Consider the following 72089-nt stretch of genomic DNA (forward strand, 5'->3'; position numbering starts at 1 on the left):
TCATTTGCCAAATGATAGAAATACTCACAGCTTTGAAACACCAAAAAAACTTCAATAATAAATGGTTACCTTGGACAGATGCCCACCACATTTACTTTAACAGAATATATGTATCTTTCTATTTACTGCATTTGTCACAGCAGTGAAAACTAACAGCTGCAGTTCCATAAATTAACACAGGGTGATCGAAGTACTAAACCCTTGCAAAATAATGAAAATATACTGCAATCCAAAATGCTTATGTCCAGCATTGAAACCTAACTTTAATTTTAGTATTTTATGCTTGGGCATTTCAAACACACACAAAACATCTTTTTGGTTTTTTTCAAGCCTCACCATGCTTTAGCACTTAACCATTGCCAATAGCAGAGAAGCCCACAGGCCTCCCAGAAACAGTAACCACAAAATGCAACTCTTCCTATTTGGTTAGGAGTCTCTAGGACGAAGATCAGTATTTTATTTTATATGCTTGATGATTTTTTTCTAGACATACCCCAGGTCAGAGGATGCTGTGGACGTTTCATCTGTGTCACACCACCCACACAGCAGCAGCACCCATTGGTTTTTTCATTGCAGCTTTTCCCCTCTGAAATCAAGCCACTCATCACAAAACGATTTTAGCCACTTGCTGTTGGAGCAGCTATTGCACATGGGGTGGTTCTGCAGGAGAGTGCATTGCTCGGTGCCACATGACCTTCAAACACAGAACTTGCAGACCTGCCAGCTGGCTGTCTGAAGGCATGCTGTCCTGGCAGCTGGGGACATGTGGCAATGGGATGACCACCATCCCAATTTGCACACAGCCATCCTTGCAAAAGCAAAAAGGAAGGAAACTAAGCATTTATTTGGCACCATCATTTCCCATAGTAAAGGCTTGATAAATGACAGAATGGCTAGCTCTTTCCTTCTGTGGAAAGAAGCAATTTAACCCAAAATCATCTGTCACCACTTCAAGAGAGTGGGAAAAAAAGGATCAGCTGAAAAATTCTTATTTGCATAATCTGGTTATATACCTGAATGTTTAATTTGAAGTGGAAGAAGAGACTTTTATAGCAATGACAGTTGATTTTTAATAGCTCACCTCGCTCCTGCTTCAGGTGCTTCTTGGCTTTTATAATTACATTCCATCCTCACTGTATCATAAATAAAACCTGGGTTTTTTCTACACTTATTTGTTGATGATTTCTATTTTGTTAACTGTTATTTTCCATATGGGCTGCTCTGTTAAATTACTTTGTTTGCACCTAAGGAGTTAGAAAAGCACTCCCAGAAAGCTCCTCCCACTGAAACTCAAACTCTTCAACCAGGAATACACCTGTTTATTTCATGACACTTAAAAAGATCCAGTAGGGAAGATTTGTGTCTAAAATTGCTTGTTTAAGCTGAATAACTGAAATAGCATTTAATGTGTTCTTAAAACAATTTAAGCCAATAAATTGTGATGTTGCAAAGTAAAACAACCTATTATTCATGCTCTACAATGTTCAAGAAACCAACATTTACCAAACTTGACATGTGTTACCTCCACAAAAAATATAAAGTATAAATCAAGTTAAAGTTCCTAAAATCACAGAATCATAGGATGGTTTGGGTTGGAAGGGACCATAAAGATCAATTAGTTCCAACACCGCTGCCATGGACAGGGATACCTTCCACTAGACCAGGTTGCTCAGAGCCAAATCCAACCTGATGCTAAATACACGTTGGGAGCATCCACAACTTCTCAGGCCAATGTATTCCAGTGCCTCATCACCTTCATAGCAAAGAATTTTTTGCCTACTATCTAATCTAGACCTGCTCTCTTTCACTTAGAAGGCATTCCCCCTTGTTCTGTCACTACATGCCTTTGTAAAATATCTCTATCCAGGTTTCTTATAGGCTCCATTCTGGTACTTAGCTAGCACACTGTCTAACCTAAACATATAATTAGATATGTCTATAAACAGAGATTACCTGAGCTTGAAATGAGCTGTCTGGCCATATTGTCTCTCTGAAAGGCAGCCCCTAAACAAACTTATGACACTGTTAGTTGTTTAAGCTAAATAAAACATTTAGAACTGAAAATATTGCAGTCAACATAAGCTAAATCTATTCCACATTTGCCAATTCTTTTAAATTACACATGGCAGTAACAAATACCCAAGAATAGGCAACTTCCAGGTTGTTGCTGGGCATCAGTGGTTGTGGGATGATCACACAACTATCACTTGTGGGTTGTACAGCATGCATCTCTGGCAGTGCAGCACATTCAGTGTTTTAAGAGAATCCAAGTGGAGGCTGTACAAATCTATAAAAACCAATTATGTCAACAGTAAACTATTTGGATTTTCATAGCTAATATGTTTGGTAATCTTCCTATGAAGCTGACTTTTTTTGTACTTAAAACTTCAGCAGGTAGGTCTTCCACCAACAGTTGCTTTGCCTCTCCATTTTCTCTGGCTCATGTAGGCTGCTGTTCTTAAGTTTGATCAGAGCAGTACCAGCACAGCACTGAGTTGAACACACCATCATGGTGCGGGAAAAACCAAACCAACTACAAAACCCCCCAAGGTGCCAAGCAGGCTTGAACTTCTGTACTTTGTGTATGTCATGTGCTGGGTACTCACATCTGTGTTTCTCCAAAGCCTGCGCAATCACTTCTTTGAGGAGGAAGCTTGTGCACACAAACACGTGGAATACTCACAGCAGACGGAGCATTTCACTTTGTGAGCTAATCTGGAGCACTGCATGGAGGGGAACTGACTCAAACTACCTCTTAGCTGCAAGTTTACTTCCTCTCTTATGAACAGTCTGAGAGAACTGGGGTTGTTTAGCTGAAGGAGAGAAGGCTTCAGGGAGACCTTATATCAGCCTTCCAGTGCCTAAAGGGGGCTTATAAGCAATGTAGAGAGTGACCTTTTCCCGAGACCTGTAAGAACAAACCAAGGGGCAGCAGTTTCTAACTGAAAGAGGGTTGATTTAGATTAGACAGAAGGAGGGCATTTGTTACTGTAAGGGTGGTGAGACACTGGAAGAGGTTGCCCAGAGAAGTTGTGTATGCTCCATCCCTGGAAGTGTTCAAGGCAGGCTGGACGGGGTTCTGAGCAATCTGGTCTATTGGAAGTGGGCCAGTGGGTTGGAAGGAGATGATCTTTAAATTCCCTTCCAAACCACTGCGCAATTCTGTGATTCTAGAACCCACTTTCAGGAGGTTAAAACATTCTTATAGAGGAAAAACTCAGATACAGCAAAACAAAACAGTTTTTTTACTGAACTACAGTGCTCCAGCCTAGGATGTATAAAAAAAAAGTGTTTTGCCTCCGTTTGACCAAATCTTTTGCTACAAAGTATCCCGTTTGCTTCCTACACTTTCCTGTTTGAAAACATGCTGAACTGTAATGTGGTCCTGATCCTGGAGAAGGTAAATGAGATTATATTCCACTTCTGTAGGTAATAGTACATACAGATATAGTGAAGTCAACATAGCGATGTGAGTTGACACCAATTATTTGCTCAGAGTGTATCAACCCAATCAGCCGAACTTGTTCACACTGTACATGACTGGGCTTGTCCATGGCTGCCAGAAATAGAAAATCAGGAAACAGCAAGCAGTAAACAGGACCTTGACACGGAAGGTGTCAGATTGCTGCCAGAGGAGAAGCTGAGGGGTCACTGCCAATGTGCCAACAGCACCCCAGTGCAGGCAGAATCTGCCCCTGTAACTGCATAGGGACCAGCAGCCCCCCCAGAGGTGGCCACCTGCCCCCACTGACCGTGAGTGGGGGTCTGGTCCCACAGCTATGCAGCGCACAGTGGTGCAAGACATACTGGACAAGGGGAAGAAGTAACATCACTGCTCCCTATGACCTGTGAGCAGAGAAGCAAAAACAGGCAGGGGTACTTTCCCACTGTGATGTGGGCAAGAAGGTGACTAAGCCAAAGCAGGCAGCTCAGCAGCTCTGCCAGTCCTATGGACACTGAGGAACTTCTGGCTCCTTTTGTGGCCCCCACAAGACTTGAAGCCTTGTTGGGGTTGTCAAGGGCCAATGACAACCTCAGTCTTGCACCATCAGTACCCGTGAGGGGCAGGAAGCAGAATGGATGCGTCCCAACTAGCCTGGCACAGATCCTCACTCGTTCACCCTACCATCCCTCCCTCCCCCATGGCTCACAGCCTGGCTCAGCCATCACCTCGGGCACAGGCAGGCCTATAGCTTACATTCACTCAGCATTGCCAAAAATAACATTTCCTATCCAATCACCAGACATAACAGGGAGAGAGAGGGGGGAAAATCAACATTTGTAAAATGAGTTTCCCCTCCAAGGCAGAATAGGCAGAGTCCGTGGTCCATGCCTTCACCTGCCTTCACTTCTCCTTGCAGGGAGGGTTTCCCTTGGCTTCAGCAGCACCACCACATGCCCAGCTCCAGGCCACGCAGCAAGGTTATTAATGGGGAAAGCGACCTCACAGTGATGGAGAAAAATGTGCTGCAGCCAGTGGGGTGCAGAAGTGCTGGCACTGAATCAGTGCATGGCACAGTCACTCTCAGTGCTGGCCCAGCATGACTAGTGGCCCAGCCCACAGCTGCTGTGCTACATCAGCTGCTAGGCTGTGTGGCTGTTAAGGCAACAAGAGTTAGAACAAGTGTGCTTCTGCGTAGTTCTTGTGCTGCCAGTCCCTACCCTGCAGCTTCACTGCTCTTCCCCATCAGTAGGTGATGATTAATTATTTCAGTAAAATTATGTAGGATGGAAGGTGAGGGAAGAGGGGCAAAAAGATGTCTTTACCAGTGCTGGGATATCAGGATCTATCTGCAGAAGCAACATGGAAATTAATGAATTCATGTTAGGATACAGGCCATATTGCATTGCTTCTCTATGCTCTTAAAACAAAAAACAAACCCTAAATAAACAAAGAACAAAACCGCAAAAAAAAAAACCTTAGCACCACTAAACAGAAAAAAACATTCTGTGCAATTTCAGTGTTGAGGGTTGAATTGTGCTCTCTAATAATGCTTGCAGACATGCATAGGCACCACTGCAGTAGATAGAGCATCAACACTGGGCTGTAAAAATGGAGCTCAGCTATATCAGTTTAAATTACTAGTACATTTAAAAAAAACTCCAAACATCCTACATCAAATTCCAGAATCTTTCAAGTTTTTCTTGAAGGCAGAATCTGATTCAGAAAGTGATAAAGAAGCAGAGCTAGCATGCACACTGAGCAATCCAGATCTCCTCCTGACCTCTCATCAATAGCTCCCATGTATTATGCAATTTCCCAAGTGTAACTGTGCAACCCCACGATCTCACAGGTTGGTAGAGTGACAACCCATCATAACCCAGACATTTCTCGAGAACAATAGCCAACAACACTAAAAAGCCACAACATCATGCCAGACAAGTGTAGCTCTAAGGGCAAAAGCAGAGCACACAAGACTGTGTCATCTCTTTTGGTAAAAACACCCAAGTTGGAGTTTTTAGAAATACTGTAGGAATTCCTTAAGATCTGATATGAATAAAGCATTTCCCAAAAAGCCTGACCTTGTAATCAGTACGTGCTGCTGGTTCAGACATCAACAGAGGCAGCAAAGCCAGTGCTGAATCTCTCACAGGCATGTCAGCAGATCATTTTGGTCACAGACAAGACTGAGGTTGTGGCCTCCTTGCCTTTTTCCTGTCCTGAGGGAAGACTAGATACTGTCCCTAGAATTTTGTTAATAGCTAAAAGCTTTCTAATTCTACTCATTTTTATATACCACAGCTCAGATGCTGTCCAGTCTCTGACAGACTGGTAGGTATTAAAAAACTGCAAACCCAAAATATGACATCCTTCAGCAGTGCCTGCAGCAATAGGAAAAGGGACAATGATTTTAAACCATGAGAGTGTAGATGCAGACTAGATATAAGGAAGACTTTTTTTTTTTTTTGCAGTGATGGTGGTAAAATGCTGGAACAGGATGTCCAGAGAGGTAGTAGATGCCCCACCCCTGAAAACATTCAAGTTTAGATTGGACAGAGCTCTGAGCAACCTGATTGAGTTGAAGACATCCCTGTACAATGCATGGAGGATTGGACTAGATTATGTTTTAAGGTTCCTTCCAACCCAAACTATTCTATGATTCTATTATTTAATGTTCAGTGTTTTTTCTCTCGAGTTTTTCTTCCCCACTACATGTGTACTGTGAATTTAACTTAAGAGCAGAAAATAAAGCTACTACTTTGCAGCAATTTGCTCAAGAGGATGTACTTTTGGAAAATAATGCCTTAAATATACTTAGTAATAATTTAACTCATTATTCATTTAGGAATTGTCTCCCCATGCACTAACTGTGATTTGGGTGGGACAGAGAAAGGCAGTGACAAAGCATAAGAAAACTAACCCTTTAGTTTTAGAAAATTACACCAGAAGCATTCAAAGGAAGGTGAAAGAATCCCCACACAAGAAACTGAAGAACTGAAAATCTGCAACCTGCATCTTTGAGATTTATTGTTTGGGACGAGTAGGGGGTTTTTTTGGGGGGGGGGAGGAGGGGGCTGTGTTTAAAGACTAGAAGTTCTTCACTCTAGTCATAGCTCCTGGGTCACTGCATGCATTCTTTGTAGCCAAGAGCTGTAGGAGCTGTATTAAGCCCCTCCTTTTTACTGCAGTCAGGAGAGAAACCATGTACCTCATTATTGCTCCTTCACACGCTTTTTACTCCACAAAAGAGAGTTTGTCTTCCCTGCATTAGTTCCACATCAGAACACACCCGTCTTCACTTCCCTCCAGGTAGAGGTAATTACTACTCCAGGTAGTAATGTCATGCATAGCTGATAAAAATCAAAGCTGCAGCTCTGCAGCTTGAAAAGGAGTGGGAAGGGAGATAGAACACAGGTACTCACAGGTATACCTACAGGCACTAGAAAGAGGTCTTTACAAAAATGCAGACAAAATAGGCTGCTTTCTTTCCCAAAAAACACTTTGCTATCTACATTAAAAAGAAACATAAGACAAAAATGAACCAAAAAAACTTCCTCCTGCAAATCGCAATTAGAGCAGCAAGAGCTGTGATGCTGCTTGTTAATACATGGAAGGCCACTATGGAAGGAGAATTGCCATTAATAAAGTCTCCAAATGAATAGTACAGATCCACAGTGATTTTAATAGTTCAGTTTCTGAATTGTACACTGTCATGTCTGACATAAAAAGACTGTAATTGACTTATTAGCTACAAATATAAATTATACCTGGATTTTCTATTTTTAATCTTAAGAATAAAAAAGTACCATGTGTTCAATCTTCCAAAGTTAGAATCATAAGGGGAAAAATGATAATTATATGAAAGTTGTCAAGAGTACACAAACAGATCATTTATATGCAACATGAAATGACAAGTCACTAAAAGTCAGACTCTTTCAAAACTGTCCAAATGATTGTCACTACCAATTGTACTAACACACCATTTGTCTTCAGAGCCCATAGAAACTGGCAAGTCTTACTCCATAATTTCACTTGCATTCCCATTTTTATACAGAGAGCTTCCCAGAAGCTTTTAATGGTCAGAAGATTTTTTTGTTGGGTTGGTTTTGGTTTCTTTTTGGATACACCATTTTAGTCTATTTATTTATGCTTTGACTTTTCCTTTCTGGTGAGCTGCAAGCACTTCTTACTCCTCATTTTGCTGGAGCGAACAATCCCTCCCCTTTTCTTACATCACGTAAACGGGTCAGGCACAACAACCTGACTTTGTCCTTTTTGCTGGCTTGTAGTCCGTGATGTCTACAGTTTGGGTTGGCCCCTCAGCCTTCTGCCGAGCAATTATTGGGACTACCATCTCAAACACAGTTTCAAAGAGGTAGTCCACCTTGTATCCTGTTTTTGCACTGGTCTCAAAACACATTTTCTCAGCTGCTGGAACATCCTTCTCATCTAGCATTTTGTATTTCAGTATCTTTTTGTAGAGCGCAATCGCATCCTCTGCACGGACTTGTTTTCGCACCTTCGAGCCACAGCTGGCAACAGACTTCTCAGGTCTATTTTCATCTGGTGGTAAAGTACAGTCATCACTGAGGTCAACTTTATTTCCAACAATAGCAAAAATGCAGTCAGCACTTGCACTGTCTGTCAGTGCCAAGAATCTTTCTTCCAGCTCTGTCAGGCTTTGGAAGCTGTTCACATCGTACGTGAGGATCACAGCAGCTGCTCCTCTGCAGTACATAGACCCAAGGCCATGGAACTGCTCCCGTCCTGGCAAAGGTTTAAACACAACAAAAAGTTAGTGTGCTGGAAGCCACATTATTAACCAAGTAAAAGAGTTTAAGGAATTTTAAGCCAATTTCAAAACCCTGTGCGAAGCAGTGAAGGTAAAAATGTGTTATTTGTAGCATTTTCAGGTTTTTCCTTCTGCTTTTCCTTAAGAGAGGAGCAGTGCCACAGAATAACTCTACACACCGCTTGCTCAATCTCAGAGCAGGGAGTCTGGAAAGACAAGTGAGCAATCAAGCTCACACAGGATTCACACTAGGTGAAAGCAAAAAGAACTGTTTTGTTTTTTTTTTTTATTAAATTGCATACTAGTTGACTTATGTCATATTAACTGCTACTCTGCTTGGGCTCACAGATGGCCCATCCACCTATTTAACCATTTATAAACAGAAGTGTACTGCTTCAAATTCTGCTAGAATTTATTACTTCTATAAATTCAGTACACATTTTCAAGTACATCCCGTTCAGAAATCTGGATCAAAATCAGTAACCAACCTCTTCTAGATTTTGAGGGATTTTGTAAGCTATTTAATCAGACTAAACTGTAACTGCTACATGCCCACAGTTCTCAGGTACATTGGTTTTACAGGAAAAGACTCTTGTTGGGGGTATAGAGCCAGTATTGATATGCATCTGTCCCACCACAAGTATTCATGCTTTTTTACAGTATTAAACACACATAATGTAGAAAACCCTAAACACATTCTACAAGTAATTTGTCTTTTAAGTTGCCCTGGCCATCGCTCAATAACCAACGGCTAAAACGTTTCTTCCTCATCATTTAGCAAGTATCTTCCAGCACTTCTGATGAAGCCTTGATGGTATCCTTCAAGTTCATTTCTTGGAAGACAAAACTGACTCTTCTTTAAATTCTGAGAAGCAAAAATGTTCTTTAGTATTTGTAATGGGACTAAGGGAAATAAGGCAGAAGACACACTGTGTTACCACTGAGAACTGCTACTTTCCCCCAATACCTGCTACATGTAGAATATGCTGTAGTTCACTTTACACCCCAAAACCCAATCAAGCAATAGATAAAACACACTAGGTTTCAACCAGTCATCAGCATCAGCCTTAGGTCACTAGAGAAGTGTGAATGAACAAACAAAAAAAAAAAAAGAGAGAGGAAAAAAAAGGCAACTACACTCTCTTGTCATACAATCTCTTTGCACAGAACCTCAGTTTATAGAAATTCTGGAAGACACCTGCTTACATTCATCTTCTGCACAAAGCTACTGACCACCATGAGTTACAATATCATGAAATCCTTGTAAATGACTGTGGAATAGGAAAGGGAGAAGAAATTCATGCTGAAAAATGTGGGTCAGCACACATTGAAAAAACACATCTGCACATGAACATGCACACTGTGAAAGGAACTCAGAATCTACTTCAGCTGGGAACATAATCATCACTGCAATAAATCCTTCAACAAATGTCAGAACTCTACTCCACAAGTGCCAAAAGAGAGACAAAATGTTCATTGTTATTCATAAAACAAAACTGGAAAACGTCAAGATAGAACATGAAATCCAAAGCTCACTTCACCTTTAACACTCAGTGAAACTCTGGTAACAGCCAGAGAAATAGATTTGGAAAGGTGCAGAATTCACTATAAAGAGGTGTAAAAGGAAGGTGGTGAGAATGCACAGAACTATGTGAAACAGTTGCATGAGGAAAAATTGTGGGATCTCTCAGGCTGGTGAATGATTGAAAAAAAAGGTAGAAACAGATGTCTATAAATTCAGGCCTAATACTGAGAAAGTAACTGAGAAACAACTATTTACTCTTTCTCATTACATGGAAAATGAGAATTTCACATCAAAATCGTGCATGTAATTTAAATATTTTCCTGCAAAGTGAATAATTGGTAGTAGGTGTTGACATTGCAGAGGTCAAAAGTTCAATGAATGGCATTCAGAAAACCATTAGGCAAAGTTAGTGGAGAACTGCCTCTGTGCAACTTTGTGTAACTTCTGATTTGCTTTCCCCCAGCAAAAGAAATTCTTTAATGATCTGGTAGGTAGGAAAAAAGGAGGTAGTAAAAAAATAAACCAAACCAATAATTATACCTTTGTTTAGGTATGTTGGGTAAGGGCAAGGGAGACTGAGATACAGAGGAGGGAGGTCAGTGCTTTTGCAATTTTTCCTCCAATCTCATGTTTAAAGTTGCACTGCAACTGAGTCTTTAAATGTCTCCAATTTTCCAGTAAAAGTTTGTGCCATGACTGATTTTGTTTTCATCCGAACCCTGATTATACTGTGGTCTGGAAATCACAACGGAACATATATCCTCCTCTGTTCTCCCACTTCAGATGCCTAAACCATAATATCCAGCCCCCAGAATCATTTGCTACAACAACCAAGTACTAGAACAATACTATTATTTGTTTTATGGAATTCATATGCTAATCTAATCTTGTACAGCAAGATTAAACCATGACACTTCTACGTGGTAACTACCAACTGATTACTTCTACAACTAATATATTGTTTAAAAGGGGAAAGAAACAGAAAGAATTTACTTTGCATAAGGGGTTAATTATGCCAGAGGAATAATGGATAGTGTCCCTCACTCACTCTCACAGAACAATCTACATGCAAAAAAGACTGCATAATGCACTTTTTCAGCAGTTTCCTTGCACAGACTACTTCTGACACTTAAGGACTGGAACAACTCTAAATTTGGAAAAAAACCCCAAACTACACTAAGTATTTAAACTAATATCTGTCCTCAAGGTGTCAGGCAAAATAGCATCAGACATTAGGTTGACAAACCTACCACATGAGAACAGCCATTGCCTTCTTATAGCCAGTTTTCTTTCCCTGGACACATCTGGTCCCACTTCAACCACATTCCTTTTTATATAATTAGCTAAATTAAATGGTAAACCCTGAGTCCAACAATCAAACAATTTCACCCTTTAAAAAAAAAAAAATAAAGGTAGCGGTAAGAGTGGCAGAACTGTCAAATAATTTGCAGTCAAAGAACCACCAAATCAACCACAAAGGCACAACATCAGGACATCAGGGAAATTTTTTAAAGCAAATCAACCAAAACTAATTTCCATTTTTCTTTTCATCCTTATATTTTGCCTTATTTACAGCAGTTTGACAACCCTACAGCTGTAGCCCCATCTGCAGCACCATTAGCTTTTCAGAGGCTCTTCCAGCAAGTATATGAAGTCTTGTTGGAGACTCCATCCACTCAGGAGCAGTGCAACCCTCGAGCATTTTCAAAGTCTTATGATGGTCATCATAAACAAATCAAAGAATTTTGAGCCAAATGGACCTCAGTACAAAGTTCGTAAGAAACCCAAGGGAGAAAGAAGGGAAAAGTAGAGTTGCTAGAGGCCTGCCTAATAAATAAGCAAGGCTAGATTTAAAATATGCTGAGACTTGAACTTGAAGCCTAGGCTTTGGTCTAGCCAGCCTCCTATAGCACCCCGACCTCTCAGCTGGAAGTCAGAAGCCCCTGTGAATGCTTTCTCTGGATGGGACCACAGCCTGACCAAGCATTCCCATCCCTTCCCAGCTGTGGGATCCACTCACATCAGTGCCTCAGTCTGCCTCATGGATTGGAGCTCTCCTCCTGCCCAGCCACCCCTGAGGGTGGTATGCAAAGTAGCCTGTGAAGTTGTGTGGATATTTACAAGAGCAAATGACTTCCTCCAGACAGATTTGAATGCTCCTTACCTCCTACCCCTTCAAAAGCTTTCACCACAACTTCTGAAGTGGCACAACTTCCCACACATGCACTCTTTCAAGAAAACTTCTACCAGAAGAACAAGTTTTAAATCTCTCAGTGTTGAGCACATACAAGAATGCAGAACAGGTTGTTTTAGTTTTGAGGAATAAAACACAACAAATACTACAGAGATAAAAAGGTCTTCCATCAAGTACTGAAAAAAGTAATGTTGCTACACTGATATCAGTCTGAGTGGAACCCTAAATTCTGAGTGCCTAAAGCAAATATGTAGCAGGGAAAAGTACACAAAGATGGGCTATAGAGGTACATTAACATTGCATTAAAATTGCACAAGAGTGCAAAATTATCCAGAAAGTTCTCAGTTCATAAATCAGGTATGTTCCAACAATTTTCACTGTGATTTTAACAGTATTGTAATCTGAACAGTAGAGAGGAATTAACACAAACACAAGGTACCAGCTAGGTTTTGCCTTTCAAATGCTTTCTCCTTTATAAAAGAGTCTGAACTTGAGTGTACATGGAGAGGGACAGGAACTATGCCCTAGGGAGTTAGCTAGAAGACGAAAGAAAAGAGAAAGTATGACACCCATGACACAGCACAGAAATCAGTACTAAAAAGAAATGAGCTTTGAGGATTCAGCTGCAGTAGATGAAGGTTCAAGGGGTGACCCTTATGCTCTTGAGTTACCTCAGCAGGAACATCCTCGTGATCACAAGAGTAGACAAAGAAGCTCCCTTTTGAAAAAGGGAACAACATTTCCTTCTGTTCCCAGATAATGCAGTAATGTTGTGACCCTTTAAAGGACATCAGGGGAAACAATTTTTCTGGGAACTGAGATTTCTGTTTGTGCACATATACTGAGATATGTACTGACTATTAAACAAACCATAAAGGTCCTTAAAGGTTTCAGGAAAATGCTACTCCCCACGCGTGAGTCAGGCTGTCAAGCTTTGACAGAATTAAGTCAGAGTTCTTTATTATCTTGTTCAAGGTTGATATTCATTTCTTGTACGTGACTTTATCACATTTCCCTTGAAGTAAGGAGCTTTCTAAAGAACTGGACTATGCCTGTGGTTACTTGGGGATAAAAATAAAGCTGTCCATCCCAAAGGATTAACATGGAGGACATAAGCAGGAATTAGTGGAAACATGAGTCAGAAAGCACTGGAGAATTCAATTTCTACATATCCATGAGCTGCCCAAATACATGACTTCCTGATCTGTCAGAAAAATGCCAACATTTGGTTTTCCTTCTAGACAAAATTCCCCATGGAATGAAAACCTCTGTGAGGGAAAAAACCTAAATAATTAAATTAATAAACCCTAACAAACTCCGCTCCCCCTCCTCACCCCCAAAAAAACACAACCAGTAAAACAATTCCAGTTGAGTAACTAGAAAATTCATTTAAGCTCCACCTTCACTCTGTATTATACATTTGCAAAGCTGCATTATACATTTGCAAAGCTGCATTATAGAAGATACTTGTGTATACTGAAGTTTCAGAATGCAACAGATGTCTAGTTCTACTAAAAAACAAGATGGCATTTATTTTGTTTACGCTCATTAGTTAGATATGGATCAACATTCAAGGCATGAACCGTGTCCTGTTTTAGGAGCTTCTATTTAAGTTATTAAAATTAGATATGGATGTCTTGGCCAAAGTAGAATTTAACATAAACATAGGAAAGTACTGATCTTAATGCCCAAAGGGCTTCACTTTCATGTTTTAAAGTAGAAAGAGCTATACATAGAAGAAGAAAATAACAACCACATGGGTTAAGTGTACAATGAACAAACATTGTTCTCCAAAGAAAAAACCATCAAAAACAGCCAGTCAAGAAAGTGGGTTCAAGGTAATATAGGATTGAGACAAGCTTACTCCACTTCTAAACACAATTTCCTCTGAATTGCTAAGTCAAGAATCTTTATCTCATAAAAAAGAAGATTTAAAATTGTGAAAGAGACCATCTCTTCCCTTAAATCTATGCATTTTTGTCTTAATGAACAAATGCTTTGAGTTCTGAAAGAGTCTGAAATTGCTAAGACCTTGCAAACATCCCCACTCTACAAACATGAACCATTTTAGGTTTATAAAGCTTCTTCTGTGAAACAGCAGCTCAGCGTGAGAAAGCAAGCCACAGGAACCAGGAGCAGTCATTTACTTCTCACTTAGGCAAGACAACAAATCATGATCAATCTGAGCCCTGATCTTCAGTCAGTTTTAATTATCATACTAGAAATACCACACCTCTACTAATGAACATGTCCCTTGGACACAAAAATCAGTGACTAGAAAGGCTAGAATTCATCCACTGCACAATCACTACCTACGAATTACCTAACCCCCCTCAGATCTGGTCTTAGAAAAAGAAAGTAATTCAAAAACACTTTTAAATAAATAGAAACAACTAACACAGCTTCAGTCTTTATAACATTCTTCTTTTCACTCTAATTTAAAACATAAAAACACATCATCATGTTGCACAAATGGTTCCTTCTTCCCACCCCCACCCCCCACAGAGGTGTCCTTCTCACAGAGGTTATTCACAAGCTTGTATCCAAAGTTACTAAGAACCAAGCCTGACAGCATTTAGGTATTTATACTGCTGCTTTTATATAGATAAAGGAAATGTCCTGCACAAGCTGCTTCTCCTCCCCTGGAAGCTGGCATTCAGGAAGGCAAATATACTCAGGACATTTCTTTCAATCGCTACAAATATCTTCCCATAAAAAAGATCACAATATCCAAATGGAGGCAAGTCCCAGATTCAGAGGAACCAACAATGTATTTGAGTTGACTGCCAAAGATGAGAAAGCCTTATGAACTTAAACAGTGAAGCAGAAGATGCTTTCTAATACATTTAACTCCATGACATTTGAATAAAAGGCAGATCCCAAGAGCTCAGTGCACAATGCTTTACATTATGTCACTATAATTTAGTCCCTGCTGAATTCACATTCAGAAATCTTATACAATCTACTGGTCAAATGCTTTGGCACTATAATCCCAAATTTATGAGTTATGGTTCCACAGTATGAGTTTTATCCTGAGAGACTGAGTTGTGCCCTTCTACATAATAAAAATATTAAAGATATTTTTTTAGAAGTCTACTAAACTACCATCAGTGATCCAACAATGCATGGGATAAAACACATCCAAAAATATATGTAAATTGTGGTATTAGGGAATCTAAATTATTATAGAAATCAAAATGTAGGAAAAATACACAGTGATGAATAACTGAAGGGTCATTGGAAAGGACTAATTCTTAAACAGATTTTTTAAAAAGAGCATAAACCTTATCTTTGGAGGCAAACTTATCACAGAATCACAGAATGTGCTGAGTTAGAAGGGACTCACAAGGATTAGGAATATTTAACAGATACTAATAAATTCTCCATGGAATAAGGGAAAAATCTACAATAGTATTCAGGAAAAGCTGGATGAGATTATTAGTGTTACCAAGCATCAAGGCCTATTACTACGGATTCTGTATCCAACATAACATGCAAGGAAAAATATAAAATCCATCCTCTATATCCATTCCTTTACATAACAAAGTCAGAATTCTTTCAGGCATCTACACTAGCTATTAACATTCTGACAAGAGAAAACAACTACCCCCTGGAAGACTAGTCTACACCAGCACCTACTAGTGTGCATTAAGAAAAGTAACTCACTTCCCCTGCCTTATCTAAGGGTACAAAAAACACAAATCACGTCTTGCTACTCCCCAGCTACATTTAAAAAAAACCCCAAAACATAAAATAAGTGAAAAAGAACAAAGATGGAAAAATTGTAAGTTTTTAAAGATTATAAAGACAAAGCATAGAGGAAAAAAACAAAATAAACAACCGTACTGCGTATGCTGTATCAAGTTTTGCTCTTTTTGCTTGTTCTAATACAAAGGCAGCATATGAATTAAATCTTTTGAGTTACAATCATGATCAGGAAAGAAATTAATCCAGAAGCTTTATAAACAGAAAGAATCACTAGGAAGCATCCGAAATAAAGAAAAAGAGGGTGCTTATTTACTGGAAATGGAAATTCCACTACACTTCATACCTAAGAATAGTAATATATCTAATGAAAGAAAGCTATAATCACATTTCTTTTAGCCTATTTCTTTCCCCTCTCCTTTAAATATAATAACTAAACTAAAGCTAACTAATATGCCATAAATAAGATTTGTTTAAATAAATAAGGACATGTTTCAGCAAGGACCAACAAATATGAAGTATAAATATGAAGTACGTAAAAGATTTTGCCCTAAAATTGTAGCCACTTCACCTACCTTATGAAAGATAAGTCTTTCTTTAAAAAGGATTAACTTTGATAAAAGTAATGCTCTCTATATTTCTTTACAGATTCAAGCTTATTGCTAGTTTAGAGCCTTTTCAGAAGGAAAGTCACACAGAATCACAGGATGGTTGGAGTTGGAAGGGACCTCTGGAGACCATCTAGCCCAACCCCCCTGCCGAAGCAGGCTCACCTAGAGCAGGTTGCACAAGATCACGTCCAGGAAGGTTTTCAATATCTCCAGATAATGAAATTCCAAAACCCTCTGGGCAGCCTGTTTCAGTGCTCCATCACTCTCAAAGTAAAGAAATTTTTCCTAATATTTAGATGAAACTCCCTGTGTTTTGATTTGTGCCTGTTGCCCCTTGTCCTGTCACTGGGCACCAATAAATTGTCTCTGGCCCCATTCTCTTGAGATATTTGTATGCAGTGGTAAGATCTCATCTCAACAGCCAGCTAAAACAGATGACAGCAGCAACTATTATTAATTTGCTTCTCTTTATGGTTTTCATCACAAAAAGTGCTCACAATTCTATTTTCACTGTGTTCTCTGTTTTTCTTTTTTTGCTACATACACCCAGAATGATAACAGGCCAACCCATTCAAGAAAGCCCAGATTTGTTGGGAGAACAATCCCCTTCATACCTCTGTCCTTTTGGAGAACATCTTTTCCTCTCGAACTATACCAATAGGTCAAGCAGTTTCAACTGACTCTTTAAATGCTGTTAGAACACCAATTAACATTCCAAAAGTGATACTTTGGTACAATTCACAACAAAAAACAATTCTTCCAAAGAAATTCACTTAAATGGGCCTTTCATTTTTAGGACAAATAACACACTGAAAAGTTATGCAAGAATGTCAGCGTGGTGTGTTGCACATCACATGCCAAACTCTGTAAGTGGTTAATGATCTACAGGATCATCTGAGCGTTATCTGAAGAAGGCGGCTTTTTCAGCAAAAGGGCACACACAAAAACCTGCTCAATAAGAATGGAAAAACAGAAGATAATGGGAATTTTTTGTTACAGGATTAGTTTCATTTCATATTTTCCAAGGTTATCAATCTAAGCATGTCCTGGTAGAAGCTCCAAAATAAAAGTATAGTCACCACATTTTTCTGATGTGCTGAAAAAATGCCTCGAAAGCCATACAGCCTTTACTCACAGCACACCTCTAAAGAACCCACAACTGAAACATGGGTAAAAATTTGCTGTGTTTTTTATCGCACAGTTAACAGTGCGATAGTTTATGGAGAAATGTGCTTTTAAGTAAAATCTCAATTTTCTGAAGGCAGATACACTAAAAGCAGACGCCTAGCAGCTCAGACTGGTGTCGACCAATCCGCTGTTACATCCTGTAGAGCATTCTGACTCCCAGAGGTATCCAAAAAAGCCGATTACTGTGGATGAAGCCTTCTCATCCATGGCTCAACTTTAATAAACATCCCTCTGTCATCTTGTCAAATCCTGCATTATTCAGCCATGAATTAGTTTAATTATTCCCAGAAACTTTTTTAATCCAGCCCTGAAGAATAGTTTGTCCGTTTTCATTCCATAACTGGTAGTGAAGACTTGCATTACTGGTTCCCAATGACAGAACCATCAGACACACTCAATGGAAGGAGGAAAACAAGTTTACATGGGAGAGAATAGAAGAGGAAAGAAAAAAAAAATCATTAAAAAAACATTTACAGAGCAAGATCAGGGATCATTCAAATATGACCTCCTGCATAATAAAGATGATAGAATTTCACTTAGTTGTCTTGAGACTGAGGAGGAATTTGAGTTCTATAAAGCAGCTAAAGAAAGGAAAGTCAATATCTCACAAATTAGGTTGTTGTATAGTTCAGCTTTCCAATTCTGAATTTTGATAGACTTTCAGCTTCATGAAGTATCCTCTTCAAAAAACAAACAAAAAAGATGCCTCAAACCCCAAACTAAAAACCACTACATTCCCCAAACACCAGAAAAACTTCACACTCCTCCTTAAAAGATATTCCCTTATGGCTTAACCTCCTTCTTTTTAGGCTAGAGAAATGAACAGTTTTTCATATTCAGACTCTTTGCCTTCGGCATATTCTTCTAAACTGACAACCATACCTGTAGTTCTTTTCTCCAGTCTTTCCATATTATTCTATAATCAAGAATGTAAGAGAGTCTCACTGAAGCTATGACATTACTTAAATTCTTTACTACTTTCAACCCTCCCTACACTTGCTATACTTTTCAGAATAGTTCATAGGTTCTGGAACACAAGGCACCAAGAGCTTGGTTTGCCATCTACTTCCAATTCAATGGACTTTGCAAAAGATATGTTGCCCAATGAATCTAACTTAGCCTGTTGCCAGCACCACATAACATTAGTCTCTCTTTATTTACAGCCTTATACATTTGTTTATTCTGTACGTTTCTAGCTGCAATCATCTTTTTATAAAGAGATTTATAAATTGAACGTATTTGAACTAAATGCATATTTAGGGTAGCTATAACCAGCAATGTCTTCAGCTGCACAACTCCTATATAAAGAAGAAATATTACCAGAGAAGATTCCTACTGTCTAGAAGATTTAGGCCATTAACTAGTTTCTGCTTTTCTGGAACAAAGGAGTATCTGGAATCTGTTCTGCTGCATAAATGCAAAACTATTTTTCTTGCCCACAAGAATGAATCAGAACTCACTATTTTAATAATGAAATTAAGATCGAGCTTCTAAACTCACAGGAATTTTAATTTCAAAATAAAAGTTCTCATAGAAACACCAATTTTACTCCATGAATATGCTTTCTATCCAAGGTTTTAAACTTAATCATTGTCTAGCAACACCAAGCATTACATAGAAAAAAGCTCCTAACCACACTACATAGCATGTTTTTGCCAATAAAAACTTTGGCTAGACCTGCTGTTAAAAAAAAAAATATCCCCACAAACCTTTCTGTAGCTAAAGATCCCCTTGATGTCTCAACAACCCTGAATAACTTTTACATTTAGCTATATAAGACTTAGTTTTTTCAAACCACCCATTTTATTTAGATTTCTTGATGTACTGTGTTTATTTCTTGAAAAAGGAGATAACCCCAGAAGCTTCAAGCAATTCATGTATTTTCAGCTGTCTAGAAGGGTAGTGGCTTGTAAAAGATGAACAGAACTAACCTTAGCCACACCAGACCAGCAAGCATATCAGGAGTGCATCTTCAACACAAACTGAAAAAATGACACCAGTATTTATCTATTTCCCTCTGCAATCTCACAGTAGTGCAGGAAAACATCCTGTCTAAACACTTTTATCTGGCAAAAGAAATGAGGGTATGACAGATTGATGGGACATTACCATCCTGCCTGTGAGCAGAACTCCAGCTGAAATCTCACATCAACACCATGTCTACCAAAAAGAAAATGTGTCAGGGTGCTTGAGAGTTAAATTTATGAAGTTCCTGTATGCCTGTACTGATGTGAGAGCAGGAATGCAAGAATGAAACTAGAAATTTAAATCTGAGTAAGTAAAATGTAAGAATCAATGTAAAATTCTTCTGAAACTTCGTGTTTAAAAGAATTTTAAACTGCTACTTAAAAAGAAGTGGTCATTTTGCAGATTTCCTTGAGGAAAGATGTGATTGGAAGCAAACCATAAAGGAAAAAAAAAGACAACCTTCAGATTTACTTTGGAAGAGTTCTGCAGGAAGCAATAGCACTGAAGACTTAACTGCAGCAGAAGAGCTTCATGGTTAAATATTGCTCAGCAGCAAGTAACAAGAGGCCAGTTACAGGACCAGGCTGCAGAACAACCTGACCTGGGAGAGACAGTCACTTTTGGCCTGCAGGAGAAGCCATTCAGTTTTAATGCCTGCTGGAACATCAACCCATCTCCTCAAATAAAACTCCCTTTTACAGAAAGCCAATTCATTTTCCACAGGTTGAGATCTAAAAGCAGCTGGTTTTTTTCTTTCCAGTACCAGAAAACTGATACTTTTTCTTTAAATTTACAATTCCTTTCCACAGGGGGACAGACACTGTAGATTACCCCATCTCTCTATGCAGAGAAGCTCTGCTAAGCAGAGGCTGTTACCAGGTCCTTAGCTTCAGAGTCACTCAGAAAGGAGATCTTCAAAGCCCATACTCCCTCACAAAGTTTGCTCTTCAAACTAAGAAGCAGGTCCTTAGCTCAGGCAGGAATGCACGGATGGGTGTATTTTAGCACGGTTCAACTGGCACTGAGGGCCAGGAGGTCATTCCACACTTACTGGATGTTTTATATTGCTCAATAAGGAACTGGCAACTTAACTTGGTGTGCTGGTTTCACTGGGGCAGAGTTTATGGGGTTGCTGTGAACTTGTGCTAAAAAGAATGTGGATAACACAGGAATGCTTTAGCTATTGCTGAGCAGTGCTTGCACAGCATTAGGGCCTTTTCTCCTCATATACTTCAATAGATACTTGAATTTTAAATAATACATACTTTAAGAAAGAGCTCTTGAAGGGACAGGAACAGGCTGTTCCTATGCGCCAAAAGATGAGACAGAGGGGAAGATGACCAGCCTAGCTGAGCAGGGAGCTTTCGTAGGAACTCAGGTTAAAAAAGAGACTGTATCACCTGTGGAAAAAGGGGCAGGGAACTCAGGAAGTGTTTAAGGATATCGTTAGGTCTTGCAGAAAGAAAATTACAGAGGCAAAAGCTCAAAACTTTATCTGGCCACTTCTGTAAAGGATAATAAAAAGTGGTTTTATAAATATATCAATATCAAAAGGAGGCATAAGGCAAATCTCCACTCTTTATTGCACACAGAGGGAGAATATAGTCACCAAAGATGAAGAGAAGGCTGAGGTATTTAACACCTTCTTTGCTGCAGTCTTCAACACTGAGACCAGTTATTCTCAGGGCAACTGGTCCCCTGAGCTGGTAGATAAGAGCAGAATGGACCCCCTGTAATCCAGGAGAAAGCACTTAGTGACCTGCTGAGCCACTTAGACTCTCACAAGTCTATCAGACTGGATGGGATCCATCCTAGAGTGATGAGGGAGCTGGTGGAAGAGCTTGCTAAGCTGTTCTCCATCATTTGCCATCAGTCCTGGTTAACCACAGCTGTTAAAAAGTTAACAGATGTCAACATACGACTGGAGGTTGGTCAGTGTGACTCCCATTCAAAAGAAGGGCTGGAAAGAGGATTTGGGGAACTACAGGCCTGTCAGCCTGACCTCGGTGCCCAGCAAGGTTATGGAGCAGATCATCTTGAGTGTGATCACATGGCAGATGCAGGACAACCAAGGAATCAGATCCAGCCAGCATGGGTTTAGGAAGGGCAGGTCCTGATCTCCTTTTATGATCAGGTGACCCGCCTGGTAGATGAGGGGAAGGCTGTGGATGTGGTCTATCTGGTCTATCAAGACTTCAGCAAAGCCTTTGACACCATCCCCCACAGCATTCTCCTGGCAAAGCTGGCAGCCCATGGCTTGGAGAGGGGCACTCTCTGCTGGGTTAGGAACTGGCTGGAGGGCCGTGCCCAGAGAGTGGTGGTGAACGGGGCTGCATCCTGTTGGTGGCCGGTCACCAGTGGCGTCTCCCACGGATCAGGGTTGGGCCCAGTTCTGTTTAATGTCTTTATTGATGATCTGGATGAGTGGATTGAATCTACCATTAGCAAATTTGCAGACAACACCAGGTTGGGTGGGAGCATCGATCTGCTGGATGGTAGGAAGGCTCTGCAGAGAGACCTGGACAGGCTGGATCAATGGGCTGAGACCAAGGGTATGAGATTCAACAAGGCCAAGTGCTGGGTCCTGCAGTTTGGCCACAACAACCACATGTAGCGCTACAGGCTCGAGGCAGAATGGTTGGAAAGTGGCTCAGTAGAAAAAGACCTGGGGGTGCTGGTCAACAGTGTCTGAACATGAGCCAGCAGTGTGCCCAGGTGGCCAAGAAGGCCAATGGCATCCTGGACTGTATCAGTAGTAGAAGGGCCAGCAGGACTATGGAAGTGATTTTTCCCCTTTACTTGGCATTGGTGGGGCTGCACCTCCAATACTGTGTCCAGTTCTGGGCCCCTCAGTTCAGGAAGGACACTGAGGTGCTGAAGCAGGTCCAGAGTAGGGTAATGAAGCTGGTGAAGGGTCTGGTGCACAAGTCCTATAAGGAGCAGCTGAGGGAACTGGGGTTGTTTAGCCTGGAGAAGAGGAGGCTCAGGAAGGACCTCATCACTCTCTACAACTCTCTTGAAAGGAAGTTGTAGCCAGGTGGGCATCAGTTTCTTCTCCTGGGCAATTAGTGACAGGATGACAAGACACAGTCTTAAGCTGCACGAGGGCAGGTTTAGGTTGGTCATGAGGAAGAAATTCCTCACAGAAAGAGTGACTAGATATCGGAAGGGGTGGCCCACAGAGGTGGTAGAATCACCCTCACTTGAGATGTTTAAGGAAAGACTGGATGTAGCACTGAGTGCCATGGTCTAGCTGACATGGTGATGTTCAGTCATAGGTTGGACTCTATGATCTCAGAGCTTTTTTCCAACCCAACTGATTCTATGATATCACCCCACCAGTGAGCAGACGGGGTGCACAAGAAGTTGGGAGTGGACAGAGCCAGGACAGCTGGGGCCAACTGATCAGAGAGATATCCCACAACATATGGTATCATTCTCAGCATATAAAGCTGGAGAAAAGGGTAGGAAGTAGGGAATATTTGAAGTGATGGTGCTTGTTCTCCCACATCGACACTATGCATGATGGATCCCGGCTTTCCTGGAGATGGTTGAATACCTGCTTGCCAACGGGAAGTGAGAAATGGATTCCTGGTTTTGCTTTGCTGGTGCATGAAGCTTTTGCTTTACCCATTAAACTGTCTTTACCTCAACCCATGATTTTTCTCACTTTTACCCTTTCAATTCTCTCCCCCATCCCAGTGGGGCAGAGTAAGCAAGAGGCTGCTTGAGGCTTAGTTGAGATTGCCCTACTAAATGTATCTCAATAAGCACTCTGAAACGCCATCACTTATCAGCATTCCTGCCAGCTTTTACCAAAGAGTTGGTAGGTCAGAGCATGTCCTGAAAAGAAATGTTTCCTGTTTTTCTTCATTTTTTACTTCCTCATTAGATACTTTGCTTTTGCTTTAGATAGCTCTTTACAACTTTTTTTAAAAAACAAATTCCCCATAGGATTTTTTGCAGAAGACTAACTACATACATACCAGGTCAATCAGTACAATACACCACAGCATTTTTTGAGTGAGGAAACAAAATGAACTTAATAAACACCTTAATTAAGCACATTGACATTTTAGAAAAGGAAAAAAATAGTTTACTGTTACTGATTGCAGAGCCTCTTCGCATTAAGTTTTGCATCCGACCATAAATAAAATTAAATAGTCTACTCTATGAGAAACATTCTTCTTTTTCCATATTACCACTTTAACCCCAAACACATTATATGACAGCCAGGAGGCAGAAATACAATCTTCAATTCCCTTCTTCCCAAGTATAGGAAACCAAACCAGCAACTAGCAGCTATAAACTTTTTTGTGCACACCCTCTCAAGGAGAGTCACACCTGATAACACAGTACGTTAACTTTCTTCCACAGACCCACAGAAGAGCTTCAGAGCTTGTTGACCAGAAAGTTTATGGATGCTCCATCCCTGAAGTGTTCAAAGACATACTGGATGGGGTTCTGAGCAAGCCGTATCTAGTGGGTGGCATCCCTGCCCATGGCAGAGAGGTTGGAGCTAATTGATCTTTAAGGTCCTTTCCAACCCAAACCATTCATTTACAAGAATGTTAAGCTGTGGCAGAACCTATTTTGTATCAGCCCCACTTCCATGACAGGTCTTTCCATCAATATTTCAAAAGCATTAGCATCAGAGACAGGCCAACAGAGCCAAACATTGGCCCTCAGCGCTCCACTTCAGGGCCATCCCAGGACACCAGCCACAGGCTTTTAACACACTGCAAGAAGCTCAACATTTAGACAGTTTCAGGGATCCCCAGGTTGTTTCTACCACAGCATCAGGCCACCAGAAGTTTTTATCCTTCAGTAATAGGACTGGAAGGTCGCACATCCCTGGGAATGCACCTTCCAACCCTACCCCAGAGCCAGAGACCATCCTCTTCTTCCATAGCAGCAGAACAGCTTTGTTCACTAACAGGCACTGGGGCACTACAATAGAGAGAGGGACTCAGGTATATGGGCCATGATTCCTTTTGGAGATAAAATTAATTACTAGGTCCATATGCAGACAGCACCTCAAGCACTATTTCCATAAATCTCCTACCCTACCAATACCTTTCCAAGTTGATTAGAAGTAGAGGACAGGAAGAGGAGAACTAGAAGTACTTCTAGATAGCCTAGCTTTTACAAAACTAAAGTTAGTGCAGGACAGCAGCTATAGGCTGGATTCATGACAGATCACTACTGGGGGGCAGGGGGAAGGCATCTACAAATCACAGCATTCACATTCTCAAAAACAGAGTCCAGGTTTCACAAAAACCTATTTGAGAGCTGGCAGGTTGTTTTGTCAGAAGTGACCTGTGTCACATGTTTCAAAAGCGAGGAATGATTCTTGCACACATAACAAGTAACAGAGTTATCCAAAACACCTCAAGAATCTCTGATTATCAGATCAATAGCAGGCACCCACGGCAGGTCTTTGTCTGCAGATACTTGATAAATGCCTCTTATTTAAGCTTAAATAACCGTCTGGTGATGTGGAATTGAGGTGTAATAGATAACTATATGCCAGCTTACGATTTGTAACACTGAGTTTAACTTCAAACCAGCCTTCATCAGCAATTTGAAAAATATTTAAACCTTGCTAAATGGGTGGAAGCAAAGGCCATGGATCTTGCAAACTGAACAAGGAAATGAATGGGTTTACTTTTTGGAAGAGAGACTCACATCAGTAACACGGGACATAAACTGAGGCCCACTCAATAGATAATTTTTATTACTTGTTTCAATGTTTTCAATGATTTATAGGCAGGTTTTCAAGTAATGAATTCATACATATGTAATGAATTCATACATAATTAATCTTGAGAAAATTACAAATGCTTCTACTCCTTACCAACCACCACAAGTTTCTATTCAGTTGAAATCTTCTTCACTAGGTGCTTCTAAATAGTTGCTATTTGCCAAAAACAGAAGGCAGTTATGGTGATTCAGTGGGCTGCTTTCAGCTAGTACCAGAAGTGGGAGACTGTGCCAGACATAGTGCTGCTGCCTGGGTTTAGTGGGAATATATTTAAAACTTGTTCATCTCATTCAGATAATTTTATCACAAAACATGTGACTTGTGTTTTCAGAACTTGTGCTGGCTAAGATAAACACATGGCTTTTACATTTCCAGCACTACTTCTCCCTTTTAATTCTACTTCTGGCTTCTCTGCCTACACAATTAAGAGCATATTTAGTATCCACTGTTTAGAGGCATTAATTCAAGGACTAAAGAAACTAAAACCGCACAACAGGCATGGTAAATAATCAATCTAATCTCATCTCAATAATGTTCTCTAACCTGGTTCAAAGGGAGTACCACTAATAATCATAAACACCTCAGTTCTGAACTTTCTATACAAAATAAGCTACAAAGAGCAGTGTTACCACTGTCCAGTGTCCACCCATTCAATCCTCATGCCAAGAGGGGAAGCTACTTACAAAAAGGGAACTGCTTATAGATTTGCTTGCATTGCATCCTTTTCTTTCATAATTAAGACAGTATCTCTAGGTCACAAAGTGCTAAGCCACTCAAAAAGAGGATAGATGTCAATTATTCCACTTCCACTAGGCTTCCAAGGCTTGAAGTAAAAAAAGAAGTTGAGCAGGACAATGTGGAAAGGGCATACAATGCTAGAACAGGAAAGCAGATAAGGAAAACAATACAAATGTGATTCATACAGCTATCTACTGTGGGAGGGAAAGCTCCTAAAGAAAGTCTTACAGTCTCATAAAAACAAGAAGCTGGTAGGGGTTGGAGTTGCTGAGCAGTTTGAGAGAGTTTTAGTTTTACAAAATTAGAGATTTACAGGAGAGGGAAAAAAAAAGTAAAACATAGGTTCACTCTCATTATACCAATGGGGATTTTTTGATTTGTTTTAAAACACCCAGGTCTCACTTGCAGCAAATCACAAGATCTGATGATCCCTTTCATGAGGCTTGGAAGATGCCAACTCAACTACATAGAGCTTTTTCTTTCATTTATTTTTGTTACTATAAACCACTACAGATTCTGGTCATTTCTCCCTTTTCTGAATGAACCAAAATCTTTGCTTTTTTTTTGAGAGCAAATGACAGTCGAGAATTAAACAAAAAATCCACTAGAATATTACTGAAAGCCTTATTTCTACCTTCAACAACGAAGAAGAGAGCAACAACAGATTTAGATGTCCAGATCACAGACCCCACTGTGAAGAACAGAAACTGAATTTCTGATGCCTTTCACAACATGAGGCATTAAACTGCATGAAGGTTCAGTCCAATCACTGAAGTAACCTGCACAACCAGAAAGGGAAGTTGGTCAGCCCAAACCCCTCAGGGAAAGGGAAGCAGGGAGCAGGAGCTCAACTGAAGGTCATTGCAACGAGGGCACATCATCACACATCTGTGTCTTTATACTGCTGTCCTTGAGTGGTTTGAGAACATAAGCTTAAGCAGAAATCAAAGTTTGTTGATCCCATGTAGAGAAGTTATTACACAACCAATAAGCAGCATTTAGACGTTGCTTTGATTTTAAAGGTTACTTCAGTCTTCCTAACTTTTGCTTTACATTCCTCAGGAGGTGTCCTACACATTCATTTCTCTTGTCCTGCCTCCCAAACTGTTTCTTTGTGGTTTCTAGTTAGGATATTCTTACTAACATTTTCCTGAAGGTCTACCTAAGCTAATCTTCATTTTCCAGACAATTACACAATTAAGAGAAAAATAAAATCTCACATATTTAAATATCTATGGTTGAATACTATACATGACTAAAAACTCATAAGTAGACATCAGCTGCAGAATGTAAATCAAAAATTATCCTACTATTTCAACTACACCGAAGACTACTATTTTTAAACTAAGTATGTAAGAACAGTTGGATGGCCGGACAACATCCTTTCTCTGTATTTTGTAAGAATTTCCTGAAGTACAAAAACAGTGGAATATTAAATCATGTAACACACAGTCACGCATGTCAGCGTATCAAAAGAAGAAGTTGAGGGGACAGGGAGAAGTATCTACATGATATGTTGAATCCTGATTGAACAAAATTATTCCAATATAATTATCAATAGAATTTGCTCAATAATCCTTATTGAACAGAAATATTCCAATCTTCAATTCATTAGTCTGCAAACCAGAAAAGAACCAAAACAAACAAACAAACCTTATGAAAGGGCAGACCAGAAAAAAACTGAAAGCACAGAAGCTTTAATTCATAATAAGACATTAGTCTGTTTGAGTACTGAAAGTTTTAAATGTGTCTCCTCCTGGAGTCCCCTACATGAAATTTCTACCATGCTACAGACTAGACTGCAACATATTTTTGCTGCAATGGAATTGGTGAAAAGGCAAAACCTGATATACATATTTTCCTGGTTTTGCATTATTTATAAAACAGTAATAAATTCAGGCTCACACAAATCTTTAGGCTGTCAGCAGAGATCTTCCATAAATGGCTTCTTGATGGCCCATGCAAAGTCAACTTCAATTCTTGCCTGCTTCCTAAGAGGTGGAAAGATATACTAAAAGATTCACAAACACATCTGATTATCTATCTCCCTTTAAAACCCATGTTAAGAAGTTCTCTTCTAGATTGTTTCTTTCTACACCCAGATAGGTGTGGAAATCTTGTATGCTTATTGAGTTGGTTGTCCTAAAGGAAGTTATCCTGGATCTCCTCTGAGGAAGGATGACAAACTACTTACAGTAAGAATTCAAATTAAAGGTAAAATCCCCACAACTTTCCTTTGACCACCTCTGCTCTCTGCAGCATCACTTGCATAAGTTAATCAACAAGCTGAAATCTCATTTCCTAGGCATATCTTCAGGTACTGAATATGAAGTTACAGTTAATGTGATAGGCACAGGAAAAAGAATTTATCAAAACTGATGCCTTTTGATCAGCCCCCTGGATGTTCTACCCAGTGTTCCCCTGAAAGAAAGGAAATAATTCAGACTTGGAAAAGAAAATGATTCTTTCTGTTTCATAATTTTTAAGGGTTCCAAGTGTATCCACCACAAACAGAGTCTTTCTAGATGGAGACCCAAACAAAGGTTACTTGTTTGGATATTTTGCAATAGCACAATGTGACTCAGAGGAGGGATTACTAAGTGTACCTTCAGTTTGGGCAATGAAACACTGCCTCTTCAAAGCTCACAGGGCTTGTAGCTTCAACATGAAACACTAATGGCAGTGAAGCAAACAACTCATCTAGATATAAGATGTGATTGCAGCGTGAAACATACTTAAAGTAGCCTAGAGTATCAGGAGCAGCTCAGCCAAGGCATTGTGAAGCTGGAGCCTCCCTGGCTTGGACATTTGTGCCATCATAGTGTGCATGTACGTGAGATGATACGAGAAACGTACTCACCATACATGAGCGCTCAAAGTAATTGAAAAACCATACAGCTAGCAGCTAGTTACCTGCTCCACACTTGTATGTTAAGCATCTACTGTCACTTTCCTTCCAAATGAAAGATTAAAACTTCATTGCATAGTCAATAGAAAGACATCATAACCCTGACTGCCTAAGTTCAAGCACCTAAATACATAATAATTTTACATTTTTTCAGTATGGAATATGACTGGTATCCCAGAAAAAGAAAACACAACTGAGTCAACATGAGTTACTTTGTACACATTCATCTCTATGCTACAGCTTATGAAGCTTGCTGCTGCTCTGGGTAACACTATTTACTGAGCTAGCAAGAGAACTACTGGCCCACCTGATATTTTCCCCCTCATGCTCTAACTGTTTAAAGAGTTGAGTTTTTAGACAGCTCAGGTATACATTTCACAAATACTGAAGTCAAACTGAAGAGTGCAACAGAGCATTAATAACTTGCTCTCTTACACAGAACACCTATTTTGCCTTTACATATACCCTCCTAGGAGACCAGTTCTTGGACACCCTTCCAAAATTTTCTACAGTCTCCCAATCCACCAGGAAGATGAATTTCCATATATCTGCAATTTTTGTCAGAAGTTTTGCCATCGTATTTACATTGTTTTACTAGCTGTTTTTCTTGTTTACGCCTCCCTCCCTCATACATTTTCAGTATTGTCACATAGCAGACAGTCAGCACGTGAATTAACCTTTCAGCTGTCAAGTCTGTTTTGACAGACACATCTGGAAAATACACCTCTTCCTTCAGTAACCAGGGAAGAAAGAATGCAATGTCAAAGGCACAAACTCCTCATTATGAAGATTCTTAGTTTTGCTCCAAACTACAGTCTGTGACCTTAAAACATGACTTATTCAATCAGTTCAAGAACTTGTACAAACTCATTTGTCCTACTGAAGACTCCAAAGTTGCTCATGTTTCTCAAGCCACAATGCCTTGGCATGGTACTGGACAGCTTTAGCCAGGCACAGATCGCAGGTCACTAATACTTTTCAGGGAAAGTCTCACTTGAACTGTTGAGTAGTTTCCCACTTAAGCTAGAACAGGACAGTCGCTTTGCAGACTATTATTAAATACCACATCCAAAGTGGGAATTTAACGTAGGGCTGGAATACAGAAGGTATTGCAGAGGTTGACACACACATTTATCTTGGCCTGCATCAAGTACTCACAACAAGGTGGTATAACCTCCACATTAGCTTGCCTCTGAAAGAGTTGGTACTAAGTGTGTTACTTTGTCTCCTGTTTCTTTTTGATATGTATTTACACTCTCATGATTTCCTTTTCAAGATACGAAAATATATAACCTATAACCATGCACAGTAATCCCAGGGAAACCATGGTATGTGTGTATGAGGCACTAGTCCTCAGCCATCATTGTTTTACGTACAACAATTATGAACAACTGACATGCAGAGGCCAACATAATATTCTGCAGAATAATTTTTCCAAGGGTAAAAAGAAAAAAAAAATAAAGTCAAAGACTCTTGGTGGTAACTGCCCTTGAGCCATGACTCACCAACAACAAACTAAGGGCTTTTTATTCTCCATAATTTCCATCTTTCCATCTTGTGTATTGTTTAGTCCCCACCTCTTCAGCACAGGTACACACTCAGTAGCCTTCCTCACTAAATCATCTCTGATGTCCAAGACACTTTTCAAGGTGATATCCCCTATGTGCTTCCAACAAGTAACCTCCTCAACTAAAGACATCTTATTACACATTCAGCAACACCCAACCCCAGTCACTGTCACCATTTCACCAGGTTCAGAAAGGCACATGCATCAGAGTCCTTTCTGGCTTTGACTAACCTACCCAACCATCTCATCTGCAGCTTCTTTTCCCTTGCAGTAATCCTCTACTTCCAAAAGTCAAAACCAGCAGAACATCAAACAGAGTAGCTTCTATCAGTCTTCATTTGTGAGGAAAATACATCACTTAAATCCTACTCTTTCTTCATTCTGTTTCAACATGATGGAGGGCCATCCTTCCCCCTTCCCTACTGCCAATTTGCATGTTGTTCACCATACAGGAATGTTAGGCCCCAGGGCAGCCAGGAGACCAGCCTGCCTGGGCTGATCTCCTATGACAGGGACCAAGTCACATCCCATCCCAGGTTTCTCCTGAGAACTTTGCTAGGTCTCCACCTTTATGAGGAAACAGAACAAAGCTGCATCCAAATTTCAGATTGGACATTAGGAAAAGGTCCTTCACTGAGAGGGTGGTCAATCCCTGGTACAGGCTCCCCAGAAAACCAAGCCTGTCACAATTCAAGGAGCATATGGAAGATGCTCTTGGTCACACAGTTTACTTTCAAGTAATTGAACAAGGAGCAGGGAATTGGACTTGATGATCCTTATGGGTCCCTTTCAACTCATGGATTCCTTCTGCACATATTCTATGTGCAGAAGGAAGTGTACATCAACACAGATAAATTCTGAGGGGGGGGGGGAAACACCCCCAAAAAAGCCCCCAACCAAAACTCAAGTTCCTCTCTTGCTTAGTTAGGCTTTAACACTTCAACATTTCTTACAAGGAGGAACCTAACACGTCTTACCACCTAAACATTCACACCTAGTCCGAGAAAGCTCAGCACAGGCAGTTGCCTGCACTGCAGCTTATGAAACCCTAGTGGTCAGAGATTGGAAGCTGTGAGAAATTCACACATGCTCACCAGCACTGATCCATCAGACATCAGCAAACCAGTCACACGAGATGTATGCACTCATTAGGTAAGTACACCACAGTTGACCTAAGCCACAGAAAACCCTTTTCCAGGCTATGTTTATCTCCTTTGTCCCTAAATCTACTAAGTCTGACAAGTGAAAAAAAAAAAATCTGCAGGTGCAAAATAAAGGGGTGCAAGGTGTAAAAATATGAACTGGTAGCTGAATATTCACAGAGGAAAATAATCAAGTCAGTTCTTGCAGACAGATAGCTCACGATGAGAGGAAGGAAAAGAAGGAAAGCCTGCTTTCCCCGTTAACCTTTATGTTTCTCCATTATAATACTGCATGAATATCTGTTGGCAAGTTCAAAACTCAGCTTCTTAAAATAGAGTTACAGGATCCTGATGTGGACTTTTTAAACTGCTTGTCATTAATTTACTGGTTGGTTGCTCTAATACTAAGCCAGCAACACAGGGAACATGACCACTAATCATTAAGAAACCTTGCTACTGAGGGCTCCACTCATCTGTCAGATGAACAAATGTCAACTTAGAGAGACTGAAATCTAACACACAAACTACTTTTGCCTTTTGAAATACAAAGGCATCAGAAAACATGCCTGAACAACCAAAAGATTCCCACAATATCATTAGCTCACCTCACACTATTATTTTCGATTCAATGGTGGTGCAGGGCCAAGACCTTCAAAACTTCAGGATGCTTTCTGCTACCAGAGACAAGAGATAACATGCTAGCTCAGAGCTGCATGCCATCAGCACCCAGCAGGAAGTTTTGGTTTACTCTGCAGCTGCTGTCAGCACTGCCTAGAAGATATAAATATATACACACATTATATATAGCTTTGACATCCTGAGTGTCCAATGTGTCTTCATGTGAAAAAGTTCTTCTGGTTGATGCTGTTGCTTACTTTCCTTGTTCCAGAAAAGTACTACTTCAAATATACTAGTATGAAGGTCTCAAAGCATGTACTCAAATGCTTTAGAGACTAGGCCATTTCCAGTAGACTAGTCCTTTAAAACATGTTAAAACTGTAAAGTTTCTTTTTTTGTATAGTTTATGCCACATTTTTTTTAATTCCTTTGAATTAACTGATCCAAAGAGAAAACGAACAAAGGCAATCTGTAGCATCAGAAGATAAGGAGTAATAAATAACTTTCTGCACCAACCATGAATACAACAGCAACCATGCTAGGTCAGACACAAGCCCCTGACAGTGAAGAAATAGTCAAAAGCAGATGGCTAGGGGAAAAAAAAGAGCTTCAAAACATGGCAAGCATATGATACTTCTCACAAGTATTCTTCCATCTGTGGCTCATTTGTTTCTTTAAGTTGAATGCAATTTCCAAATAACTTCTCTCGTAATCATCAAATTGGAAAACTGGAAATGTTGAACTATTTGCCATGAGCATTTACATAAAAAAGCCAATCAAGTCTGACAACTTCTGCACACCCATTTGACAAGACTTGCGGATAAGAACATGAAAGATTTAGACTAGACTAAGCAGCTGATTTTTCCAAGATAAAGAGAGGTGTGAATGTACAGCCAAGAGAAAAAGAGTCCTCCCTGGAATAACTGATTTGCACTTCAGTCCTAGCTTGGTAGAACAGGTCAGGTGTGCACACTGTGATTCACTGAGTGATAACAACACAGAAACATACATTTTAGAGCACTGTGGCAAGAAAATTTCATTCTTCCTGGGAAAGTGAGAGAAGTAATGCAATATCAACGCAGTGATGAGTGAAAATGACACATATTTTAAATAATTCAGAAGATGCACAATTAAACTTGTGTCGTACTAATATCCATCCATGCTTAACTTTTGATAGATCACCACTACTGCAGATATTCTCATCAATCACTAAAGTCTAATCTTGTACAAACAAAACTCTGTATTACAGGAATAAAGCTTCAGTGGCTTACACTGCTACAGCCAAATGCCTGACCCATACCAGAACAACAAAAACAATACAAACCAAACTACAAGTAATATATAGGGGACTTCTGTTGAGATAATGGTCCCCAAAATAACATTGATAAGCAACAGCAAAAATGCACATACATTCACATACTAAATATAACGCAAACTGAGAAAATTAAAAAAGAAGATGAATTCCAGTTTACCTGGTTCAATTATGTATCAAACTAGTAAAGTAGTTACTACCAAGCACCCCCATTTTTCTAGGCCAAATCTTCCATATTTCTACAATGTACATTGTACAAAGTACTATTAAGGTATTAAGATGGATGTCTTGAGATGGCACTCATTATTTAGGTAGGTAGGATGGATGCATACTTTTGTCATATTGCCATATTTTAAATCTCCTGGATGATTGTTTCTTGTTGGATTTCTCTATAATATCTGCACACACGTAATTGAAGAAAACAATGTATCTGTATTTGATAACCATGTCACTGCTTCATAAGAATGCAGTAGTAAGCAACTCAAGTTAATAAACAGACAAAAAAGCTAAATTTTAAAGTCCTCCTTACTACATAAATTCCAAGCTTAGTTGGTACCCACCTGGTAGAGATAAGATAGTGAGACTATAGAGAGATAAGAGCCACAGGCCAAGGTCTCCAGTTGTGGCTAGCGAAAGCATAAGGTCCGCACAAAATAAAAATAATAAATAAATAAATTATGCAGGCTTTTGAATCCCCTTGTGACTTAACATCAGGGTTACAAGTGTCCACATGGTCCCTTCCTTCTTCACCTGGACAGGAGAAAGCATATATAAGCCCTGGGAGCTTCTATTTGTTCCAAGGTTAATGAGACTCCACATGCCCTAAAACAGTCTAGCGCCCGGTCTTAGCAACTTCCAAGTCAACAGAGAGGTGGTGAAAGAGTCCACACCTGCCTGTGAAACACAAGAGAAGGGACAGCTGAGCTCAATGCTCACTCCAACAAGAGAGAAGGACGAGGAATACATGTTATGCCTCCCCTGGTAAAATACAGCAACACTTTTCAACAAGTGTTCTACAAATACAGCTTCAGCAATCCTGCTACAGAAGTCCTGCCAAGTCTTAGAGAGCAGCAGAGCTTCCACTGCAGTGTTATGCAGGCAGCAGCATCAGCAGTGGCCTGCTCCAGGGTACTGGGAAGGCGATTGTTGAGTTCTGAACACTTGTGTTGCCCTGAGACAGGAATCACCTGGGTGCTTCATCTGGCACATGGAGAACCCAACTCTGGAGCTTTCCAGATGCCACGTAGAGCTGGTAGCCTGAAGCCTCAAATAACATGGACTAAAATACTGCAATAAGAATAAATGATTGAAAAAAAAGGGTTCTAAATGCAGACAAGCCTTGAAGGGACTTATTTTTTTGTGTATGATAAAAAAAATCAGAAGGGTGTAATGGAAATTACCAAAGAACAACATCACCAAGATAATTCTGTTGAAATAAAGCCCACTATTAATCTCCCATGTGGGTCTGGCTTAATAGAAGCAAGCAGCAATTGCCCACAGGAGACTTCCCACAGTAAAACACATCAATTCCAAAATGGAAGTCGATTTTTTTTTCAAAAATATTGCAAAGGACATAGAAAGTATGTTTAAAACAGAGCTACTGGTACAAAGCTTTCATCATAGTTACAGACTAAGAAATGCAAGAAGCAAAAGTTCTTAAAAATCTCCTTCCCACCCCCAAATGTGTTTCTGCATAATTTCTCGGCAGTTTCATTTCTCCTCTTCCTCCTTCTCAATTCCTGATGCAGGAAAAGCCATTTTGGACTAGGTTGTGACACGAAGTGACACAGCAAATGAACTTCCCTCCCAAACGTCACCAAAAGGAAACTGGAATATTGCACGATGCTGTGGCTCCACAAGTTTCACAAGGACACATAATCAGCATTCTTCATGTTGCCACTAATAAATCTTCTAAAATCCAGCTAAACATGAAAATAAAAAAATATTGAACAAGATTATTTTTCCCCAAGATCAATTTAAGGAGTAAGAGCGTTTATAGACCTCACTTTTCTGGACAGTCTTAGTCCTTTACATGACAGGGGGGAGCTTCCTGACTTAACAATCAAGAGCAAGACATTCATATGACTACACATGACCACAACCCATACTCCTTCCTGCATCCCGGAGATGCTGCCTGCCACAATACAGCGGGCCAGACAGCCCCTTGCTGCTATCCCAGACAGAAACTGCCTGCAGCCCGTGCTCTCTGTGCATTAATTCCTTATGCTCTTATTGCTGTGGTGAAGGGGAACGCCACGTCTGAACGGCTGGTGAGCAGCGCGCTTTTGGAAGTCCAAGTCTGACACCAGCTGATATCAAAAGGATACTCATCGCCACACATCGAGAAGGGATGAACAGAAACTGTAAGCTCTCTAATTCCTACCTGAATTTGCCGTCAGTAGCAATCTACTCGGGCAAAAGAAAGCAAACCGGCGCCGCAATCTTCCCTGTGCATTCACATTTCGCAAAGCAAGTCCAAAAATACTATAGATGAGCAGACGTAAGGCCCCTTCTGGCCCGTCAAAATCGTATTTCTTTTCAGACTTTGTCCTACTGCCAACCCCTATGTTTCAGGCGACTGACTTTACCGTAGTGCCAAAACAAGGCGCTAAGCACCAGGGCAGGGTTCCCGGGGCCGGCCTCCCCCGCCAGGGCACCGGGGGACCATCTCTCCATCTCCCACCCGCCGCTTCTCGGAAAGGTGAGGCTGTCCCGAGCCAGGACACCAGCCCGCAATCTTTCCCATCGACAGCTCGTACATTAGGGCAGAACCAAAACTAGGGAAAAGAAAGCCATAGGCATCGTGACCCTGGCACAGAGGGTGCCGGGGGCAGCGCCGCTCTCCTCGGACTCGGAGGACAGGGGCAGCCCGCCGGCAAACGCCGCCCAAATTCTTTAGAGTCCCGTTCCGCCAGGAAACGCCGGGAGCCCGCGGGGCCAGAGCCCCCCTCCTCCGGGCCGCCCCCCGCTCACCTGCGGTGTCCCAGATGGAGATGTTGTACGGACCCCACTGCTTCAAGTAGAAGGCGCCGCCGACGGTGCTGACCGTCTCCTGGAAGCGCCGCTCCATGTAGCGGTGCAGCAGGGAGGTCTTTGCCGCACGTTCAATTGTCCCCGCAGCAGCACCACATTCCCGTCCGGCTTCTTCATCGCGGCTCGGCTGCTCGGCTCGGCTCCCTGCCGGCGGCCGCTCCCGCCCCTGCCCCCGCACGCGGCCCGGCCGGCCCGGCCCGCTCCGCCCGGCGGAGCCCGGAAGCGGCGGGACGGAGGGCCCGGAGCCGCCTCCGCCGGCAGCGCAAACTTCGGGGCTCGCCGGAGGCCGCCGCGATCAGCCCGACTTACGGCTCCGGCTGGCTCCTCCTCCCCGGGCCGGCCCCGCTCCCGCCCCCACCAGGGGGAGGGACGCGGGCGAAGAGGCGGCCGGAGCTCCGCGAAGCCCGAGCCCGAGCCCCCGCCCCTGCCCTGCCCCGCGGGAGCCGGGTGATGTGTCCCGGCCGCCTCGGGCTGGGGTGGCCGCTGCCGGGCTGCCGAACAGCCGCCACTCGCGGGGGCATCGACTGAGCCTTCGGGGGATGCTGCTGCCCCCCGGGCTGCCTGCGTCCTTCCCGCCGGAGACACCGCAGCCACCAGCTCCACAGCCCTCCTGGAGCCCAGCCGAAAGCCCGCTCATCCCGCTCGCCTCCCAGGGTGTACGTGGAGGGGCGGAAAGTTGCTCCGAAATTAGGAGCACAGTCAGGTGCCCAGCTGCTGTAATTTGGGTTAATTCCATTTCAGGTGACAGAATTGCAACCATTTAAATTACCCAGAGATCTAGCCTATCATTTTTACATCGGTCATTTTTGTGCCAAATAAATCTGGAAAAAAATATTTTAATAGGATATAAACATGCTACAAATTTGGAGCAAATAAAGGGATAATGTGTACACCACATCGTGGAGGGAAACAACTGTTACAGGATTTTTAAGAGAACTTACGAGTTAATAATTTTCTCTCCCTAGCAGCACTTTTCAAAATAAATAGATGCACATCCTCATTCTTGCATGTCTCATGTTGAAACTCTTACAATTTCTTTAGCCAGTCTAGGCTTTGGATTTATGAGATGCTACGATTTTTGTTTACCTGCTAAAAGGGACTAGCTGCGTAGCAGTGTGGGGTTTTAAGCCATGCCTACTTAATTTTGCTTATTCTGCTTTTACTGCTCATATTTGTGGTTTTGCAGCTGTACCCAGTGATACATAATTTCAGTTCAGAATCAGATATACTCCAGATATTAAAGTACTGGAAATACGCAAAGAGAGAGGATGTTAAATTATTTGGTAAAAAAAAATCTTACAAGTGACTCCAAAATATTAACATGAGATGTGATTCAGGACTATGTGAAATACTATGTGAGGGGGAATTGTTATACTTTGATAATTGTGTGGCAGTATTTTTCTGTGGCATGTGCGGCCTTTGCTTCAGATTCCCATCTCAATCCCAGAGCTGGTAAACATATTAAATCAAGGTGCTTCTCTGAGGCAGTGCAAAGCAAGTAGTGTTTTTCCAGGTGCTTGGTATGAAAGTGTAAAAAGAACAGACATTCTTTTTGCATGCATACTTCTCGCAAATTCCCAAGTGCAATATAAGTTACATCCTTTTGAAGTGGCAGATGCCATTTCAGAAAGTGAAAAGAAGAATTTGGTATAAAATAGTTTGGACCATAAGGATCTGCACCAGCAAAAAGGTCCTGAGTTTATGTACTCTCACCTTATGCATTGTATTCTGTCTGCAGAACAAACACCTAAAAGCTTAAACACAATAATTGATTTACATCAGTGCTTTTGCTACCAAATGCTAGCAGTTAAAGCACTAAAGCAATTATTTCTGAATTTCACCAAAATTCTGCTGTACTTGAATTATTTTCATGTACAAGTGAATTGTAGGTCTTTCTGGTGTTCGAAACAGGTATCAATAATTTCTAACAGTGATGCAGAGAAGTTAGGACAGAAAACAATTTCAGTAATACGGTGAAAATGCAACTGGGATTTTAGGGTTTGTTAATAATAAGCCCTATAAAAAGAGAAGCCCACTCCCTTCGCAGATGTTTTCCGCAGTTTCTTGAAACACATACCTAAATCCCCACATTTTTGACTGTGTGTATTAACAGCTAGCAGCAGTCAGACAGACAGGGGACTCTCCTGAAAGTGCTAGCAACTGACTTTGACTGACGGCAATGTACTACTTTTGTATGTTAACCATAGCCTAGCTAAATGAGATGCCAAATCCATCTGGTCCAGTACTCATTTGGACCTGGGGTCACAGTCCCTCACTCAGGCAGGGATGTGCATTATCTCAGTAGTATGCATCTCCCATTCACCACTTAAAGGATTACCTCTGTTGCACAGCAATCTATGCCTAATAATCAGGTGCAATAGGATTGGAGAGTACTGGGTGTTGTTTCAGATCCCTGAGAGAATTTAGGAAAATTATGATCTGGACAGGTTCCAGGTATGTAGAAGGGCTCCTGAGGTAGGCCCTTAAAAACTCAATTTGTAAAGTCCTCAGCAGTCTGAGATCCCACTGACTTCAGGAAAACACCTTCATTAGGCACAGCACAGTGTCCTTGGTTATTACTGCCAATGTCTCCTTGGATGAATGCACTCCAATCTACAGCATACAATTTAAGTCGCCTCTTGTTAAAGTCAAATGGCTCAAGATAGTCTGTAATGCAATATAAATAATAACAGAGCATATGTGAAAATATTTGGGAAAACATTAAGAGCCTTTAATTTGCTCTCTAACGCTCAGATGCATTGGCCTGTTGCAAGATAATTTCCCAAAATCACTGAGACGTCTGTAGCAAGAGATCTTCACGGTAGAAGTATGGGCATGAAGAATGTCTAAAGTGCTCGATAGGAAGGAATATGGAATACTTTGCTGTCTAGGTAGTGCATGTATGTGGACTGCACGTAGTGTCTGGTCTTTGTTTTTCATTTTTGAGCATCTGAAGAGGCCTTTAATTACAGTGAGGTTGTTCATTAATCTTCCTGACACCATGAAAACATGGTCACCATGGTTGGTCTCCAGATATTCTGAAATTCAGACACTTGGGCTAGGATACAGAGGTGGATAACACATTAAAGTTTCTTAACCATTTCTGTGCTAGAGTAAGACCCTCTCAAGAGTAAGAATGTTAGCCTTGTACATAAGCCAAAAACCTGAGCCAGTAATGACTGTACTGACGTCAGGGTAACTCAACCTTTCTAGTCTCGCACAGTATGAAAAGTGCTTAATGTTGCAGGAGAAAATTAGAGCCTGTTTATTTGTTTCCTTGCCAGCCTTACCTGGGTATTTATATACATTGTCCTGCCTATGGGCCCCATTTGGTCTCCAGGCTAACAGTACTTTGTAAGTTCACATGAGGTGAAATGTTTGCCACAGAACAGGGTTGTTTTTTGCTGAGCTGATCTTATTTTGGAGACAAACTGAGTAAGTGATTGAAGGCATATGTCATGTCAGCTACTAACTGCTGCCCCCAACATGTCACAGGTGTGCTGTGGCCTTTGTGTTCAGCACCATAACATGTCTCTTTCTTTTGTCTTCCAGCAGTGCCTCTGTCTTTTGGGATGTTGAATCTCCATGACTAGATGTGTGCTTTCTGGAGATACTGCAGGGGATCTCAATGGGATTGTTTGTAATGATAAAGGCAGTACAAACTGCTGAAAGAAACATGCTGCTTTTTAAAGACAGATGAATCCATAACTTAGAGGCATGTATCTCAGTTATCTAGTGAATCCTAGTCAAGGTTTTGTGAAACAAGGAGAGGGCAGTAAGAGAGGCTTATCCCTTGTCCTCAGTACGTGCTGGCACTCCAGTGCTTTGTTGCACCTCTTCATGAAGTATGAGGTCACTGCAAAACCTACTAACAGGTACCAGTCGGTGAACCACGGCAATTTCTGTTTTTGTTTCTGCTTATTGCCTTCCTTTATGACTTCTTTCTTCTAAATGAGCAAATGAGTATGCATGCTCATTAAACAGAAATATTTGCACTCATCATCTTCCAGACAACCCTAACTAGACCTCACTCTCAAGGTGCTCTCTTTCAGGCTACAAAGCCTGAAATATGTAGACAGAGCAGTGGCAACATGATGAATAGCCTGAAAGAGTTGTTCATCACATAGCCACTGCTCTGCCTACATATTTATCCTAAAATATTCTAGGTTCTTCCTCTTCACCCTGCATATTAGCCCACAAGTCAGATGCCCTAATCAAGGGATATTGCCCTGTACTGCATATCAAGAGTTAGTCTGTCTTCTATAGGGTTGCAGTTCCATACCTTTCTCCCCCTCCTTTTCCCAGCCTTTTCCTTAGGCTGGCCCTGGCTTCTGCTTGACCATTCCCTGTACCAATTTAGCTTGATGAGCTGATGAAAAACTAGCTCAACAGTGACAGTGAGTAGTTTTCTGCTGGTTTTGTGATCAGCACAGAGGAGGCTGACGATTGCACCCATGGAACTTCAGTTCCCTGAGGCTTCAGTTGGTCAGTGCTGGCTGCTCACAGACCTTTACTTTCTCTTGGCAAATATTCCTGCTCTGCCTCCTCTTCAGACCTTGCGGGTTTTGGAGCACCTCAGTTGTAGGACTGTTCTCTTTCACCAAGATTGGAAAAGCATATCACTGTATTAGTCAGTGTCTGAACCACAGCACCCTGAAAATGACATGGGTAAATCAACCACCTTAAGATATCTTTATGACAGAAAAGCCTGACCTGAGTGACTAGAATTTGCCTTTGTTAAAGAAAGTTGAACAGAAGGTCTTAGATGGAAACCATGAGGCAACCTGAGCTATAGATACAGCCACCGAGTGAGCAAAAGTGAACTCTTCCCTAATGCACAGATGCTAGAGATTCAGATGCAAATAGGAGTTCAGGAGGAATTCCCCACACAGGTCTTCCACAGGAAGTTAGTTTAGCCTTTGTTGTTCAACTGTGAGTCAAGTTCTTAAGTCAGCTTTCTGCAGTGAAGAATCTGAGTTTGGAACAGCTAGTGGCTGGCACTGTATGGAAGGAGCAGCCTTGCTGTGCCCACACCACCAGCCAGCTCAGTTCTCTCCTTACTCATACTTCCCCCTCACCAAAATCACGTATGCCTACAAGAGATTACAGAACTATGGCCTATAAAAAGATGTATTAGGTTTTCACTCTTCCTAGCACCATAAAAGACATGGAGTAAGTTAGCTAGAGTTTGCTTTAGTTCTTATAAACTCATCAAGATTCTTGTCCACGATAAACAGACCCAAGGATCTATGAGACATCCTATAGACTGCAGGAGCCCACAAATGGGAATCTGAGTACAGATTTGGCACAATCAGATGGCATGATCCTAGTGATTAATAAGGACATGGGAGCCAAAATGAATGCAACTTGCGACCTTTAAATGTGAAGATATTCTCATAACACAGGTTTGCGACAGTTGAAAGAGCTTAATTTTCATTTACAAGTTCAATACTGTCATCACATGAATTGTTTAAAAAGTGACATATATAGAAGAACAGACGTCTGTTTTCAGTTGAGCTCACCTCATCACTACTGATATTCGTGCATATCAAGTATCTTTTGCATATTATACATTAATTTTAAGTCATTTCTCTAGGCTACAGCCATAACTATTCCCTGTGAAGAAACTCACATGGTACCAAGCATGCCATCATTGGTTTTGGTCAGGAAGAAAAGTCCATTGAAGAGTGTCACAGACAAATTTGCCTCAGGACAAAATCACATTGTCCTAGTTCTGGACAGGCAGGGTCAATTTTTGCAGTAGCCAGGAGGGGGCATGGCTAGGACCCAGAGGTTATTTTATACCACCTCAGGTAATTTTCCAGGGACAGGGGAAGAGGTCCCTTTCGGGTCATGTAGAGTGGAGGCGCTCTGGGGTGTTGTCAGAGGTTTCCTTGCAGTGAGCACTCACCTTCACCTCTCATACACTTTGTTATTAATACTGTTGCTTTTACTGTTCTTTTTCTTATTTCATTGCTGTTTCCAGTAAATTGTTCTTATCTCAACCTGTGATCTGTACTTTTTGTGTCTCCAGTTCTTCTCCCCATTGCACAGCAGGGGAGGAGGTGGGGGGAGCAGGGGAGTGAGCTAGAGTTGGAGTGTTTTGCTGGGAATACTAAATTGGGGAATACCATTCCTAACACACATCCAGTCAGGAGTTATGCTTTGTCCTCCCTCCAGCCCTGTTACTACGCTTTTATTTCACCGCTTGGCTGGATGAGACATTGCAATCTCCTTTTCTTCTTCCTCCTTGAACTCCTCCCCACCCATACTGGCAGTATGCAGAGGGAAGTGGGATTTCTCCTCCTGACACTTGTTAAAGGTCAAAAAAATTTGATTGAATTTGCCAGGAAAGAGCAGCCATCCTGGTTTTATCCCCTTAAAGAAAGATAACCTTCAAAGTACAAACTGATCACTGTGAAATGAAATTTATCACAACGATTTCTCCTAAAAGCATTGCACCCCTTCATGGGCTCTTTTTTCATCTGCCCACGTCTGGCCCTTGGGTGAGAGATGCACCAGCTATTGGTGGATAATGGAATTTACTTATAAAGGAAATACTACTGCAATTAGGAGTATAAAGATAGTAATGATTTACTTACATGTATGAAGATGGACTTCAAGATTAGGTGGAGAAAGGATGACCAAAGTGGAATTTAGAATATGCAAATATAATTGATACTAGCATGTTTTTGGAGAGTAATACTGGAAATTTTTGCCTAAGTTGGTAGTCTTCAAAGGAGAAACTTGCTGCATAAAATGTTCCAGTCCTCTTCTAGACCTAGTTTAGAATCAGAAAAAAAGGAAGCTGTGATGATTTTCTTAGTAAGAGTTTCTTCTGTAACAGAAAATCTTTCCCTCCTAAAATATGAATGAGAACTTCCTAGCTGCTTTCTAAATTTTGTATAGAGAGAAAAACCCAAAATATTTCAGATTTGGGTTGATAGTTGTTTACTTGGACTTTCACTGTATCAGACATTATATCTAAGTACTAAAGACTACAGAAACAACACTAAGGTTTATTAAAATAATTTCAAACGCGGTATGAGGGCAACATCATTACATTTGAAACAATACCATACTATAATATCCTGTAGAGAGTTTACATAATTTCCTATTTTTTCTGCGTCTTTAACCATATATTTGTTATTAAAATGAAGTGCACCACTCTCCAGCACATCCCTATCAGAGTGTTTCTGGGAATTAATTTCTGTGTCATTCTTTTGAGTGCATTTTTAATTTCACCATTTAAAATTTTCCTGTTGATTGATCTTAGGAAACTGTTCTGTTTTGCTTCTATCCTTTCTTTTTTAGAAACCACATTTTTCATCATTACTCACCTTGGGTAATCCTCTGGAAATCTTATTGAGATCAGTGAAACTATTCATAGCCAAGGTATAAATAAGTATGATGGGATTTGACCTTCAGTCATCTCAAAAAATATTATCCCATCTAATTATATAGGGAAAATCCTGCTCTAAATTCAAGAGCAAAAATACTTTAAAATTGCCTCTGACAAACAGTGTCTAGTGTTTGCAGCTGAAATTTAAACTTTTTTCTCCTGGTATAATCCAGTTATCTTCTATGTAGTGCTGTTATAAGAAAATTTGATGCAAGTAATGCTTGCTGAAGCAGTATATTTTTTGGCGCTTGGTTTCTGAGTTGCTAGGAATTACATGCTACTATTTTGACATCCTTCCAGACTGTAGATGCTGATGTGTTTCTTGGGAGCCTGGGAAGTCACCTAGAAATGAAATCTGTTGCTGGTGATTCCCTTTACAAAATCAAGTTGCTGAAGAAATTGCTTTAGTACCTCCAGGTCTGGTTTCAGCTCCGAAAGTATTACTTGAAAATCCACTTTCTTGGGTTATCTCCATTTCAAATGCCAAGTGGAAGGTAAATATAATTGTCAATTGGCTTTCTTTGGCTATTTAGTTATCAGTATTAATTAGTATTGTCGTGATGTTTCCACCTTCAGAGTGCTGAAGAAATATAGCACCACATTCTATGCTCGCATACATTTATGCCATCTTCACTAAAACATTGCTTGAATTGCTTATGGGAGAAAATCAGTTCTGTATTCAGCCTGGCATATCACTGCTCAGTACCAGCAGCTTTGATTATAAGGTATCCTAATACTCCTTCACATCCAGGGCAAGAAAGTCTTAAATCAAAGAGAAAATGTAGAACCATAAAGGACGGAAGAAAAAGAAAAATACTCAAGGAAAAAGTTTCTCTGAATTTTTTTTTTCAGAATGTGAATTATATGTATCCTTTTAAAACACTGAGAAAACAGCTTCTGTGAGGCAGAGGAAATTGCAGAAATTATTAATGCTTGTTGATATTTAATCTAAATCCCTAATTTAAACAGAAGTGCTGGGTGAAACTTACTCCAGGTTTAATATGATATAATCTAATTTACTTCAAACACCTGCTTTTGTCAAAGCTGGTCTGTTTAAAGAGTAAAAATAACAGAGTAAAGAGAACTTTTAGAACATATTAGAGATGTTAACATCAGATATTATTATTATTGGAACATATTAGAGATGTTAACATAAGATGTTATTGTTATTGGAGTGAACTTATTCCTCTTTAATTCAAATAAAGAAGCTTGTAATTCTCTAAAGCTCAGATGAGATTACTATAAAATAACAGCAAGATTGCTATTCCTAAGTCTCAAAAAGGAGAAAGGTGACAGTAATGACACTGAATGGAAAAAATACTTAAAATTAAAAGGTGAGATAGAAAGGAGTTTGTCCAAAGGAGAAGAGAGAGGATACAAACTGTAAAACAAAAGCTTCATTATTGATTACATGCATGGACAATGAGAATGGAAGAGGGTAAAAGAAAAATAAATAGGGATACCCAGTCTGATTGTAAGATATCGGTGACTCTAGAAAACAAATTCCATTCTCAATGAAATGGGAAGTATGGACCTGGTGCATGTTGCTGAAGTATTTTCTTAGCTCTTAGGAATACTATTAACAGCTAAAAACATACCTAAATGAAACCTATGCTAAAATTCTTAAGTGAAGGATGGACTTGAATTTAAATTCTGTTATGAGTTTTCGATGAGGGTTATAAATTATATCACGTCTGAACACATAGATAATGCATAGTAACAAAAGGAAATAATCAAGTACAAATGGAGAAATTTCAACGAGCACTTGTTAGCTGTGTTCTTCAGAGCAAGTAGGAAAAAATCCATCCATTTCAGTGAACTTCAGGTCAAAGTCTGTGTTTTGATAGATAAGGCACACAAGTTCACAATGTGTTGTATTCATTACAAGTACATCTTTTGATTGTGAAAGAGAAAAATCTGTAACAAACCTTTGCATGAAGGCACAAGAGCTGCAACAACTTGAAACTCAAGGACTTCTTAGAATTGTTGAGGCAATTCAGGGAATGGAAGTGGGGGTTGTTCTTCAGATAAAACATTTATCTCATTGTCTCTATCCTCAAATTGCCAATACAAGGGATGAAAAACTGTCAGGAAGTTACCAATAGTGAGAGAAGCCATTGCAGTCTCATGGTAGAAGAATTAAATGGGAAGGAAGTAATTGGTTTTTTTCTCAGTGCGTGATTACATTGCAGAACTCCTTGCCTTGTGGAAGTCAAAAAAAAGGTTAGACTAATGAAAATCAGAAAGTCCCAAAGCTGCTAATTCTCAGACACTTGCAGCATTTACCAGGAAAGAGCTCCTGTACACTTGCTCTGTTTCCCACTTGAATCCTCCTCACCTCTGTGAATGGAATGGTTTTATGAAGCAGCCCCCAAAATGCTGCAGTTATATATAAACATAAACTGAAAGCTTGGCTTAAAGCATTAATCTAAAAGCTGTGGCACTTCAGGAGATGAAAATGATGACTCATTTGTCCCTTCTATGGGACACTGAGAATTTGAGGTGCTGCCAGGGTTGGACGTGACTGTACAGAGGGGCTGCAAAGGTCTCCCAGATCCTGGCCTACCACATCCTCTAGTATAAAGGGTACTAGACCCACATGACCCACATGAAGGCTAACAACTCTCCAAGGTTTTATTTTTCAAGTTTTTGAATAACAAGCCGTAGGTACTCTCTTGCTTCTTGATTATCAGTTGGAAAGATCATAAAACTTACATTGGTGTGATCCAGGTAGTCAAAAGAAAAAAAAATGAAGTAGTATGGATTTTAGGAAGCAGTATAATATATATTGGATTTGGGCAAAGTCATATAAAGATAGTAGTTAGAGATTATGGAATGGAAACGTTTTTTAAAAATCTGCATAACTTGATCAAACTTTAGGTGAGGGTAGATGTTTGGCCTTGAACTACCTCAAACTGCCTGATTAGCAGTGGTAACTTATTATTCTGGTCTTTGTAGCTTCCTCTCATCTGGTCTTTCTGAGAGATTTTTCTGATCAGCTCTTTTATTGTGTCTCCCTGGCGAGGTAGGTGGCTGCTTGTGCTCCATTTGTTTCATGCAGGAAATAAAATCAAATCACCAGAGGCTACAGAAATAAGTGGTTCATATTTTCACCCCACTAAGATAAACATTAACTCTGAGCCCTCAAATGTTTTCAGGAGATCTGACCCAGAATTTGTCAGGCACTTGAAATGAACTGTTAATTATTAACAGGTAGATGGAGGCTGTTTGGTCACATTTTTAAATCAGTCATTGCCAAGGAATGAGATGACTCGTGACCTTGACAAACTTGATTTCTGATGGCAGAAAAAAAATCAACCTCTTCAAAGAGTGGAGTAGATCAGCATCTACTGTTTATGGATATTAGTTGTGTTAACATAACATGATAACAAATGCAGAGGTAAAAGTAGCTGTTTACCAGGATGCACTCAGGGGCTAACAGTCCAGCCTCCAGTTTTGACATTGTTTATCTGTATTAGCAGAACTGTATTCTAGCCTTCTTTGCAGTCCACTTTTTTGCAGAAAGCATTGAGACATTGAGGTGCTGCAGCGTGTCCAGAGAAGGGCAACCAAGGTGGTGAAGGGTCTAGAGGGTAAGTCATATGATGAATGGATAATGGAGCTGGGGTAGTTTAGCCTGGAGAAAGGGAAGCTCGGGGGAGACCTTGTCACTGTCCAGAACTACTTGAAAGGAGGTTGTAGCAAGGTGGAGGTCAGTCTCCCAAATAACAAGTGACAGGATGAGGGAAAATGATCTCAAGCTGCACCAGGGGAGGTTCAGACAGGATACTAGGATAAATGCCTTCACCAAAAGTGTTGTCAAGCACTGGAATGGGCTGCCCAGGGAAGTGGTTGAGTGACCATCCCCGGAAGCATTTAAAATACTTGATTTAGTGGTGGACTTGAAAGTGCGGGGTTAGCAGTTGGACTCGATGATATTAGAGATCTTTTCCAACCTAAACAATTCTATGATTCTATTATCTGAACTGAGCTATGGTTACACAGTGTACCTTGTCCTTAAAGCAGTATGTTGCTTTCTTTTGGCCTGTGAGCCACAATTCTTCCTCAGTTCCCAGACTGAATGGTTTGGGCATAGGCTATACAGTCAATGAAGAGAGGTGTTTTTGAAGGTCTCCTATAGGAGATCCTGTCAGGTCTAGGTGTTCCAAGGGTAAATGATTTCTCATTTATTACCAATAGGGTTCATGTAATATTGTGTTATCCCTTCAGTTAAATCCAGTTAACATTCTCTGAATTTCTACTTTGTCTGTTCTGGATATGGGTAAATGAAAGAACTTGAAGCAGGAAGGGTATGCTTTGGAAGATAGGTATCCTTTCAGAAGACAACCTTGAAGAATTTACATTGTAAGTTGGTGCCTAGTTTCATACTACAGTATGAGGGAATTTTGCAGATTTGTGTTGTCGTGCCTGGAAAAATGAACTACTCCAATTACAATAGGATGTTCAGGATGTCACTGCATTGTGGGGCATGAGGGCATCTCTCTGCTGTCGAGTCTGGATGCTTAAAAATTTGTATCCTGATTTTATGCTCAAAGCACCATTCCTGTCCTTTCTCTGCTAATTTTTTTCTATGTAAAAGAAAACTTGATGTTCAGACAGGAAGGAAGAGGTGCAATCTCGGGCGCATGCCTTTGTCTGGACAAGCAGAAAAATCAAGACTGCAGATATATAGAGAGAGTATATGTGCCCCAGCAGTATTGGCACAGCCAAATACTGGAGGAATTACTTCTGAAACAAGCTCTTGCAAAGAAAAAGAAGTAATTGTCATTTCTCTCGGCCATGATGTTTTCCCAAGTCTCCTCTGTTACACGTGCCGTATGTGATGTTAGTATTTACCTTGCAAAGTAGGATAAAACACACTGGATGTCATGCGAAGGCTGAGGACGTGTGTGGTCCCGGCGAAGTTCGGCAAACGGGAGGTAGGTGCTGTGAGATGATTCGCGGCGTGAACCAGGCGGGGGGTGCCGGGTTCCGCTCCGGGGCCGACAGGTGGCGGCAGGGACGGCTCGAACCCGGAGCTGCAGCGAACACCCCGCGCTCCCCCCCCCACGCTGCGGCCCAGCCACGGGCTCTCGGCTTGGGGGGACCGCCAGGTGTTTTGGGGTTCCGCTCTTTCCAACTTTCTAAAGCCCAGTAATTGGCAGAGGCGCGGCGGGAGGCAGCCCGACTGCCCGCGCTTCTCTCGTCTTCCTCCTTACAATATCATTTCTCGACATGACAACAGGTCCCAAATATGGAACAGCTTCTGGGCAATTCAGGCTACACCTGTAACCTTGTTGAGGGATGAACCCCATTCGTCTTGCTGTCCTGCAAGAGCTTTTTGCTGTGCCTGAGAGTGCGTGTGCTTGGACTCTTGAACATGAATATGAATGAGCAGCAATGAGACAAAACATCCCAGCTGCTGATGGCCAGGTTCAGGTCTTTCTTCTGAAAACCAGGTGACTGACAGCTAAAGTCATACAGCTAAGGGAAATGTGAGTGCCATGACCCAAGGAGGAAAGAGGACATCAACATAGGCTCGGGGGTCGAAGCATACACTTCCCATGGAAATTAAAAGTGGCTACAGAAACCATATATTTATGGAAAAGCTGTTTATAGTGTTTTGAGTTGCCACCCCATTACATTTAAATAGTCTGTTGCAATGCTAAAGGTATCAGTACCTTTGGCAGAGCTCCCATCCCTGCATGGTGGTTGCCCGACTGTCATGGACCTGCTGAGCCTCTGTGTGCCTTTGCAGAAGTGCCAGCCCTGCTTCATGGGGTAGGGACAAATTCTGGTAAGTACTGACACATGGTTATTATTACTGTTGTTTTCTAGCTGCAAAGAGTCAGGGGAAGCCCCTTGGGTCTGAAGGCCCAGGAGACTGGCTGTCCCTAAGTATTTCCTCACTGCTCTTTGCTCTCTAACTGTTTACCCTGAAAGCTCAAATATGTAGGTAACGTGAGTGCAATAAAAAAGCTTTGCTTCTGGAGAGGGAGACCTAGAGCTGCCCAGAGTCTGTATCTGGAGCTGCCACCACTGCAGCTGCTCAGCAGGTTTCACACAAGGGGAGTGGTGTCTCTGGCTGGTGGGGGCCCCAGTGCAGCTCAGAGCTGGTCTCGGTGATGATGAGATGGTCTGGCTGAGCAGGGGCTGCATTCTTTCCTTGAAAATGTACCTGGTGTACCAGTGAAGAACTACAGAATCACTCTCCCTCTAATTCAGGAACAGCAGCATCATGACACTGCAGTGATAAGTAAGGACCATCATTTATCGCGTTTGGACACAGCTCTGCTATCACCCCTCTGAAGATGAATAATCCTACCCACAAATTAAACTGAAAGCTTATCACAGCAAGAAATACTTGAGAAAGATGAATGATTCAAACAGCACAGATTACCTAGATTGTCCACCCTCTGGAAAAGCTCTGCTGATAAGCGCTGTGAAGGTACCACGGTGGAGATGGAGACTGTCTTCCCCTGAACAGTCACAGCATGAGTCCAAAAATAATTTGTATTGCAGTCACACTGCACTGAGATGTTGACATTCTTGGGATATTTCTGTTCATGTTCTCTGTCATCACTGTAGTAATCAAGAATGTTCCTAAGCCTAGAAAACAAGAGATTTTGGGGCCACCACTGAAATGAAAGAGACAAAAGATGGTATACTATTTTTAGGCCATTGATAAAATGGTCAATTGATACATTATTTCCCAGAATATTCTGGTACCATTAGTCAGAAAAGTACTATTAAATCAGCAATACAAATGAACTGCCTGGTGGAAATTACTTCTCTTGTTTTTTGAACTGGAAGAAGCTTTGGCAGAGGGCAACAGTCAGCTGATGGTAAAGTATTAGTCATAAACCCAACAGCCATGCAGTGTGTGCAAGCGTCCAGAGCCTGTGGCCATAGCCCTGTGGTTGTCATGACAGAGGCTACTGCTCCCTGGAGATTCACCAACCAGTGTGAGACCCCTGTTCATGCCAGCTGGAAATGGATACCAGGGGAAGACTGCTGAGTACAAGATCTCTTGGATTTCAAGATGGATGCAAACAGCCAACTCCATGTTTAAAGCACTGAAATGAGAAGGTTTTCCTTTTTCAGTGACTTTTTTTCTGTCCTGCTTTTACAGTAAATTCATGGAGTACTCTTCCTAAGGATGTTTTATATAAAAAAGCAATAGAAATTGTATTTCTGAAATGCTTACATGTGCAGTCAAATGCTGTTTGATCACAATAACTTTCCAGAAAAACTTTTTTGCAATCTGTTTCTGATGAGCATAGTGACTGACAGCATTCCTTAAAACATGAAAACAAATAACTTCCTTTAAAGTGCAGGCTATATTCCCTGCTTCCAGTTTTACAGTCATCCTGGCACAGCATATCCCTCTGCTTCCTCCCATGCATGTATGTACCTTGCTGAAGCCACTTTGGAACAAAACCTGTGTCAGGTGTTCCACTGTTTCCTGCTGGATAATTTTCAGGTTGTGTGTTACCACCTGACTGTGCTGTGTTTGCTACTGTGCATATTTTTTCCTCCTGTGCTTACACACGGGAGGAAAATATAAACTCTGCTATTCCTCATCAACAGCAGGTGATTGTCTTGGTGCAGGGGCTCTATCTGCAGGCTGACAGAGCTGCCCATCCTGGGACTGTTTGGAAAAGGGACACAGACCTTTGTCAGTCCTTCTTCTCCAGTCTGCCTTTTCCCCTTGTAAACCTCAGGAGGGCAGCATGGCTGATGCAGAGCACAGCTCTGCTAGCTCTACACACCTAATGCTAGCAAAAATCTCCTTTGCATGGAGAGAGTTCTCTGCTGGCCATCTCCCGTGTGTGCTGCTGCTCTTTGCTGGTGCCTGAGCTGTGCACTGTGGCCAGAGTAGAAGAGAAAAAACCCTGAAGGCTGCAGAGCAGCGTCCTGGTGAATGGATACTGCCTTGGCCACAAGAATCAGAGAGGCCTTCACCTTGAGGGAGTAGAAAGACCTCTATGGCTTTGAGAGAAAGAATTCATCCCTCCTTACCCTGCACAGCCTGCAGGAATGAGTGGGTGTACTGGATTAGGCTGTTGGGGGTGAAGGTTGTCAAGTCAGCTTCCAAGTACTTTGCCAGCCATCACCTCTGCATTCCCTACTTCAAAATCTATATTTATACATAGTGTCAGTATACTTATAGCAACAAAATGTCTATTCATTGTTTCCTCGTATATCTCAGAAATTCCCTTCTGACTGGACTAAGCACTCTGGTAGCATGAAAAAATACAGCCATTTGTGGCAAGAAAGTATATGAGTTAGCTGTGGTCTAAGTATCCTAGTGTCTTAACCCAGATTTGGGTCTATGCCTTGAATAGTAAAGGCTGCAGTAAAGAAACAAGCTGAGGATTTCCTTTGATGCAAACTGCGGTGCTGAGAGTTTGAGGTGATTTGGGGGTTTCTCACCCATTTTTAATTAAGCCTAATGTTAATGTGTGGATTCTTGATGGTGTTTCAGTGGTTGCTCAGGATGAGTAAAAAGCTCTCCATGGCTGCTCTGGAGCTCTGTGGAGCAGCTTCTGTCAGCCCTGAGCACAGGAGCAGCACTGACACAGCCAGCATTACTCTGGTACCTGCAGCTAGTTAGAAACACTTTTGCAAGAGTTGAGCCACCTTGTCTTCAATTTATCAGCAATGCCCTTATGTTGGTGGGATGGTTAAAAAGAAAAGCTTCTTATAATTCTACTGCCTTGAAATACAGATGACAGTCAAAACCAAAACATGAAAGAGAAAGAAGATTCTTAGTCAGGCACTAAGAATCTTACAACACAATGTAGTGTTGGTAATCGATTACAAATAAAGCAGCAAAATGACTAGCCAAAAAGTTGCCATACTTCCAAGGAGCCAGTGTCTGACAAAATCTACACTATTGTAAATGTTGATACTACCCAAATAGTTTCAATTAACAACTCCTTTACACGAATGGAAATTATTAGTCAAGTCTTCTGAAAGTTAAATAACTTCATATGGAACATTTTGAACCAGAAGAGTTATAGCTGTATGAGAACAAAAGCAACACTGAAGTCTGGGTGAAATTAAATTTTGCATGAGCTTTTTTTAAAAAAGTAAAAAAAAGTCTACTTTTGTCCATACTGAGAAGGGTTGATTGAACTTTTTCAGTCTGGAGGCAGGTTGAGTCTTTTAGCAGTGGTATAAAGCAGCACAAAAATATTCCATTTGTTTTAATTTCATTTACCAGTCCCAAAAATATAGAACATTGGGAGTAACTGGTTTTACTTGTAAACCTAAAACTCAATCAATACATCAAATGATCTACGTAGGGCCAATGAGATAGTTGTTTTCTTCAATCAGTAGTTGTGGAGACTATATTAAAGTGCATCCCATAAGGCCAAGCCTGTAGCTATCAGGGTGGTACTCTGTAAGAGACTCTGGCTGACTGTTCATTTCTAGGTTTACTCTCTTTTTAGACTAACACTGTGTTCATTAAAGAGCAAAAACAATGAGCTTCAAAGGTATTTCCTTTAAAACCATAGAGCAAAAATTCAGGGGAAAAAAAGTGCATGTGTGTGTGTTTTCTCTTACAAGGGCGTTTTTATCCAGGGGTAGATACTGCCTTTTTATATAACTGTAAGAGGGAATATAAAGGAAAAAATTACCCTGCATAAGGCACATACATTAAGCAAACCCTGTGCAATCTGAGCCATGGGAAGAATAACAGCAGCAGTGCAAAATGCATTTTATTTCATACTGATCAAAATAAGTTGTTCCACACCTGTTCAGCCAAATCATACATGCCAATTTCTGAAGGCAAAATGAAGTAATGATACTGTAATGAACATATTTAATTTCTTTTTAATTTCTCTTATAATCTCCAGCCTTTGAAATGGCTTGTTAAATCCCCCAAAGTCACACACATAGCAAACTTTTGATAGTTGAGATTACAGATTCATTCATGCAACTGAGCCAGGGTTCCAGAATGTCTCTACTAAATCTCACAGGAGCAGTCTTCTGCAGTCTTTCCTGCTCTGCTAAACACTCTTAAGTTGGATTCATTCGGTTGGCATTTTAATGTGATGGTATTAAAAAATAAACCAAAAAAAAAAAACAAAAACAAAAACAAAAAAGGGATATTGCAAAGTTTTCATTAGCTCATTGGGGAAAATGCCATCCTGGCCAAAACTTTAGGAATGACTTTATTCATATTTCTTCGCTGTTCCATCTCAGTTTATTCCTGCAATAAAGAGACTAACAAAGCTCCGATCTTCAACAGTTTATTTGACAATCTAGAGGCACTGGATACAGGCAAATGACCATCATATTCCATAAATTTTACTTGTATGCACTTCACAGTCTTTATTGGACATGTTTGTGATGCTGACTGTGGTTCTGGAGCAGATTACTTGGTTAGCCACCACTCCCTCAGCTACAAAAACAACTCTTGTCCAGAAAGCCACTGTGTTTCCAAGGGCTGAAGGACATGAGTGTGCAAAAAGAATGGGTAAGATCAAGATCTTGTCTTCGACAGGGCTCAGATGAGGTTAAGAAAGTATCAGACTGACTTAGACGCTTGCTTTCCTCGTTGTAAGCAGGAAAATGCTTCTATCAGAAGCTGGCCCCCACTGAGACCTTCTCCACTCAATACCGGTAGCCAGCTGTGAGGCAGAGGGCAGGGAAATGAAACTGGTTCCGAAGGTTGTGGTAACATTACCCGTGACAGATGCTGTGGCTCCTATTGTGTGACACCTTCATGGTGCTACAAAGTGTAGAAGGTAGCAAAAAAACAACCTTGGGTTATTTCCACACTGCAGGGGTTCTTCCACTTGCCTCACCCCTTCAAAAATGTGATAGCGTTGCCCTTGTTTCTCTGGTCAAACGTGCTTCTTCGCCAAACCATTTTAGGAGCATGTTCTGGAAAACCCAAAGCATTTCTTCCATACGACCTCAGCTTTCCAAGGAATGAAGAACATATTCTTTTCTTAGCTCACTCAGTTGCATCCGGATGCTTCCTAGAAAGTGTAAAAAGAAGCGTCTGTGTCCCCAGCCAACCTCAGAGGACCACCTGGTCAGTGCAACTGTTCGGGCATTAGGGTTTCTATTTTGTATGCCAATGGCCAAATGTTCAAGACAACATACTCGTGATGGCACGCTCATGGCTTTTTTCCAGGCTCTAATATGTCAAGAGGTGTAAAGCATGAGCAACTGTGACCAGCTGCACTCCCATCCTACTCCATGGACACCAAAAAATGCAAAACCTGAAATGTAGCAAATGGATGTATTCCAGGGATTTGGATGAAGAAAACAAATCCTTCTTCATTCTATGAGATACTTGAATAAAATGATACTGTAGGAAGCTTTTGCAGCATAGCTGAGTGAAATGAAGTTTGATGAAAGTGAGTGCTAATCTCTAACTTCAAATAATTTTTTAGATCTGTAACATTTTGCTAATTAATTATACACACATTTTATAGTAATTGGCTAATTCTGTTTTTAACTCTGTCTAATGATAGTACACAAGAAAATTTTATGTGTAGTGGTCACTTGAACAATTCAAATTTAACCTCATTTCAGACTGACATTATTATCCTTTGCTTCCTTTCTCTTATAGGTTTTGATTAATGATAGAACAACTCCTGCAACCCTGTGGCTTTCAAATTTCTTTTACTGTCTGTTGTGTGAAAGTTCAGCCAGTAAATTATTTGCCTGGTTTTCTTTCTCCCTTCTTTTATTAAAATAAAAAAAAAAAAAAAAAGAAAGAAAAAAAAAGACACAAAATTAGTCAGAATTTATCTTCACAAAAGCTGGTAATGCGCTCTTGAATTGTATGCAACTCAGTATTTTGTCATTCTCAATGTGTTTGCTGTTACTACTCTGGTTGGTACTTGGTTGATATTTCTTTGTAATTTCTCTAACATGAGTTCAGTGTTAGCAATATTTCTGTTCTTCAGGATAATGGAAAAATAAAATATCTATAACTTAACTGGTATTCCTGGGCTAGAGTTAGAGTCGGGGATAGGGTTTCATCCCAATGTGGCATAATAAATGTGAGATGAACACTTGTAGACATTCATTAACAAGTCAGCTGTTCCACTCTTTATTTCTCCTGGAGGAGAGCCATCTAGTCTTGATAGTCACTGTAAATAGTCTGTCATCTCGGGTCCTTCTGTCCCTTATTCTTATGCCTTCATAGTTATGCTCTACTTTTCTCACCTGTGAAGAGGGATGACCAGGTTCCATAAACATTGAAATATTGCCACCAATCCACAGTCATCCACAGCAGTCAGAGCTAGTACCTTATGTTCTCTTTAAGTACAATGGAAGAAACAGAGGAATTGTGTCCCTTACTTGCCTAACTTTTCACAGGCATTAATTTTAGCATGACATGTATCAACTTGGATGGTACATTTCCCTGTTCATTGCTTATAAAAAGAGCCTACAACGTCAATCTAAGGCTAAATGTTTTACCTTCAAACACCTAAATTAAAACAAATGAGCTCTACCCTTGCCTTTCGACCTTCATAGGGAATGTACATGCCAAGAGATTTTGGACATTCATTCATTCATGGCTGGGCTTCGCGAACGAAGATTTAGGAAGGGCTCTGTCCACATTTGTTACAAGCACGCTGGTGGCTTATGAGGCCAATACAAGATAGACAGGGCAGGTTGCAAAAGACACAGCAGAAAGACTCCTTAGGTGGTATATTCAGCAGGACACGTTTCTTTCTGCATTGTCTTTTCTCCTCAAGAGAAAAGAGTGATCCTGCGTACATTCTCAAAGGCATCAGCAGCGTTATAGATGGTGTGTCTCCAGGCCTCCCAATTGGAGGCCAGAGTTATGTTGATCAATATAGCCGAGGCTGAGATGTTGTTTCAGGGAGTCCTTGTATCTTTTCTTCGGGGCTCTTCTCTTGCGGCAGCCGGTGGCAAGTTCACCATAAAGCAGGATCTTAGGGAGGCGGTGGTCCTTCATCCTGGAGACATGCCCTGCCCAGCACAGCTGTGTTCTCAGCAACATGGCCTCAATACTTCTGACTGCTGCTTGTTCTAGAACAGATGTATTGGTCACATAATCTGACCAGTGGATGTTTAGGATTGTACGGAGGCAGCGTTGATGGAAGCGTTCTAGGAGACGCAGGTGGTGGCAGTAGATGACCCATGATTTGGAACCATATAAGAGAGTAGACAGCACTATGGCTTTGTAAGCACTGATCTTCATACTTTTCTTCAAGTGTTTATTATGCCATACTCTTTTATGGAGTTTTCTGAAGGCACTATATGCCTTGTCACAACCAATGGTGTAAGTTCAAATCTGATTCTATCTACAAAAAAAAAAAAAAGGAAATTGGTGTGCCTGTATTTCCTCACAACACATTTGTGTAGAAGGGACCTGACTAAGTCACTACGGTTGCCAAAAAACATTACTAGTCCATTCACACACACCCAGAAGAGTACCAGTGTTATTAAGCACATACTTTAGGTGTTCCAGTTCAGAGCGTATTTTAGCTAAAATGCAGATTAAATGTGTTTTCTGTCCTGATCTATGGACTGCAGTAGACCAGCAAAAAGAAGAAATTCTGTTCTTCCTGGCAAAGGGAAGGAGGAGGCAGCTGTTGAAATGCTTATAGCCTAAATCTTCCCATAACTTGACAAAGTAGGTAAAACATATTTCTATTGCAATAAGACCTACAGGTTCTGGGCAAGACCCAAAGCCCTGGCTGTGCTGGACACTGGATAACACCTAGTACCTATCCCAGTAAACTCCCCTCACCCTCACTCAAGGTAGCTATCTTCAATCCAGAACATGTGCAGGTGCACTCATGAAGCACCATCTGTAGCCAGTAAGAATAATTAAGAGACTCAAGTGATGTGGCAGCAAACACAGTTACAGGAATTTTGGATGAGGGCATGCTGTTGATGATATATACACCCAGCTGCCTGGGAACGCATGTCCCAGGAGAACTTATGTTCCCAGCTTTGGGTCTGCAAGTTCTTAGCCCTGTGCTCAAGTCTGAGTATATCAACACCTCACTGAAACCCCCACCCTGGAAATCAGTTCTCACACTCGAGATTGTACAGGTGTGTATGTCTGTGCAGGTCCTGCCCTGAGACAACACCTCAGGTGAAGTGTAAAGAGGCAATGAAATGCATCCCCTCTTACTTTTGTGTTGATGGTAAATAAAGCTTCCATCTCCCCATTTGTTCCTTTAAAGTAAAGGAGGGTTTTACCAAACTGTATGAACATATTCACACTGCCATGGAATGACATGCGTGTGCTGTGTGTTGGAAAGAAAGCGTTTTCAGAATTAAAAGCCCATCATCTGCATATGTACCTATTCAGTATTTGCAATCCACTTTATGGTATTCTGCTGAAAGCTCCCAGCATCATGGGAAGCATTCTGAGTGCAGGTTACCGCCCCAGAAAGATTTCTCCTTGCTGGTTGCTCACCCATTCAAGGACCCAGAAGCTCTTTAAATTTCTTTATTGCAAGTGGACTCTAACAATGCTGTTTTAATTAATCTCTCAGGCATTCTTTCTAGTCACAAGCTTCACCTCTTTCCTCATTAAAGAAACGAGACATCATAGTTCAGGTGCTGCAGAACCAGAGACTCTTCATGGATTCTTTAGTAGTCCCTTGCTCTAAGCTTGTGTTTCATTTTCTTACTTCTGCCACCTGTGGGAAGGAAGACAAGGAGCCACACAGACTTGCAGGCACTCCAAAAATCATTTATTTTTGTTTTAAATAAAGGAAATGTTGGAAGAACTGTGAAAAAGCTAAAAAAAGAAGTGCCATCCTTCCAATTCAATCTTTCATTTTCAGATGGTGTGGCACAAATTCAAGGATGGATAAAGAAGGGCTGAGGAGATGCTCTATGAAGAATAAAGGCATCAAATCAGTTCACAAACACAAAACCTGGACCATTTTCAAAAAAGTCAGGTGCACAGGGAGTGGAAATTGTTCCAAATCTCATGCTTTTACAGCAGCCAAGAGATGTTGTACATCCATGTCTGAGCAGTGAGCTGTCTTCTCATCAGTATTAAGTGTTTGGTTGACATTGAAGGCACAGGCAGAATTAAATCTGAGAGCTCAGAAACATAAACAGCTTTTATGAAGTTTACTATGTCTACAAATTATTGTGTGTGCTGCTTTTTTCTTTTTCCCTCAAGCAAAGGTAATAACGAACATTTTGAAAATTATAAGAATCATAAGAGAACAGCCATGGACACTTAAACAGCTCAATAATAATATATAAATATTCTCAAGCAATTAATATAGGAAACATATTTGAAAACAGCATCATAAAATTTCAAGAGATTAGTATAAAAATACAGGAAAGAGACAGAAGTGGCTGCTAAAGATCTTTGGATACAGTCCTACTAACCTCTTCCCGGTCCTGGGTTTTGTGACCTGCTTTGTGAAGAAGTTACAGACTTGTGGACTATGTCTGACAGCTCAAAAATCACTCTCACGTAAAAAATAGAGAGAGAAAGATTACTTGGTACAACACGTCATATGTCAAAGAACATCAGGCTTCAGATACCCACTCTGACTCCATGCTGACTGCACACTTGGGGGAAAGCCAGGTGTTTGTGCTCATTCTCCTTCCCTGAGGCTCTTTTCCACCGGAGGAAGACCCAGATACATGAGAAAGAATTGAGTGGTGATCCAGGTCCCTGATGTGGGCAATCAGTGACTATCAATACAGGATTTTCCTTCTAGTGCACCTAAACCACATTTTTGATATCAAGGTCAAGAAAAAATTGAAGTCCAACCTTATAGGACTTACAATATATTTGTAAAAATAAGTACATACTTATTTTTAAGGAATTAAATGAACCACTCTCTCAATTTATTTATCCAGAACTAAATCAGTAGACTGACTTTTAGATTATTAGGTTAACTTTTAAATTACAAGAGTTAAGTGAAAAGAACTTCACTGTTCAAATTTTTGGTTCAAAATTTCTTTTATATTAAGGGGAGGGAAAGACTGAGCGAGTCTGAAGGCAGAGATACTCCAGGGGTAACAGGTTGCAGCACAAAAGATGCTGAGTAGTTGGAGGGAAAGCTCAGCAAATTTAAGAGACACTTTTGCATCTTGCATATAATCTCACGTGAACTGTGCAAGAATTGGGTTTATTTGGATACAAGTGTCTTAGTCAGACATCACAGTTTTTCTCTAGCCAGCTAAATAAGTCTGAGAAAATTGCAGCTGTAATACAGGGAAGTTTCTGGTGTTAAGTCCTACATCCTATATGTGTTCTTTATTCTCCCATTTGTCCAGGTAACAAAAACATGGCATCTGAGCTCATGCTCTACTGTTGGTCATTAGGTGTATTTAGAGAAAATAATGTACCTTTTAGTGCAAAGTTTCCAAAATATTTGACAGTACAAATGCCTAACCCTACCTACAAGACTTCTCCTTTACACTTAGTTATCTCGCACTCCTTGAAATCATGTGTGGAGTCCCAAAGATGCTCACAGTACGAGCATTAAACTAGAAATTTAGAGGGTTCCTTTCTCTCTTCCATATCCAGCAGCATAGGGGCTTGCTCTGATAAAGGTTGCACCCTTACCACCTTATGCAACAGCTTCTGCCCTCCATTTGTTTCTTTCAGTTCCTCTCATATCAGTTTGTCTTTGAACTCCACACATTTATTCTCTGCTCATTTTTCTCCTTCATCAATTATATCGTCTTCTTTTTCAAGAACTTCCCTTTATGTGTGTTTGTAATCCCTCATTCTCTATAAAGATGCTGATTCCAGCCAACAATTGGCCATGTTCTCAATGCATCACCTTGGCACTTCCTCCCTTGCAGCCATCATGTATGAGAAGAATGCCATAAGCGTTTGTGAAGTGAATGCATTGTGCTTTTCAAAGCTTTCCCGCAAAAATCTTGAAACTCATACTGCAGGTGTGCTGGGAGTACTGCCCACCCCATGTTGGCCAATAATGACTTCTTGATTCTCTGTATTCCTGTCTGCTTCTTTGTATACACTCAAGTTTTGTCTCAGTATCCGCTCAAGTTTTGTCTCAGGTTATAAATCTGATTGACAATCAGAAAAATTATGTTGTCAATAGTGATTAAAAAGAGCATAGGAGAGAGGAAATATTTTGTTGCGTAGCACAGCGATATATATGGGTTACAAGAGATAAATCAGTTCTCTTTCAAGATCTGTTGCTTAAAAGTAAGAAAAGAAAGCAGTAAAAAAGGAGCACTGCAGCTCATCAGGCTGCTTTGTGATTGCATGAACAATGGGCTGTACATCAGTCAGTGTCCTCATCTGGGGAATGTATGAGGCTCAGAAGTCCAGGTCCAGAAAATTCTGCAGGACCTAATGTAAAGGTGCACTGTTAAATATTCAAGATGATCTTGCAGTCCCTAAAATCCAGGACTGACAGCTACTGTTTTGGTGGAGAAATATTTCTTTGGCACACTGCCAAGGGACAGTAAGACTCTTTCAGAGACAGATTTTTGCCCACAGCAGATGGAAGTAACAGCCTTTAGTTGCAAACAGAAGCCTAACAACAGTAAGAAAGGGCAAGGCTGTGTAAAAACAGTGGCACAGACAAAGCTGACAATGCTTTTAAGGCAGATGTGTACCACAAACACCATGTGAAGGGAATGTACAACGAGCAGGAAGGGACCAAGAACCTTTCCATGAAGTGCAAGTCAATTACCTATGCATATATCCTCCTGTATTAGGTGATGGTATCTATTCTTAATAACCACTCTTAAATATTTGTGTATTCACAGATCTTCTGTTGAACCATATGAACATACTGCACTTCCAGAAATGTGATGTACTCATCTGATGTTCCACTGTGAAAATCCCTTAATAATTCAATTCTCGTAGTCCTTGTGCAATACATCAAAAGATTTGTAGCCTTCTTAGTGAACTCTACAAAGAAAGAGGTAAAAATAAGCTCTGATAATGATAATGTCGTGGGTCTGTTTGGGTGGTTTTGGTTTGGTTTTTTTCACCTTTTAGGTTGTGTAGAGGGTAAGCTAAAAGAGAAATACATGATCAAAGTGCCCAAGTGCCCTTCCTTTTGTAAACAAGTGAGCTATATATATTAGTGCTTGAGCTATAAAATTGTTTTAGGCCTTCTTATGCGTTCCATAAATACTCCATATGTATAAAGTGCCAGGGTTGTCCTGCTACATCTTTGCAATTAATAGTGGTTACTGTAGAGATATCTAACCACTCTTACCAAAGAGCCCTGTCCGTAGGGATACATGCTCTTGCCTGCAGTCCCACAGGTGAGACTATGCCCACGATAGTAAGCCTGGCAGAGAGACTCTGAACAGGCACTCTTGGGCTTCCCAAGAAGAGCTGCTACCACGTTTATGTTCTTCATGTGTCTACCATGTGAAACAAGCATGTATATGAGCAGCTTTTGGGACATTCAAGGAGGCTTGCACTAAAGGATGCATTACACTCAGTTGTTTCAACTGTCTGGTGTGTTTCTGTCTGGGCAAACAGGTTCATAGTTTCCCTCTGCCAACACAATTACCAGAGAGATGTGTGTGATTCTTCTGGCTTCGGGGAACCCTAGGCATCTGGGTATGTGCCAAATAGACTTGTCAAAGTTTAAGAAGTACCCTAGCAGCAGTATGAGTGGGTCTTTGACTGACTGGCCTGGTAGGTGTCTAATTTAGGATGAGCTCAGTAGCTCTCCAGGCCCCAGTAACTCTAAGGACTTGATCTCCATTGCTTGAAATGGAATTTGAGGTATGTGGCTCACAGGCAGTCACCCACATTTAATATCTAAATTTAGATGCCTACTATCTGGAGCTGAATTACACTCCATATTTCCCATTACAGCTCGTGACCTGGCAAAAATACTCAGCCAGAAGCATCTTCTGAAACTCTTTGACCTCCTTTATTTCCATTTTTTCCCACTACTCTGAAACAGCCCTCACACACCTCCACAATTAGGTCATCTCTGTTGTCTGTCACTTTGACCTCCAATTCTGAACCTTCTTACTCAAACTGAACAGCCTGTCTTTTTTTGTAACACACATGAGACTTTGAAAGCCCAGAAAAAGCAAAAATTGTATCTCACAGAATCACAGAACATGTGGAGTTGAAAGGGACCCAGAAGGATCATTGAGTCCAATTCTCAGCCCTGCACAGGACCACTCCCAAGAGTCACACCATATGCCCAAGGGTATCATCCAAATGCTTCTTGAACTCTGTCAGGCTTGGTGCTGTGACCACTTCCCTGGGGAGCCTGTTCCAGTGCCCAACCACCCTCTGGGTGAAGAACATCTTTCTAATATCCAACACAAAGGCTCCCCTGACACAACTTCAGGCCATTCCCTTGGGTCCTGTCACCAGTCACCACATAGAAGAGATCAGTACCTACCTCTCCCGTTCCCCTCACAAGGAAGTTGTAGACTGCGATGAAGTCTCCCCTCAGTCTCTTTTTCTCCAGGTTGAACAGACCAAGTGACCTCAGCCGCCATTTGGAGGCTTCACCTCCAAACCCTGCACACATTGAATGTTCATACATTAATGTATCAGTAGGTGTCCTTTGCATCTTTGAGATCCTAGAATCACAAAAGAGTAGTTAAGATTAATCTTCAACTTGCAAACAAGCCTGGGAAGCTTTGTGCACTGAAGCAGCTTCCTAATGGATTCTGGCTCAAAAGGACAAAAACCAGGGAGGGAGAAGGGCATAGAGACAGGACACCTCTGAACAAGGAAACACACGCAGAAACACACACTTGACAGAAGAACTAACAACCCCAAGCACCAGTTAAACCTGACAAACAGTATTCTTTCCACTAAATATTTACCAGTATGATATTACTCAGTAATATTTTTGTCTTGAAATATTGCAATGCTTTTGAAAGGTAACTGAGTCACTTGTGTAATCACAATAAATTGCAACAGGTCAGAAGCTTTAATAAACTCAGCCCAAGAGGAGGGAAAGTGGGTCACTCTCTACAAAAGGAATGACCTGAGGTCTCAGGCATGACCTATAGGTATCGGAAAGACAGTTAAGCCCAAACCTGTGGCACTTCATTTCCTTTGGTGAGTTTGATAAAATTGGTTTTGAACTTGAAAAACACAGGATGAATTAAGACTGTGTGTGCACAGCTGCAAGTGAATCACATTTTATCTCGAAAGAAGGCATTCAGTTTCTGATTTTCCTACCCAGCTGACACCTGTCTGCTCTGAAGCATTAGAAAAGAGCTCTTCCAGAAAAAAAACCAAGATTGATTAATTTTTAATTCCCAATGCTTTCCCTCCCTGTTACACAGTTTCTTTGTACAGAGACATTTCTGAATGCCTGAGCAGAAGGGGCAGTCTGTTAAATCCTTTTTAGGTTGTTACAGCCTTAAAATGTGCCACTACTGTTGCCAGAATAGAGGGAGGACCAGTTACTAGAGGCCTCAGGGAGGTGACTTTTTGTTTATGCGAGGGAGATCTTTCTGCTTCTTCTGACAAATGAATTGATAAGTGGCTGGATGGGGACTGCAAGGGACATCAATGGAAGGTGGATGCTTGCCATGCCAATGTATCTCAGAGACCAGATGGAGTTTTTACTGAGCAAAATGTATATTTTATTACTCCCTAGGAATGGATCAAATAAGTTCAGCAAAAATCTGGTTTCTATGTAGCAGGAGAAAGCCTTTGTGGCCACTCAGAAGGCAGTGCTTAAAAGACTTTTTTACAGCAGGTAACTTACCAGCTGACAACTGGGCTGAAGGCAGCTTACAGACTACTGCTTTGGTCCTCTGTTGTCACCTGCAGAAACTGCTGTCCTGTGACACATGCAGTATATTGTATGGAAATGCACAGCAATCTGGTCAAAGTGTTAGATGCTCAGTGCCTGGCTGTGGTGCCTGTTCTGTTGCAAGGTGTTCCCTCACGTTCAGCATAGTGCTGGGACCCACTTTGCAAAAGAAAACAGAGAGCCAGGACCAAAGTATGCTCTGCAGTGGGACAAGGAGGTATTCAAGAGAAAAGAAGGGGGAGAGTGCAGATGCTATGTTAGGGTCTGAGTGAGTGAGATGTATAACTAAAGAATGGGGAAGGTAAGAGAAATGCCCTGGAATTCTTATTTGCAGAGCAGGGGTACCTAAAGAGGGCTTTTAGCCTTCCTCTCCTTGCATAGTGTTGAAGAGGTGGGTTAGCATGATAGGAGACCAGGCAGCACTGCAAGTTGAAGATGATGCACAATGGTATTGCACCCTCGCTAAAACTCTGCACCCCTTGCTGAGGTTTGGCCCCCAAAGACACTCCAGTTACCACTCTGCCATCCATTCCCCCCACCACAGTATCAGGGATTGGTATGGTTAGTCCTTGCTAAGGTGTCTGGTTTTCACCGCATATGCCTTCACAGAATCAGAGAATATTCTGCGTTGGAAGGCACCCACAGGGATCATCAAGTCCAGCTCATAAGTTGGCCCCTATAGAGATCAAACCCACAACCCTGGTATTATTTGCAACGTGCTCTAAACAACTGAGCTAATCTCAGGGTCACTCTTCTTTCCTCCATCAGGATCCTGCCTGGGTGTATTTGGGGAAAGTGCAAACTTTGTCTGCCTGACTGCCAGTGGCAGGAGCCACTTCTTGCACAGGGAGAGTGGGAGCAGAAGGTCACTGTGAACAACCTCAGTGCATGGCACAGGGAGGATGGGGCCAGCTGATACCAGGTGCAGAGCCACAGCACAGCCAGTGAGGGAAGGGGTTGAGAATGGACAGGCACAGAGGGAGAGGAAAGGTCCCAGAGCTGGGGAGCACCAGTGGAATGTCCTCAGGGCAGTGAGACTTTCTCCTAACTGCAAGGGCATGCAGAGACCTCTCCCCTTCAGTTACTGAGAGTTTAATCTTAATTTAATGAGTGAGTGAGGCTCAGTTTTGATGGAAGACACTGGAAGACGGTGGGAGAGTGCAGGAGGGTACAGAATGGTGATCCTGGCATGGGCTGTTGGAGTACTTAGTGCGAACCTAGAGGTGGCAGCAGGAGCTCAGGGGCAGAAGGACAACCTGCCTCTCTTCCTCCCTTGCCACACATCCTCTTTCTTGACACGTGACATTTGGCAGCCCTTGTCCTGGTGAACCATGTGTCAAAGCTCTCCTTTCCACACCCTCACACAAAATTCCCACCGCTACTGATCTTTACTGCTTTTCCATTAACTACACTTCATGAAAATATGTTAGGAGGAGGACAGGATTCATTGATGTGGTGTGCCTTTCTGGAAAGGTGTTAACAGCAATTAAAGATAGAAAATGGAAATGGGGGGTTGAAAAGTTTACTTCACATGAAAGAGTAAGCTTCTTTGTGGAAAACCATTTGCCAAAGGAAGTAATTTTAAATTGCCATACGTTATTTGGGGCTTGTCCATCAAAAATAGGTCCCATTTTAATTATCATAATAGAACTAAAGCAATGCAGTTTCCCTGCTATCTCAGTGTCTGACATGTCATGTCTACAGCTATATTTGTATAAAGGTGCTCTATACTGAGATAGCTGTTCCCATACAGCAAGGAAAATCATCATTTGGATGTGTCATCTTTATAACAACAAAGTTATATCCACCCTCTCACCCTATTTTAGCTTTTATTCTTACATGACCTCCTCCTCCAGTGGGATTAATTATACCAGTAGAACTTGCAGAGCTGGCCTTGGCATGAAGAAAATTAATTGTTGCTGCCCATACACTTATACAGCTGTGGCAATGACAGGAAGAAATAATATACATGCATATATGCTGACTTTCAAGCAGAGGATGTTGTAATCAAACACAGGGTATGTGTTGTAAATTTTAACACTTGTAAACTGAAGTGCAGGCATATTAAGAACTAAACTATATTTTCCACATGTGAGAGCTCAGAAATATGTAATGGGAACAGCTCTCACAGGGAGGTATAGCAGGTAGCCTTATTCCAGCAGTCATGTTCAGTATACACTATGTGTTTCCAAGACCAAACTGTGTCACTTAAGATAAAACCAATTTATTCTTTACAAATCTGTCCATCATTCCTAGTAGCCATGTCTCTCTTAAATGCACATAAAACTGAGTTTCGAGCAAGGGGTTCACATTTGTGTATGTACAATGGATAAGACAATACCCAGGAAAAGCCATCAGGCTCAGCTACAACACAATTAAATAAAATATCATGTTTAAATAACATTGCTGGACAGTAAAAAAGTTATATAAATGAGTAGTATATTTCATAATAATAGCAGTGTTTTAAATTGCGTAAGTTAATGGATTTAGCAAATGTTACCTTCTGCCACCAAAGGACAGAATAAAAAAGTTTTATAGAAAACTGACTAACTCTTTACTTTCTGAGAGTCTCATTATTCCCTATTGGAAAGGAGGTCATTTGTTTTAACTTTTTGGTTGTTGCTAAAGAGGTTATACATGTTTGTTTACATTAGTTATCAGGAACTTGTTTGAAGAAGTTGGGAGAGCCCAAAAAAACCCTTCTCTTCTATTGCACTACATAGATCATTCTTACTGCCTGCTCTAAGAAGAGCACAAAATAGAAGTGTTCTTTCTTTTGTTTCCTTGATGTTTGGGTTTTTTACCATTAACACTCAGCAAAAAGAGTGTTCACTTTGGGTAAAACGAAAATTACCTAGTGAAGCACAGGGCTTGACAAATATTATTAGACTGAATATCTAGAAGCGATAGTACCTGTACTGGCAAGAATATGAAGAATTACAGAAGCTGTGGGGATAAACTTATTACGCAGTATTTAATCAGATGTGGCCATATTTCTTCTCATACACAATTTCCTTTTCCTTTTTCAGGAATTCATGTGATTACTGTTCAGCAAACTTTACAGGGAAACCAAAGCACGATGATGTGCTTTTGTAACGGGTTGCTGTTGATTATTGCTGCTAACCTTGCTCTTGAATATAAAAATGTACATGTAAGGTAAAACATATGCAGGTATCTTGCCCAAGAATGCCAAGGCAGTGGAAAGGGTTCAAAAAGGGTTTATTTCAGAGGCAAAGACATTACAACTGAAAAACTTCTCAGCACTCAAGGCAGTACCAGGCCTTGGAAAGCAAAAGGCAAACCTTCTGTTCACTCCCTGGCTTTATCATTGCTGCCCCCCCCCCCAGCTCTCCCGAGGCTGCAAGGGCCCTGTAGCATTCCTGTACATTATCTCTCTCCTCTCACATATCAGAGAGAGAGGCTGAGAACTTCTCTTGCTATGCAGGGGAGGAGAAAGTATTGAAACTCCCTTTGAGAAAGAGTTATTTTTTAGGCAGAAAGCCTTCCTAGCAAAAAGGAAGTTTCTTGCTTTCCTGTTACAAATTATTCCAAAAAGCACTACTCCTATAGTACAGTAGTGTAGTGACAAGAATAATTATTGTAGCTTCAGGTTTTCTTAGTTTCTTTGCAGACTAAAGAGACATCAAACTAACAAACTAAAATTGACACCATATAATCACATTTTGTCCTGTACTAAGAAAAAATATGTTATTGGCGTAAAACATGCTCATTCCACTCACCATAATGACAGTAAATAGCATTGCTAATAACACCTGCAGGATTGGCTCCCTTTTTATCTGAACACATATACCATTACTGCCTTCTATATTACCACTATCAATTCTTACTCCTGTAAGTTACCTAGGTAAACATTCAAATGAAATTAAGACTTTCTGTTTTTCATCTTCTTCACAATGAAAAGTGCTTCCAGATTCCCATTTCAACAACAAAGAAATCTTCGGTCATATTTTATGGGCAGTTTCAATTAAAGCTACTTATTACTTCTGAGTTCTTCCAATCCCTTTCTCCACATGAATACTTAAACCTCCTGTTGCAGTTAACATGCATATGTTAACGTGGATATGTTCATAATAATTATGATATTGAATGGTGATTCCAGTACAGGTTGGCAATTATTTGAGTCAAGAGAACTTGATCAGAGGATGCTGCAAGCTCTGCTATTGCCACCTGCTGTCCATGTTCACCTTGGAGTGGCTTGGGTGGGCAGGGTTGCACAACAGCTACCAAATGGATGGCAAGGACTAAAGTGCTAAGTGGGTGCAAAATGACCAGAAGCAAAGAGCCAAAATACTGTGAGCAAAGATTCATCATGAACCTGTAGAAGAAAGGATGGTCCTGAATGGTCAATGTTTTGGGGTCTCCACCTAGGGACATCTAGCTTACAGCCCATCCCTCACCCTATTTACTTACATACCTTCTGTTCCCAGCAAACATCAGCTGTCAGTGACTGTTGCCACCTACTACAAAGTCAAACCTCAAAGCTCTTCCTGCCTCAACAGCAGTAGAGCATTCCCAGGCGGGTCATTGATGCCTTTTTTTGTGTAGCAGGGAAGGGACAGGTTGCAGTGATTATTCCACTAATAAGGAGGATATATTGCCATGGCAGTGCAGCTAGAGAAGGGTTAAAATGCTGGAATTGGAGGTTGAGGTCAAGAACTAAGGAAGGAGGGGCAAGACTGAGAAAGGAGTAGAGGCCAGTAATGGAGCAACAAGTGATGAAGCTAGGAGGATTTTGACAAAGCATGAAATGGAACTCTGCAGGGTCATTCCTCCTTCTGTGTAAGATGCACAAATGGACAAAGTGACAGGACTGTCAGAACAGGAAGCTCTAATTAAAAAAAAAACAAAAAAAACAGAAGCACAGTATATACCTGAAAAAGTAAGTGCCTCTTGCAGCTGCTTTTTCTCTGTCCTAGTTAGAACAGCTGGGACCAGTTCATCACTGTATGGGTGTAACCCAAAACTGTGTATTCTATAGCCTTCCATGCCATTTCCCAGAAACTGTTATCAATAGACCATTTACACCCTCTGCCCAGAGCAGCCTGACTTCTCAGGCTATAAACTGGGTGTTAAGAGGCCTGTGAGATAGGAGGGTGCCCCCTGTCCTCACATCCATTGTGGAACTCCCCGCCCTGAGGGAGGTAATGGGCATTCCTGCCTGAACTGGAGGATATATAATCTTGGGGTCTTGGGACTTTTTTTAACCACTCATGTGATCCAGAGGAAGACCGCAGACCATCACTCTCAACCAGACTGCAGACCACTACTCTCAACCAGACTGCAACCACCACTCTCGACCGGACTGTGATCACCACTCTTGACCAGACTGCAACAGCACTCCCACCAACAGGTTTTCCCCTCTCCTTTTACTTTGGACTCAGGGGGCCCAACAAACACCACTCTGTTCATGCCCCAGGATGCTGGGTTATACATTTGGGTTTTGTGGGTTAAAACCAATTGTTTGTGTGTATAATCGTACTTATTGTATTATTTTATTAAATTGTTATTCTGACTTATAATTTCTCTTTTGAGTTGGGTTCATTTCCCCTGCCGGTTTACCTTTAAACCAGCACACTCTCTAACTGTATGACGGGTGTGTGAACTTTGCCTCATACACCTCTTACCTTCCGTAGTTCTGTTAAAGGCCCTTTTTCCCTGCCTCATGCCCTGGTTAAATAATATCACTGTTGCTAGGCTCAGAGATGTCACTAGTACATGGTATGGAGATGGCAGACAGTACTACGGCAGTAGAAGGTACCTTGACTTAGATGTAGAGCAGGAGAATGTTTGAGGAGCAGCAATGTGTTCTGTTCAAAGTTATTACACTCATATTGGCTAACAATAGGAGCAAGACTGTTTTAGTGGATGTCAAGGCTATGCATAACAACCTGAACAACTGTGGCATCAGGGAAGCCCATAAATACCCTTAGGTTTTATTCTACACATGAATTGAGAATTGGGTCCTCCACAAACAACTTCTGAGGATTCTGCAGCATCAGAACTCCCTTCTATCTCTGCTACAAAGGCAATCAGAGAACCCAGCAAAAAAACCCCATTAGCATTATTTTTTTTTTCCTCTTTTTGTTGGGCACAAGACACGCTTTTAGTGGAGCCAAGGATACCTGATGGGGTAGAAAAAACATCCACATCACTCTTTCCCTCCTCTCTTCCAGTCAGTGAATCAGTGCTGGAGTTAAGGGAATCTACATGCTCTTTATCCTTCCAGCTGCAATCAAAACATGACTGTACAAAATGTGGTGTTAAACAACATGGTAATCTTTTTTCAGGGTTAAAATTCATGTAAAAACTAAATGTCATTGGCTGTTTAATCTATCTTTTAGGCTGCCGTTCAGATAATCAAAGGCTAAAAAGCATTACTTATGCTGACTGAACGCAGGGCAAATTTTACTGACCTGGTATTGGCTTTAAAATCATACCAGATACCAGGACTTATAGAAGAGTAACTTTTTAATAAACAAGTTAATACCTGACAGCAAACTTGCTAGGCATCCAAGTTTCTGCTCTGGAACCTGGGTTACTGTTCAACTTGGGTTACTAAAAGCTCACGTTGTCTATCTTGTAGTTTGCAGACAGCACGGCTGTTTTAGGCGATGCTTCTGAAGCTGAAGGACACAAATATGTCCTGCTTGGGTTGGGTCCAGGTAAAACCAGCAGGTCTGTTTGACCACAGCTTATATGTAACACAGGATAGTAAAGGAGAATGTTGTCTGTCTTCATCGCTCCAAAATATTGATTGAAACATTGATGTTTTATTGCTGTAGTTAGGCTCGCAGCTTTTATGAGTTAATAACTACACTCTTTTTTGAAATACCCAGGAGTTTAGAGCAGAAATTACAGCTGTTTTGAGCTTTAAAAAAATGATTCAAATTTTTCATGCATATAATCTTGGTTTTTCCTGGGTGATGCTGCATTTTGATAAATTGTGTAGATTAAGCAGGTGCCAGAGGACCAGAGGTGAACATCAGATAGTATTTCCACCAGCTCTGGCATGTTTTAGAGTAAAAGAAGATATTACAAGAGTAGCGCTATAAAATCACAGAATCACAGAATCAATTAGGTTGGAAAGGACCTCTGGGATCACCAAGTCCAACCTGTGACTGAACACCACAATGTCAACTAGACCATAGCAGTAAGTGCACATCCAGTCTTTCCTTAAACACCTCCAATGAGAGTGACTCCAACCCCTCCCTGGGTCACCCTTTCCAATATCTAATCACTCCTTCTGTGAAGAATTTCTTCCTAATGACCAACCTAAACCTGCCCTGGTGCAGCTTAAGACTATGTTCTCTCATTCTGTCACTAGTTGCCCAGAAGAGGCTGACCCCCACCTGGCTACAGTCACCTTTCAGGTAGCTGTAGAGAGCGATAAGGTCAGCCCTGAGCCTCCTATTCTCCAGCTTAAA

At 41.1% G+C, this 72089-nt stretch overlaps 2 protein-coding genes across 2 annotated transcripts in view; one reads left to right on the forward strand and one right to left on the reverse strand.

Moving 5' to 3' along the window:
• Nucleotides 1-1171, forward strand: part of COL4A2 (collagen type IV alpha 2 chain) — a 143972-nt gene extending 142801 nt beyond the window's left edge. Inside the window, exon 47 of the mRNA XM_018084110.2 lies at nt 1-1171. This exon is cut by the window's left edge and continues 498 nt beyond it. The gene's annotated coding sequence lies outside the window, so the exon portion shown is untranslated.
• Nucleotides 1172-6502: 5331 nt separating this feature from the next.
• RAB20 (RAB20, member RAS oncogene family) lies at nt 6503-36624 on the reverse strand. Its single transcript, XM_018084392.2, is given in 3 exon segments — nt 6503-8209; nt 36448-36571; nt 36574-36624. Coding segments are annotated over 3 exon segments (696 nt in total). The 3' UTR covers nt 6503-7688.
• Nucleotides 36625-72089: the final 35465 nt, after the last annotated feature.

Source organism: Manacus vitellinus, unplaced genomic scaffold (assembly GCF_001715985.3).
Source record: "Manacus vitellinus isolate BGI_N305 unplaced genomic scaffold, ASM171598v3 scaffold_7_pilon, whole genome shotgun sequence".
Taxonomy (NCBI): domain Eukaryota; kingdom Metazoa; phylum Chordata; class Aves; order Passeriformes; family Pipridae; genus Manacus; species Manacus vitellinus.